Source organism: Myodes glareolus, chromosome 14 (genome assembly GCF_982192425.1).
Source record: "Myodes glareolus chromosome 14, mMyoGla1.1, whole genome shotgun sequence".
Taxonomy (NCBI): domain Eukaryota; kingdom Metazoa; phylum Chordata; class Mammalia; order Rodentia; family Cricetidae; genus Myodes; species Myodes glareolus.
Genome location: NC_142039.1, coordinates 71,322,379 through 71,393,836, shown reverse-complemented (window position 1 = coordinate 71,393,836; position 71,458 = coordinate 71,322,379). Strand labels below are relative to the sequence as shown.

Here is a 71,458-nt window from a genome sequence, read left to right as displayed (position 1 = left end):
GGCAATTCATCCATGGTCAGATCGGCCAAATGACAAGAGATGGGGGCTAATTTTACAAACTCAAGCAGGAACAAGTCTCTCAGAATCATCTGATACTCAGGGATCATCCCGTGGGAATGGCTGCCTTAGGCACATAAATTTGCATGCTTCATTCCCAGTTGATGAACTGTTTGGGAAGGACTAGCAGCTGTGACCTCACTGGAAGAAATGTGTCACTGGGGGTGTGCCTGAAGGCTTGAAAAGCTCACTCTAAGCCCAGTCTCTTCTCTCTCTCTCTCTCTCTCTCTCTCTCTCTCTCTCTCTCTCTCTCTCTCTCTCCGCCTCTCTCTGCCTACTGTCTGATGTGAAGCTCTCAGTTACTGCTCCAGCAGCACCATGCCTGTCTGCTTCCCACCATGATGATCATGTACTAACCTCTAAAACTGTGAACAAGCTCCCAGTTAAATGCTTTCTTTCATAAGAGTTGCCTCGGTCATGGTGTCTCTTCATAGTAACAGAACCCTAACTAAAAGAGAGGCTGGACCAAGAGTTTGAGGGTCAATCCCTATAGCCCTGGTCCTCTCTCAGCCCTAACCAGCTCTCCACCGACCTTGACATAAGAGCTCTTCTCCACTCACTGTGTATCCCACTAGTCACCTCAATCTCATTGACATCACCTAAAACACCCCAGGGTGTTCTCCAGGGCCACACATAAGTCTCTGCCTGCAAAAGCCATCCCTTCTGTGGAAGGTTTCTATTCATTGTCCACTTTGGGGGAAGGTAAATGTGACTTTGCTTCCATTGGTACAGAACCATGTCTTCCCTCCTACCTGTTCAAGTCACCCTCCCCTTGTCCACCAGATCTCAGCTCCAGGATTACTTTCTATCAGCATTCTTCGCTGACCCCAAACTACCCAAGCTCTCTCACAGCAGCATTGTCCCTTGGAAGTGGATTCCAAGGCAAAATGCCCTGCCTGGTGTCTAGCACCCTGCACTCAGTGAAGGAACAAGAGGCATATCCTGGGTACATGGCACCGTGTCTCCCTCCATGCCGCCCTCATGCCAACAGTCCCAGTTGGCCTCAGCCCCCTGTTAACTACATTGTAAACTGGTATTTTGAGCCCACATCTTGTTGACGTCAACACTCATGCTTTTTCTCAAGTCTTGAGGAGTCCCCCTGGACAACTGGGGCCTAGTTGTCCTGATAGGTAAAGGAGATAGAGAGGGTTCAGACAGGGGACCCGGCATGACCAGAAGCGTGTCTACATGAGGCCCACAGCAAGTACAGGAAATGCAAACACTCCATGGGCTGGCAGAAGATTCTGAGAGCAGAGACCAAGAATTTGGAGTTCCCTTTGGAGCCACAGCATCACCGCATGCCAGCCTCGGAGCCTACGCGCCATCCTGGATGACAAGCCATGAACTTAAGCCTGCCCTCCATGCCAGAGACAGTCACCAGCTGCTTCGTCACTGTAACAGCTGCAGCCTGTTTAGACCTTTTAACAGATCCTCACGTATCGCCAACCGTCCCAGAATGAACAAACAAGCAGCAAATGTAGGGCACACCCAGGACACGTCTCTGGAAAACAGAATCCAAGCTAGCGTTCATAAGTCCCATCTCTTTAGGACCTAAGGGTGAAATAACATCTGGCTTCTGGCACAATCGATCCTTCAAGGACTGGGAAGGAGGGAGATGAGGGCCCAAAGGGGAGTCCTTGAAAATAAACCTCACCCACTACTTTATCCCAAGTCCTCAGCCTTCCTCCAGGAAGCCCTCCAGAGTTTAAGACAGCCGTTGAGCCTCCTGGCCATTCAGCCCAAAGGTGCCCCTCCCATGCTTTCTCCTCTCACCCACTGCCCGTGCACCCTTTCGCACACCACAGCAGAAGAGAACACTGCCAGCGTTTAACACCAGCTCCAAGCCACCCTGCTAATCGCCACCCTCAGCCTTTCCCACTGGCCCGCGGATACTGCAGCTTTTCCAGGATTAAAACCACCTAAAAGGGCTGAGACAGACCCATCTCACCTGCTTGGGCTGACGGCCAGCACGCACAGGCAAGCACCTAATGCCCACTGAGGCCTGAAAACCTTTCAGATTCCCATGAAGTATTGGCTAATTCCAAAACAACTAGCAACCCACGTTGCCTTGGGGCCCACTGTGTACCAGACACAAAGAGGGTAGGAAACGGGGGTTGACACCTCATTGGACCAACCAGACTTCGGTTCATGGAGAACCAAGCAATGTAAACAGAGGTACATATGAAGCAAGGTGAAGGTTGAGAGAAGGTGTCGGGAGACAGTAGGAGCCGCGGCTACTAGATATGAGGCTGGGAGAGGAGACTTCACAGAGCCAGAAAACCATCAAGACGATGCTGTACGGAGAAGGGGCATGCCAACACAGCTGGCCAGAAGAGCTCTGGCTGATGCGAGAGAAAAGACCATAGGAAGGTTAATGCCAGACACTGCCCCACAGACCAAGCCAGGCATATCTGTGATTGACTCAGACATTGTTGTGTGCCCCAAAGATTCACAACTCTTGTGCGTATGCGTGTGTGTGTGTGTGTGTGTGTGTGTGTGTGTACACATTCAACACATTCATGCCTATGTGCTGGACCACTGGCCAAGGGGATTATGTAAATCTGAGACTGGGCCTCCTCTCCCATGGGAACTAGCTTGCAGGCAGCTCTTGAGGCTCTCGAAGTACAACTAGGAGGTGCCAATCTCAACAGTGATACTTATCTTGTTCTTGGCCCAGCCCATGGAGTCAGTCACCAAGACCATAAGAACCAGAAGGTCCCAACACCTTCCTGGCATTGTTTAGCAAGGCCCATGCTTGGAGCCCTGCTGTCCATCCGTGCTCCAGAAGATTAGGCTGAGGCTCTACCCAACACCTCCAGCCTTCTGTCGCTGAGAGCCAGGAGCTGCTCCAACTGCAGTGCCTACTCAACAGTCTCATTACGAGCTGTGGACCACAGAGCATGCCCAAGCGCACCGCAGCATTGAGGAAAGTTGTCACAGCTGTCCTCATAGGAGGGGACTTGGGGGACTTTCTGTCTCTCTAGGGATCAGCTTGATCACCAAAACATGGCAGGTTTGGATTCTGTGATCTTTAGAATCAGCGTTTTCTGTAACTCTAAGATCCAAGGGAACTATAGCATTCCTATAGACCCAGCAACAGGATCAGAGTTCACCTGGGGCCCAGCACAGCCCTGCTCATTTCTGTGAGGAAGGCTAGCTAACCAGCTGTCTGCAGAGGGACTCACCTGTGGTGACAGCTCGGCACACATAATCCCATCGCCACGCCAATGGTTGGGCTCTGTTTCGAAACTGATTTGGGAAGCAAGACCAAATGGCCACATCCCAGACATGGGCCTGCTCTAGCCATGCTGATGGTCTAGGGAAAGCCTCTGCCCTGCAACTTTAAGAGTTCAACCCGTGTGGACTGAGGGCCAGCTAACACTGCTGATAGTCTCTAAGCTCCCTCTCCCCCATACCCCTGAAGGCAGAGGAAGGAATCGCTGGGAGCAACATAAGGCTCAGAGCCTAGCAAAGGACGTACGTAAGCCATTCATAAAGGAAGGAATACAAAATGATCACTGGCAATCAAATAAACGTAAACAGGTCCAATAGTCTATGGTCTTCTACTTCAGCAGACCTCCTAATCCACACTTTCCATAGATTCAGAGACTCACTGCCAACCAAAGTCTTACAATATTAAATGGAATGGAAAATTCCAGAAACAAACAATCCCTAATGTTTTAAATGGTACACCCCTGCCCTCTAGGTGTCGTGAAGAAACCCCATGCCAGCCCACACTCTCTTACATGGAACATGACCCACTTTTTCATCCACTGCGTCCACAAAGTATACACTACTCAGCCCTAATCACTTTAAGTAGCTATCTTAGCATCAGAACAACTGTCATGGTGTCCTTCCTGAGCACAAGAGCAATCATGCTGGCAGTCACATTTCCCAGAGAGACAGCATGGAGAAGGTAAATGGACTAAAAGTTATTTTGAGAGTGAAGGAGACCACATTCTATAATCTTTATCATGGTGGAACTCTTCTACTTTATTATTAGTCACAGTTGATAATCTCTTACCATTCCTAATTTATAAATTAAATTTTGAGCCGCAGTTAAGATGAATCATTACTCTTGAAGAGGACCCCAGTCTAAGTTCCTGAATGAATGCTGGGCAGCTCATAACTGTCTGTAACGCCAGCTCTGGGGAATCTGATGCCACCTTCTGGCCTCTGTGGGCACCTGCATGCACGTGCACATACACACAATTTAAAATCATAAGACAAATTAAAGTTTATCAAAGTTTATTTATACAAAGGTGCTGTCCATAGGTTTAGGAACCCAGTAGGTAGCTCAGAATCTGTATTTCCTTGTGGTAAGAAGACTATCATCCCAGATTGGCAAAGATGAAAAGATGAACAAAGTCAGATCACTCAGGATTATGGAGAGACAGGAACTCTCCTTCAATGCCAGTGTCCTATGTTGGGGGAAATTTGGTATTCTTTTCAAAAATGACAAATATGCAAAACCTAGCAAAGAGAGGTGTCTGCAAAGATGTTTGCTGAAGTTTGCTCACAGTAAAAAAAAAAGTCATGGTCAGAAACCTAAGTCCACATGAGGAGAAGGCCGCCCAGAGCCACCCTGGCATCACAGAACATCATAACACTGTCACGCCATTGTCAGATGTCTGAGACTGAGACAATGGGGATACTCACCGACTCTCACAACATGCCCATAGCTAAACATTTGGTGGAGGGCTTTTACTTCTGCCAGCAGCAAAAGATACTCATAGTATAAAATACCTTAAAACTGTGATCTTAATGGATATGGGGATTCATCACATATGGTGCTTGTAGAGGAAGCAAACCATAAACCGCGGGCTACAAAACCCTGAAGGTGAGCATTTATAGGACAGGCATCAGAAGGGCAGCATCACTAAGTCATGTTTCCACTTGACTTAACTTCTTTTTTACTTCCTTGATATTTTTATGTATTGTCTGAGCAACTCAAGTTACATTTATTTTAAACAGCATCTCATAACGCTTCCCCAAACCAAGCAAAATTTTGTAAGAAGCTGTGATTTTGTCTCTTCTGATAGCAGTATAGCCTCAGAGCTCTTACGGTAGCTGTGACACAGTAGGTCCAAAGCACAGGAGATTTTTGGTTTTGGCTTTGTTTTAACAACTAAGAACCATAAAAGAAAACTCTGGTTCTTGTGTGTCTGTTGTAAGAGGAGGCCACTAGTGTGTTCCCAGACACCCTCCGCATGTTCATTTCCTGGCTGCCCAGACTCTCAAAAGAACCACACAGAAACTGTATAAATTAAATCACTGCTTGGCCCATTACCTCTAGCTTCTTATTGGCTAACTCTTACATCTTAATTTAACCCATCTCTATTAATATGTTTATCACCACAAGGTCGTGGCCTACCAGCAAAATTCCAGCGCGTCTGTCTCCCAAGGCAGCGCCATGGCTTCTCTCTAACTCCACTTCCTTTCTCCCAGCATTCAGCTTAGTTTTCCCTGCTTAGCTAAGTTCTGTCCTGTTATAGGTCCGAAGCTGTTTCTTTATTCATTAATGGTAATTGCAGAATACAGAGGGGAATCCCACATCATGTGTCTAAGGAGAACCCCCCACACTTACCCCAACAGTTCTGCAAGCTGAAACTAGAAACATCTGAGCTGTGTGTTCAGACATCAGCCTCTCACTTGTTTGGGCCTCTCCAATGGTCCCTGTAGCCTTTCTCATTTCCTATCACCTTGCACTGATACTTCATTGTGATTTTTAACTCCCAAAACAGAGTGTTATCTCTCACCATCTGCTTGGAACACAGAAGAGACCACCCAGCAGAAGGCATAAAGGAAAGTAGAATGGGACCCAAGGACCAGCATCCCAGTCATCATCCCAGACACCCATCACTGAGCACCAATAGAAAGGGACCCAGGGACCAGCATCCCAGTCATCATCCCAGACACCCATCACTGAGCACCAATAGAAAGGGACCCAGGGACCAGCATCCCAGTCATTATCCTAGGCCCCATCACTGAGCAACAACAGAAGACTCAGGGACCAGCATCCCAGTCATCATCCCAGGCACCTATTACTGAGCACCAAGGCACACAATATTTTCCCTGCACAGCATGTCAGTCATTATTAAATGAATGAGGAAACTGATTTTAAGGAAATAGTGACCCACCCAAAGTCACACAACTGGCAAGCTGAGATTCAAATGCACACTTTGCAATTCCCAAGTTCATGCCCTTGAGCATTGCTGTCAAAGAGAGGGCAGAGAGCTGGAACTCATGGTTCTATCGACAAATGCCCCAATAACAGAAGCATCTGGGAGGTGAAAGTGTGTTTGGGCACAACCCCCACATAAGAAATGAAAATATTCTATTTTGCTCATTGGACTGGTCAGGGGGTGAGGGGGTGGGGGTGACAGAGAGTGGTATCTACTGGATCCTGAAGACCAATCCAGAGAACACCCTGCACATGCCCGAAAAGGATGGTCTCTAGCTCTAGAAGGGAAGGAAGGAGAGCTTACAAACCATACCCTGATTACCCATATGCCCCAGGGGTGAAGAACCAAGGGGTGTGCTGCACTTTCTTTCCGTCTTAGTCCAGGAGACTATCCATCCACGACAGGTTCACTGGCCTACACCGAGGACTCGGCACGGAGGTCTCCTCAACATGCAGACGAAGGTGAGTGGCTTGCTGCCATGCCAGCCTTGGTTTGTCACTTGGTGAAGATCCCGCACAGTGGCTCGGCCATACCTGAGATCTCTGAACCCCCTGCTTCTAAGCTTTTCCTTGGAATCTATTATTGATGAGCAGAGGACTTAAGTCTCCAGGCCCACAGCGGGTCAGGAAGAAGGCAAAAAGGAACCCAGACTGTGGAAGAACCTAGAAAGGATTTATAAGACAAGACTGGGCATCCAGGGGTACCCCAGACCTCTGTTGAAGTCTTTTAGGGTTTCTCTGTTGCTACAATTTCTTAAGGAGAAGATTTTCTAAGCCTGCAGAGGAGAACCAGGCCACAGAGTCCCATCGCATAGTGGCCCCTGGGGACAGCCAGTTACCTCTGGGGTTTGCAGAGTCCTAGACTCACTGTGGCGAGAGAACCTGAGTAAAAGGGGGAAAACAGCATGGCAGGGAGTCCAGAGGGGCTACCTAGACAGAGGCCATGTGGGGGATGTGGGGTGGCTCAAAGTACAAAGGTGCCTGTCATCAGGCCTGACAACCTGAGTTTGATCCCCAGGCCCCACATGGTAAAAGAGAGAACCAGCCCCTCCAAGTTATCCTTTAATCTATAAATAATAATAATAATAATAATAATAATAATAATAATAAAGTAAGAAGAAAGAACCACGTGGAAGTAGTGTGGGTACCCCCATCTTCCCTATCTTGTTTCACCCATGTATTTAGTTGACGTGGCCTCAAGAAACTGTCCTTGGAGAGCAGCAGGCCCGGACACACACACAAGAGGGCAGGACATGAACTGATGTGTTATGCAAACATTGTTATGTACATCTTTTTTTTTTTTTTCGAGACAGGGTTTCTCTGTAGCTTGGAGCCTGTCCTGGAACTCTTATAGACCAGGCTGGCCTCGAACTCACAGAGATCCACCTGCCTCTGCCTCCCAAGTGCTGGGATTAAAAGCATGTGCCACCACTGCCTGGCTGTTATGTACATATTAACCCCCTGGACCAATGCCGTGCCTCCAAGCTGAGTGCCATGTGCACCTGTCCAATGAGAGAACATAGTTAGTGGCAACTATAACAGGGGGCCACACTTTCCAGGTCTGGGAAGCTGCTGGGGACTGATCTGGGAATAAATTAAGTCACCCCACATACCCTGAAATAAGCTGTTATCATCCCAGTTTATGAAAGAGAAAACTGAATTACAAAGAGGTTAGGTCACTTGCCTGGAGTCACAGTCTCACACATGGTAGAGCCGATACTAGGTTCAAACAGACTAGCCGCTTTCGACTATAAAGCTAGAAAAATTAAAGACAGGAGAAAGGAAAGCACCAAGGACAGAGACCAGGGCCCCAGTCAAAAATTAAGAACCTTGGAGCCAACCCAAGCAAGAGAAAAAGGGATCAGGAATCAGGAGTCTGCATTGTATACAGTAAGTGCTCAGTATGTGCACGAGTCAGTGAACCAAGGAGCAGATAATGACACCACACAGTGGTTGGGCACAGAAGGAGGGTGTGCTTTGCTGGTTCTCGCACGTCCGTTTAGACACTGCCAGACTTAACCCGTCCCAGAACACTGGACCCAGAGCTCAGCCCTGGATGGTCTGCCAGGAAAGAAAGGCCTCATCCCACTCTGCTAGACTTCAGAACAGCCGCTTTCTCTCCATCCACTGGCTCTTCCTTTCTGCCAAGTTCTCCGGAGTGTGATGGGGATTTGCTTCCCAAACAGCTCTCAGCTATGCCTAAAGTGCACACTATAAGATGTTGCCTATTTATAACTGCAAATTCCCCCAGAATCAAACAGGACAAAGAAAAGTGGACACTCTATATTGCCTTTGATTTTGTTTTAAATAAGAGCTCAGAATCGCATCCTTGACGGTATCCAAGCTACTCCTTTTCCCCATATAAGGCCAGATCCACTGTTTGCCAGGGCAGGCCATGTTTTCCTTATTAAGCAATATACAAAGTTAGCAAACAGAGCCTGCTCACTGCCCCATATCCCAAGCCCAGTGGTCACAGAAGCAGGGACCTGACCAGTCTGCAGGGCATGGCAGTGTGGCACAGTCCAGAGGACTGGGTGAGGACCCAGGAGCTGCCACAGTGTGCTTACCCAATGGGGACCCTGAGCATCAGCAACGCACAGCCCTGATGGTCCAGGCCCTGGAAACATTTATGTGGAATCCTAAAACAGTGATAAGGTGTAGCTGGGTTCTCCCTGTCTTGTGGAGAAGCAAAACAGGCAGAGAGGGCACACTGGGTCAAGGTCATCCGGCTGGGAGGGTAGAAGTGGAGAGGTTTGTCTCTGTCTGGCCTCCCAATTCATCTCGTGCACTCCTCATGAGCTCCCTGTCCTCTCTGGCTTAGTTTGCTCATCTGTAAGTTGAGAGTCTGAAGGTATTTCTCCAACCCCTCTGGATCTCACATGATTACTTGCTCTGCTATGGACCAGCAGATGCTGGAGCCCTTTGGTCAAGGCCTACAATGAGAGTCACAGGTATATGAAAGCAGACACCCAGCCCAGCCTAAAGCTGACTGCCAAGGCCTATCTAGCATGGATCAGTCTCACCCCTCCCCCTGATCAGTGTTTTATGGTTCACAGAGTGTCCTTGGTGTCTCTAAGCCTACCCACGTCCACAGCCCACATCATACCCATGGCCTACTGCCTGAGCTCCACACGCCTGACTCTGATTGCCCAGCCTCTCGTGTTTGACACCAAGGACATATAGAGCTCAAGTGTCTGGGCCTAGTGCAGCCTGAAATGGCAGAATTTGGGAAATGTAAAACTAACCCGGCTTCTCCAGGGAACTCGCTTCACCTGAGGACTACCTTGGAGAGGCAGACCGAGTCTCTGGGATGGGTACTGACCCTACACGCTTAACCAGTACAGGATTTCATGGTAACATTGATGAGATCCACCACTCAGGACAATACACACTGGCTTCTCCCCACCCTCCCACCTCATGACATTTCCCAGTTCCTAGCTCTTCCTCTTCTGCGTACACAGACCCAAACCTGCAGCCTAAGGATGCTGCACAGGTCCATGACTTTCCTCGTAAATTGCACTCTCTAATGTGCTATCTCCTAACTGGACGATAATGAACACAATTAGCCTGCACTTTAATGTCCACTTTGTACCACTAGGAACTGCAGTATCTTACTCTCTATGGGTCTAGAATGGCGGCTCTCAACCTGTGGATTACAACCCCACGGGGGGGGGGGGTGTCACATATCAGATAGCCTGTACACCAGATATTTACATTACAATTCATAACAGTAGCATAATTACTGTTATGAGGTAGCAAAGGAATAATTTTATGGTTGGGGGTCACCACAACATGAGGAACTGTGTTCAAGGGTCACAGCATTAGGAAGGTTGAGAACCCCTGGTCTAGAAAGCAGACTCTAACCCTTTCAGTAACCTCTCTTCTGCTCATGGAGAGGTGCTATGGAGTTAGGTCAGTAAAGCCGGGAATGAAGAAACAACCTTTAAGAGAGCCAGCGCCAGCAGGTGATTTCACATTGGTGAGATTTGAAAATATTAGTAAATGTTCCAGGCCACGGCTGTAACACTTGGATTATACAAGGCCTTTAATCCACGCTGACTGGGCGCAAAAGCTTTGATCTCTGATGGCAACCAGACACCCCTGACTTACTCCCACTCAGAAGGGCTCCTCGGGGCTCCGCCTCCTGCGTCTGATGGCCCACATAGGTGCTTTCCAACAGCCTGCCTCCTTTGGTGTGCAGAATTAAAACTAAATGTTGATCATTGCCATCAGTAGTGTGATTCCATACTTAAAAAAATTACCCATGAGGCGAGAGTGAGAGTTCGGGCTAGCGTGAGCTCTGAGCGGCCGAGCGGCAGATTCCCTTCTTCTCAGGCCCCAGCTTTCTGATAGCCCTTTGGAGGTCACCGAGTACTGAACAGCTGGTACAATCCAGTTCCACCTGCAACTGCCGAGGAGCCAAGGGCCACCAGGTGCTGCATGGCCCACAGCAATACTGTCCCTGACACAGTCACCTCTTCCCATCCTAAGCAAGTTTACTTTTGATGCCTGATAGTATTTAACATCAAAAACAGTGGCTCACCTCACTGCTTCTTGCTGTTGATTCCTCAGCCCAGAGAGAGTTCTGCTTCCAGGATTCAGCCCACTCTCCTGTTGCAGGCAGTCTCCTCTTTGACCTCTGAGCATCCTCAGAATCTCCTGATGGCCTTCCTACAAGTCCTCAGTTTCCTGTCTTCCTAAAGCTGCAAAAACTGTCCCCACCGGAAGTCCTCCCTACCTTTACTTTGCAGGACCCAATCCCTTTGTCACATGCCAACACACCCAAGGCCACCTCCTCCAGAGAGCCCTCCTTGATGGTCCCTGCAGGAAGCAAGAGCTGACTACTCCCTCTTCCACCTGTAATGTATCATGAGGAGCCACTTCCCCCATGTCTGACCCATTGGGTAGGCCACGAGCTTCTTGGAGCAGAGACTAAACCTCATATTCTTGACATTTTCACAGACCCTACTATGTAAAAAATATGCAGTAAATATATAAACCATTCAAGAATGGTGTGTGGCTAAATGGAGCATGAAGTCACTTACACTGCAGAAGATACACAGTTAAGGACCATTTAAAAAGATGCAAAATGACTGCAATCATGATTTTGATGAAAAGGAGCAAGCTCAGGCTTGCAAGGCATGTCTCCTGAGAGGCAGCATCCCAGGCAGGGTGAGGACTTAGCAAAGCCTTGAAGGGAAGAAGTAATAGAAATGAGACTGGGGACCAGGCGGCCTCAGCTCGGAGGACTTTGAGACAACTGACCTGCAGAGCTGCCAATCTGATTTCTCAACCAGACAAAACTGGATCTCGACCTCATCCCACTGTAGCCCAAGAATTTCTGCCAGAGGTGGAAACCTTTTTACCTTTTCTCTGCAGGATCCATTGTTCCTGTCCTGCGAGGATCATGCAAAAAATCATCTGCTCCATGAAGCCCGTGGTGGACGAGTGAGATGTGTGAACTCAGAAAGTTAAATAATTTTTTTAAAAAAAAAAAAGAAGAAAGAAGAAAGAAAGGAAGGAAGGAAGGAAGGAAGGAAGGAAGGAAGGAAGGAAAGGAAAGGAAAGGAAAGGAAAGGAAAGGAAAGGAAAGGAAAGGAAAGGAAAGAAAAGAAAAGAAAAGAAAAGAAAAGAAAAGAAAAGAAAAGAAAACGACTGGCAAGAAGATTCCAAGAGAGTTTCACTTTGTTTTCTCAGTATAGGAAAATCCGTTGCTCAGTTCTGCTGGTCATAATTTCCTGACACACAGAACGTGAAGACACATCTTGCCACGCAAACACACACTGACAAAGCAACAGAACAGGAAAGTGAGGAAAGATAACAGGAAAGAAAAGACTTCTTCAACATTATTTACGTTTGCTTACCTGAGGTCTGTATGAAGACCTACTATGTGCTTATGAAGACCTACTGTGTGCTGAGCATGGAGTGCTTAGACATTGGCCAAATAGGTGAGAGAATCAGAGCAAACCATTCGTCTTAGCTACTTTTCTGTGACACCATGACTAGGGCCACTTATAAAAGGAAGCATTTATTTTGGGGGCTCACAGTGCCTGATAGACTCTATGACTATCACGGCAGAAGGCAGGCAGGCAAGCATGGAACTGGAACAGTAGCTGAGAGCTTAGATCTAATTCACAAGCACAAGGCAGAGAAGAGAAAGCAAACTGGGAACGACATGGACTTTTGAGACTCAAAGGCCACCCAGGGACACATTGCTGTTGTTTTTATTCTTTTTACTCTTTGGCTCTTTGGGGGCCCACTGACCAGCTCCCAAGTAAGTCACACAGAGGCTTATTCTTTCTTATGAATGCCCAGCCTTAGCTTGGCTTGTTTCTTGCCAGTTTTTCTTAAATTATCATCTATCTTTTTCCTCTGGGCCTTTACCTTTCTCTATTTCCGATACCTTTCTTTAGTTCTTACTCTGTGGCTTCATGTATTGCTGGGTGGCTGGCCACTGGTGTCCTCTTCTTCTCCTTTTCTTGCTCCTTGGTCTCTTTTCTCTTTCTCTCCTTCTATTTATTCTCTCTGCCTGGAAGCCATGCCTGTCCTTTCTCCTGCTTTGCTATTGGTCATTCAGCTCTTTATTAGACCAATCAGGTATTTGTACAGGCAAAGTAGCACAGTTTCACAGAGTTAAACAAACACAACATAAAAGAATGAGACATATTTTTGTTTCATTAAACAAATGTTCCACGGTATAAACAAATGTAACACATCTTCAAATAACATTCCATAGCAACACATCTCCTCCACTAAGACAACACCTACTAATCCTTCCCAAACAGTTCTTCCACCAACTGCAGACCAAGGCTTCAAATATATGAGCCTATAGGGACCATTCTTATTCAAAGCCCACAACATTATACTTTAAAAAAAAAACAGAAAACAGAACATACATAGAAGTATAGAAGTCAAAGATGAAGTTCCAGAACCAGGCTGACTTCCCTAAGTGCCAAAAAGGCAACATGGGACTGAGCAACATATGACAAACGTGGAACTGAGTCACGTGTGATAAACACGGGACCGAGCCACATGTGATAAACACGGGACTGAACCACACATGCTGAACTAAGTAATAACCATACTTCACGTGCAGAGAAATAGGTTCCTGTGGGAGCAAGCATGGAGGCTGACTCTACAGGGCTGATGACAGGTGCAGAGGGGAGGCAGGACATCCTAAGCAAACCCAGCCCTGGGGTGAGGCTCTGTCACCTAGCATCACTCTGCTCCTGGCCAACTCAAAAGTCACCGCTGGTACCTCAGAACAAGCCTGCCGTCCAAAGCCTTCTGCAGTGGTCAGAGTGGGCACTCCCAGTCACCCACTCCTGGGGATGGGGGGACAAAATACATCTAAAATCTTCACCAGACTCCCATGGCAGGGCATCATGTGCCTTAGCCTGGCTGGGCACTGAGTCTCAGTCTTGTCGCAGACCGTGCATAGACTGGTGGCGGGAAGGCCCTTAAGCTGGCTTGCCCACTGGGAGGCCCTAGAACACTAATCACACTAAACCATTTAAACTGGACACATCAAGGACTGAATAGGGCTCCCCCCATGGAGCACTGCTGCAATTAAACACCCCATAGATGGGGTTCAGAACTTAATACCAAAGAGAAATCAAAACACAGAGTTGGAGGCTGGGACAGCTCTTCTCCCATTAGCCATGACCAAGATCAGCTGGTTTTCTTCAAATAAACCTTGCTTGACACAATGAATTCATTTTTCTGGAGAAGGTCTCATCTTCCCATGATGACAGCATATCTCTTCTCTATTTCCAAACTGCTATAGCCTAACTTTGGGCCAAAAAAATAAGGAAAATTCCATACTACACAGACACATGCATATGCACGTGCATATACACATGTACACACACGCACACACATGTACATATACATGCATGCACACACAGGTGTATGTATAGGTCAGCACCACCCTCTTCCTAGGCTAGGCAGGTCCAAGGTTACTTGGAAACAACAACTTAGAGGGAAAGGGTTAAAGAAAGGCACATAGGGTCCTACTTATACCTCAGTCCAGACCTGCCTACTGGTCGACCTCATGCCTTCTGCTATGTGGTCCTCAGAACTTCCCACCTGCTCATTAAAATAAAGTTTACCAATCCCCCATTAGATCTGATTCTTTTTCAGTCTCTCCCAACTCCAGCATGGTCAACCAGTACCTGTGCTCTCCTTCACTGGTCCCTTAGCATCTGTCCAGGAAGTTCTGCCAATCCTGCCCCCAGTCCTCTTCATTCCACTGCCTCGGCTCCCACCAGGATGACTGCCAGGATTTTCTGTTCCTTTTCTTCTACATAGAACCCATGGAAACCTTGAAGTACCCTATCTACGGCCATCACCCTATATAGGTAAAGTCCTCTAACATACACCCAGGCTCCTATGGCTCCCCACACAGGATGTCCCTCCATGCCCCTCCCCTCATCAAACCTCTGGGCAAGTTCTGCTTCTGTCATTCTTCCTGGTACCTTAGATTGACTCACCATCTGCTGAGTGTGTCTTTGTAGAAAGACTCCCTGGCCACCCACCTCCCATGCCTGCCTGGCTTGGTTTGTCCCCACCTGATGTCTTGCAACTTCCTTCCTATCCTGCCCAGTACCAGACAGAACAATCTGCTGTGGCCTGCCACCAGTTCACAGTCATTCAGTCTGTCCTGTTCCTTGTCTGGCAGGCCAAAGGAAGGTCCAAGAAAGCTGAACACAGAAAGGGTAGTTGGGAGGGCAGGGAGTGGAAACAGGCAAACGAGGACCAAGGCCTGCCCCCATAGTAGAAACTGCCATTCGGTGGACTGGGCATTCCGGTTGGAGTCTAGGCTGGTGAACAAAGGGAAGTGAGCCACAGAGACAAGTATACCCATCTCAGAGCAAGGGGCACACACCTCCGTCTTCCTTGACAGCACATGTCCTTGGCCAGTCTGGGAGAGGACAGTCCTCCTTCAAGACATGCAGGGAGAAGGAAGCTGCACCCACACAACTGGTCCATAGTCAGACCAGAGCAGGAGGACCAAGCTCAGCTATGGGAGTAAATGCCTTGTGGTTGGCCCCAAACACTGAACTAACCGCTCCTGAAGCTCCAGGCCTAGCCCAGAGCTTCACGTTGGATTTCTGGGCTTTTGCTCACTTGGCCCAAATTCCTTAGGTCTGATGATCCTTGGGGCTGTGGAGACCCAGTCAGGAAAGTAGAGCTGACAGGCAAAACACAACAACCTCCTCAAGGCTGCCACACAAGCCTCCTCAACGAGGAAGGCATTCCTGAGTGCTGCTTCCACCACTGAGGGACACCCTCCCAGCCTAGAGACCTGGGGTGAGCTGGAGGGAAACACGGCCCAACAGTCAAGGGGCAGAGTGCCAGCTCACTTGCCACAGCATTCTGAAGACAACCGTTTCCCAGCACGGTGGTTACAGTGTTTGCTCTCTAGTAATTTGTTAAACTGAGCGTTTTCTATACATGTTATATTTCACAATTCTAAAAGGGTTGCAGAAAAAGGCAACTGCCTTCTTGGAATGTAAACCCCAGCAGATGCCAGAGCCATCAACCAGGACGCCGAGGCTGATGGCCGTGTGCAGAGCCACCCAGAGAGCCACTCTGGTGTGAGGGCCCATCCACTGGAACAAGCTTGTCCTGGCAGGGGAGAAGACTTTGTGCAGGGAATATGGGACACTGGGGCAGGCCCATTCCCCTACTCGCTGTCCCGACAGCCTGCCAAGCTTTGGGGGCTCAGGGCTTATGGCGTACAGACAGCAAAGTTGGGGGTGAACCGGGGTGTGAGGGCTTCTTTCTAAAACTGAGAGAAAGTTGAGTAAGGAACCACGTGCCCATAACCCTAAGACTCAAGATTTGGTGGCAGGAGGGAGCACAAGGCCAGCCTCAGTTACATAAGGAGTTTGGGGCCAGCCTGGACGACATGAGACTGTCTCAAACAAAGCCAAGCAAACAAAAATCAAAAGTGAGCAAAAATTCACAAAGCAAATGATACGCAGGGGAGTCACGTGGCCATAAATGTACACAAGAGCTCAGTCCAAAAGAAAAAAAACCCCTGCTGCAGAAGCGGCAAGCAAGCGAAAACAGCAGCAACTGCGTGGCAACAGTTAAGAGTGGCGAGGACGAAAAAGGCAAGAGGAGTCTTCTCACGAACGAGGAGCAGAGCAACGCCTCTCCGTGGGGCAGCCTGGAACTGCCCACCAAAACCTTAGGCCTTCCTGCCTTTGGCAGGTTCACCCCCAAGGAAACTAAGGCAAAGTAGGCAAAGATATTCAGCACGCACTCTTTACAGGAGTGGGGAAGAACAGAAACATTTTAAATGCACAAATAAGGGATGAAGTAGGCAAGCTGCGGCTCAACGGAACATGGCAGGGCTTCTCAAACAGAAAGCAAGGGCCGGATAGCCCAGTGAGACAGCGCTGGCCTCGTGCACCAAGGCCTGGGGCCAATCTCTGGCACTGGCAACACCAGCAGTTACAATACAACCCCCAAACTCCGTTCCCAGGCCTGCCTCAGAACCTCACACTATGGGTATCCAGGCTTCACCCTTGGGCCCTGCCCCAGTTTCTTGAGGATGGTGGAGAAAAGAGATGTTCCAGAATGGGATAGTGTGCCATGACTTCGTGAGGACCTGAAAGTGTGATACATGTGTGTGTGTTCGCTTCAGCATCCAGGGGCACAGAATTTACCGAGACAAAGTCGTCCAGAAGGATACTTATGAGTAGGTATGGAGAGGGCATGTTATGAGAAAGGTTCCCTTGCTGTGGGTTAACTTTTTAATTTATTTCTGTCTTTATTCATGTGCATGTGTGTGTGTGAATGTATGCACATGAACACGTGTGTGGGTGCCTACAGAGACCAGAAGAGAGCATCAGATCACCTGGAGCTGGAATTACAGGAGGTCGTAAGTCACCTGACCTGGTGCTGGTTCCAAAGCTCAGATCCTCCGGGAAAGCAGTGTCTTAGTTAGGGTCTCTCTTACTGTGAGGAGGCCATGACCACAGCAACTCTTAGACTGGGAAACATTTAACTGAGGTGGTGGCTCAGTTTCAGAGGTTTCGTCCATTATCATCATGGCGGGGACCGATGCAGCGGGTAATATGGTGCATGCAGGCAGACACGATGCTGGAGAAATGCAGGCAACAGGAAGCAGACTATCTCACTGGACCTGGCTTAAGCCTTGAACTTACAGAGATCTGCCTGCCTCTGCCTCTCAAGTGCTGGGATTAAGGGCATGCACTACCACACTAAGTTCAGCCCTGTTAATTTTCTTTCTTTCTTTTTTTTATTGATTTTTATTGAGCTCTACATTTTTCTCTGCTCCCCTCCCTGCCTTCCCCCCCTTCAACCCTCTCCTAATTTACTCAATTTCCCAATTTACTCAGGAGATCTTGTCTTTTTCTACTGTCTACTTCCCATATAGATTGTATCTATATAAGTCTCTCTTAGTGTCCGCATTGTTGTCTGGGTTCTCTGGGACTGTGATTTGTGGACTGGTTTTCTTTGCTTTATGTTTAAAAACCACTTATGAGTGAGTACATGTGATAATTGTCTTCCTGGGTCTGGGTTACCTCACTTAAAATGGTGTTTTCTAACTCTGCCCATTTGCCTGCAAATTTCAAGATGTCATTATTTTTTTCTGCTATGTAGTACTCCATTGTGTAAATGTACCACATTTTCCTTATCCATTCTTTGGTCAAGGGGCATTTAGGGTGTTTCCAGGTTCTGGCTATGATAAACAAAGCTGCCAGGAACATAGTTTAGCACATGCTCTTGTGGCACGATTGAGCATCCTTTGGATATATACCCAAAAGTGGTATTACTGGGTCTTGAGGAAGGTTGTTTCCTAATTTTCTGAGAAATTGCCACACTGACATCCAAAGGGGTTTTACCAGTTTGCATTCCCACCAGCAATGCAGAAGTGTTCCCTTTTCCCCACAACCTCTCCAGCATAAGTTGTCATCAGTGTTTTTAATCTTGGTCATTCTTACAGGTATAAGATGGAATCTCAGAGTTATTTTGATTTGCATTTCTCTGATAACTAAGGATATTGAGCATTTCCTTAAGTGTCTTTCAGTCATTTGAGATTCCTCTGTTGAGAATTTTCTGTTTAGGTCTGTATGTGTTCTTTTGATGATCAATTTATTGAGTTCTTTGTATATTTGGAGATCAGACCTCTATCTGATGTGGGGTTGGTGAAGATCTTTCCCATTCTGTAGGCTGTTGTTTTGTCTTGTTGACCGTGTCCTTTGCTTTACAGAAGCTTTTCAGTTTCAGGAGGTCCCATTTATTAATTGTTTCTCTCAGTGTCTGTGCTGCTGGGGTTATATTTAGAAAGTGGTCTCCTGTGCCAATGCGTTCAAGTGTACTTCCCACTTTCTCTTCTATAAGTTTCAGTGTGGCTGGCTTTATGTTGAGGTCTTTGATCCATTTGGACTTGAGTTTTGTGCATGGTGATAGATATGGGTCTATTTTCATTTTTCTACATGTTGATATCCAGTTATGCCAGCACCATTTGTTAAATAAGCTTTCCTTTTTCCATTTGATATTTTTTTGCTTCTTTGTCAAAAATGAGGTGTTCGAAGTTATGTGGATTCATATCCGGGTCTTCTATTCAGTTCCATTGGTCCTCCTGTCTGTTTTTATGTCAATACCAGGCTGTTTTCAGTACTGTATCTCTGAAGTAGAGTTTGAAGTCAGAGATTGTAATGCCTCCAGAAGTTCTTTAATTGCACAGGATTGTTTTGACTATCCTGGGTTTTTTGCTTTTCCAAATGAAGTTGAGTACCATTCTTTCGAGGTCTGTAAAGAATTTTACTGGGATTTTGATGCAGCCCTGTTAATCTTTAAAGATGATCACACACTAAGAAATTAATAACACCTGTTAAAATGCTATGTAAGAGATGATTGCCCCTAAGTCCACCAGGCTAGGATGGATGAAGGAGCAACAACAACCACATCTGGGGTATGCAAAGAAAGATGGATGAGAAATGACTTCATGGAGCTAAGTGAACCAAGTCCTAAGACTTGCAAAATGCCAAAAGTCATCAGTGTTCTCACAGAGTTAGACAAAGCTCAGAGCATCTGCAAGAGAAAGGCTGTGGGCAGGGTGGCTGATGGGTCGGCCCTCTGCCCCCGGCCGCCAAGTGACTGTCCCTCTGCTCACCGAGAGGAAGCTGCAGGATGATTTCTGGGAGGCTAAATGGGGGCGGTCTGGCTTTGAGAGCATGGGTACCACATGGGAAAGGGGGAAATCAAGGGAAATTTTAAGATCTGAGTACACACATGCACATGCATACACATGCACATACACACACACACGCACTCATACACATGCACACACATGCACATGTACACACATGCACACACACACACACACACCTCCCAACTGGCTTACTAGTGAGTGTGAATAGACACGCAGTGAACATTCGTCATTAGAGAGAAGTGCATCCCCACACACATGCAAACAGATAAATGTAATGTAAAAACGTAGAAGACCAAAACAACAGAATAAAAAAGCTCCTGGGAAGAAAGAAACAATGCAAATAAAGGAAAACAGAGGGAAGTGTGAAAGGACAATCATTAACACAATAGGGTGTTATATCAGAAGAGAGAGCTGGGGTGACTTCAGGCTCAATATTCACAACTAAAGGAAAAACACAAAAACTATTGCTCCCACGAAACAAGAAAAGGACACTACGGAGTAATAACAACATGCAGAAAACCAAAAGGAGTTCTCAGAAAATCAGAAAAGGACCAAATAAATGCAGCAGAGGAATGAAGAATGTCAGGAGACATCCCTAGACACAACAGCAAATAGGACTATGTGTAGGGACCCAACACTCAAATAATCATATGCATTGGGGACTGACTTGACAGATCTTGGTGACAAAACCCATGGCACACAACAGTGGGCACTTTGCCCCGTGCCTCTAGCAGCTGCTGAGCTGGGGTCTTGCACACCCTCCAGGAACCGGAAGTCCAACTGGATATGTTCTTCTCATGATGATGGTGCCAAGAAGAAGAAAAGAACAAGAAGAAGAAGAAGAGGAGGAAGAGGAAGAGGAGGAAGACTCTCAATTTGCATATGGCCTTCATTCTTCCCCCTGTATCATAATTACCAGCACACCATTGGTCCAGAGTAAGAACATGGGTGAGCCCTGTCTCGGTGAGGAAGGAAGAGAGTTACAGGGAACGGCCACTGGAGCAAGGATCAGCTGTTTTTATGAGTCACTGTGTATGACTTTAAAGAGACGGAGATAAAGTAGGGAGAGACATCACTCTAGTAATTGTGCCTGACACCTAAGACTATAGCCCCAGATCCCAGGAAAGACGGTAATACAGGAGGATTACAACTCTGAGGCCAACCTGAGCTAGACCCTGCCTCAAACATAAAGAGAGATGCTCAGCTGTTCTGAGTGTCGCCCCCTCTGCCAGACCTGACGTTAGTTCCGGCGCCCATGTTTGGCCACCTGTAACTCCAGCTGCAGAGGACTCAACACCGCATCTGACCGGACACATACTTGTGAATAAAATTAAAAGTAAATCTTTTTAAAAATAATAATAAACAATTCTAGCAGAATTCCTAAGACTAAAGGATGTGAGTTCCCAGACTGGACTATCCATGGAGCCCCCCTAGTAAATAAAACTAGGTTTAATCATACCAGAGATCTCTGTCAGGATGCTGAGAACATGGGGAAGTTTCCAGAGGCAGTTCCAGAGGAAGTAACGATAGATCTTTATGATAACAGAAAATTAAAATAATATAAGAATTTTTCATAACCACATCAGAAACCAGAAGGCAATGGACAAGGCCCTTAAATGTTTTTTAAGGAAAATTATTTCCAAACTGGGATTCAATATTGAACTAAACTATGGAATTAAGGGTGATGGGAAATAGTTCCTCGTATGTCATGTGTTAAATGTGTTCCCTCCGCCACAGCTTCCCTCAGGATCCCCAGAGACTCCAACAATTGAGAAAAGAAACCGAGAAGGCAGAAGTGAAGTGAAACTAATTCCCAGGCAATCTCTATATTGATGTAAAGCTTTTGAAAGAAGTTAAAACTGAATGCAGAAAGCAAAAACAAATACCCTTTCTAAATAAAGAGGAAGAAGAAGGAGAAGGAAGAGGAGGAGGAGGAGGAGGACGTGGCAGAAGCCTGGTAGCCATGAGTGAGCACTCAAAAGCCAACAGGCAAAACAAGAACTGGCCTATGCTGGGCACAAGCTGAGGCCAAAGGAGTCAGTGGTGAGTAGGGATGGGGGGAAGGGTTTGTTCTGAGAGACTAGGTCAGAAGGCCTCATGATTCCACTGGGAATGAATTGCTCCAGAACCTTCTAATCCATCTCAAAGAGGCTTTGCAAAACAATATGCTGTTTGCAGCATTATTGAGGGGTAAGGAATGAAATACTGGAAACCACCCAAATGTTTATCTACAAAAGACTCTCTAGGTGAGTGGGTAAGCATCCCGACTGGAACTCAAATCCAGTGTCAAGCTGTGCGCTGATGACATAAGAAGCTGCCCAAAACATTTGTGTAAAAATTGCACACGCAAAAACACGGAGATTCACTGGAAAATAGTGAAAGTTTATTCAGCCAATTATTGACAATAGTTTTTTATATTTTTTTAATATTACATGTATGTTTGTGCATCTGAATAGGCATGTGTGCACGAGAGTGCAGGTGACTGAAGAGACCAGAAGAGGGCGTCAGATTCCCTGGAGCTGGAGTTACAAACAGCTGTGAGTTGCCTGCCATGGATGCTGGGAACCCAAACTCTGGTCCTTTACAAGAGGGAAACCTGTTTTTAACCACTGAGCCATCTCTCCAGCTTGTTTGTCTCAGACAATGCTTGTTTCTGAGAGCATAACAAAAGAATTTTATATTTCATTTATTATGTTCTCTTGTTCTTCAAATATTCATTCAGAGGCCTGGGGTGCCAACTGGAAGCATTGCCCCCAAGAACGGAAGTGCAAAGGAATGTACAACTGCTAAACACCTTCTCATACCTAATAAATGGGCATTTATTTCTAGATTTATAATCTACAGTGTTAATGAAGCTGACATCCTCAGGATCTGCTGGTAAAGGTGCAGACACAGCCTTTTTGCAAAATAATTACCTGATACACACAACAACCTAAAACACATACATCGGTCTAGCAATGCTATAAAAACTGTGACTGGACCTAACTTTCATCAGCAACAGCTCTCTAGATATATGTGCATAGTTCTGTCAAGTCAGGAGGGTGCCCAATAAGGCATTCTTAAAGTCTACCATAATTTAAAAAAAAAGTTTACCAATAAGAGTGGAGAGATGACTGGGCAGTTAAGAGCACTCCCTGCTCTTGCAGAGGACCTGGGTTCAATTTTCAGCACTCACACAATAGTTGACAGCTGTCTGTAACTTCAGTTCCAACAGATCTGACGCCCTCTTCCGGCCTCCTCAGGCACTGCATGCATGTGGTGCACATATTTACATACAGATAAACATTCATGCATATAAAATTAAATTAAATGATTTTTTTAGGAAAGATGGAAAGTTTATTGATAAAAGACTAGTACAAGTATATTAAGCTACTGTTGTGCAGTGCAAAAAATTGCCCAGGTTACATTAAGTAAAAAATTGCTATTCAGGTAAGGAGAGTTATGAGTCTATTTATATTAAAATGGTACATACATCCATATTCAAAAACAAAACAGCTCTGTGAGGATACCTATCTAAAATCACATTTTAGGGAATGGTGTGTGGTTCGGAGATAAAGTCCTTGCGTCATACATATGGGTCCCTGAGTTTGATTCACACGCTCACACTCAACTCAGCCCAGGAAATCAGTGTGGAGGAATTTACCGAGGAAAATATGCCCACTCAATATTATTTGTGAAATTTAAAAAAAAAAGTGAGCAGAGATTTGTCTCTGAGGAAGCTCACTGCAGTGTTGAAAAAAGCCGAAGACTAAAATGAACCTGGGTTTCCATTCACTAAGGACAGTTCCAACTGTGACAAGTAGCTTTGCCCTCCAGACAACACCCTGGAAGAATATTCTGTGACACAAGTGCTCACAATAAAGTCAGATGATGTCATATAATATCATCTGTTTTGTTTCATATATAAAAGTGGTCAAAAAAAAACTTATTAGAAGTGATTTTCTTACTTAGTATTTTCTGACTGTCTACGGCATTTCCTTTTTAATAAGGAAAGCTTCTTCGCTCACAAATCTCCACCAAAGATGTAAATGAGAAGTTTGCCTCTATTAAGTGAACGGCCATGCTAGGTGTGGTGGCTCCTGCCTGAAACTCCAGCACTCAGAGCACCAAGGCAGGAGAATTGCAGCTCTGAGTTCATTCCATAGATAATTCCAAGCCGGCCTGAGGATCCCTGAATTCACTCTCTATGGCCGTGATAAACACTGAGCTCAGAGCCAATCTGGGGAGGAAAGGGTTTAAACGATAGCTTGTAATTCAGTAGGAAGGGGGTCAGGGCAGGAACTCAAAACAGGAACCTGGGGCAGGAACTGAAGCAGAGCCATGGAGACATGCTACTTACTAGATTTCTCCCCAGGGCTTTGCTTAGCAATCGTTCTTACAACATCAGGACCACCTGCCTGGCAGGCATTGCCTGTGATGAGCTCAGCTCTCCCACATCATCTTGTCTACAAGCCAGTCTGGCGGGGGCATTCTCTCCCTTGAGCTCCTCTCTTCCCCGGGTTTGGGGCTGGGGGAGGGGCAGGGAGGACGGCCTGGTGGTCCCAGAAGAGATCGGGTGAAAAGAATCAGCTGCGGGATGCACTGAAATCCAGCTCTCTGCCAGCATGTCCCACAGCCCCCAGGGAGTGAGTGACTGCGCCCCGGTTTTGACAGTGGGGTGTGATCCACACCTGGATGTGGTCTCCAAATCTTGGCACCAAATCTCAAAAGTCCCTGTGTGCCTGCCACTTGAGCCTCTGAGGGCACAGAGGCCAGGCATGAGATTGTAAAAGAACGTGTCTGTAGGGCTCGGGTAGCCCCCTTCTGACCTGCCAGGGTCCTGAAAGAGCCACATCTCTCTGACTTTATTCTATCTGTACATCTGATGCTCAGCCCATTGCCGCCTGAAACAGCCGTGCTGATGGAAGGAGCAAGGGAAATATCCACAGTGCATCAGACACTGACAACATCACGCTGCATGAACGTGAGGCTATGTCCTTCCCCATTCCACAGCCGATTCACAGGCCAAACAGACATCTGGAGGTGGCCAGGAATGTGCTGGGAGGCATTTCCAGCCACCCCCCTCTCTTTCCCTTGCACCATACCCTCCCTGCTCTCACCACCTCTCAGAGCCTCCATCTACACACCTGCTACCCCCTCCCCGCCTCATCTTTCAAGGAAGTCAGAGCCCCAAAGAAAAGCAAACCCCTTGGGCAGCCGCTGGAAGCAACAGTAGTCCTACTGTCCCTGTTACGAGAATCCCTCTGCAAAGAAAGACTCACAAAGAGAAGGGCGAAGAGAAAGGGGGGTTATGACAACAGAAAGGCAGAGGGAAGCATTTCAAGTCCTGACACAGGCAAACTGGTTCTGAGAGTCACCTGCTCCTGAGCAGGAGCGGAAAGCTCTGCCCCATCATGCCGCACAGCTGGGCCACCAGGCATTGCCAACCGACTTATATAAGCTTGTGAAAAACCCCATTCGTTTGAGTTCCCTGTTTGTGCAAATAGTGTCAGGGGCACATCCGAGCACCCTGGCCATCCATCATCACCAGTACACTTCCCAGGTTGGTGGTGACTCACCTTGGGCCGAACCCACACTGCACATTCAACAAGCAGCTTCTGTCACGGGAGGCCTTGCAACCTGTGAATAGCTCTGATCCATTTATCAAGCCCACAATGGCTGCATGAACAATGATGAAACCCGGAGCAGGCGGGAGGCGATGAAAGGGCCTCGGCGACTCATGCACAGCACCTTCTCAAGACGGCGCACCTGCCCTGGAGAGGGGAACACCAGAGTTGGGGTCTTCCCATAGGAAGCCATCACACCAATCCAGAGCAAGGACCAAAGTGAGTGGGGGGGAGGGTTGAGGACCTTAATCTCAGCCCCCAGAGGTTATATAGTAATGGAACCCAGGATCACCAGGTCAACCACTTGCAAATGAGAGGGTACAGAAGGGGCTAGCTAGCTCAAAGTCTGTAGAGACTCTAAAGGTCAACCAATCACAGAAGACTCAGTCTACTTGTACCAATGCTATGTTATTTATTTAACCTCAAATGCAAATTCCTCTCCAGAAGTCCACTGGCAGTTTCATTCACTAGTAGAGAACTTGGATAGCATATACTATGCCCCAGGTTCAAGTCCACACACTGCCACCTCCTCTCCGGAAAAAAGAAAGAAAATGCTAACACATCCAGCCACAGCATCAGTCTCCACGGACCAAGAGGGTTCAGGGGCACACACCACATCCAGCCCCATTCTGTGCCCTGGGTGTGGTTTACACCACTTCACATTCAATACCTTGACTTAGCACACCAATAGAAACATACAATTTCCATTGGCAACCCCAAAAATGATTTACATGTTCTTGGTTACAGAAATTATCTCAGGGGAGCCAACTATATAGCATACCCACTGCTGGACAGTTAAAATGTATGCTTTAAATGATCAGCACATACTTCTCTTTGCTATTCATGTCCATAAACAAATATAGACACGTTTAGACATCCCTAACCAAGGAAAGACACTCCAGCCGGCATTAACATGAGCCCTCCGATACACCCAGAGATGTTTTCTAACTATCCTCTGCAAGATGGAGACTATCACAACTGGTCAAAAATGCAGAAACATGTGACTTTAGGCTGCAAGCCCAGGGATAAGTGTGGAAGAAGAAGCATAAAGACACAGAGGACCAGGATGCCTGCTTCTGGATATGACAGCGGTGTGTCTTCTAGACATGACAGGCAAGCTGCACCCATGAAATTGCAACAATACAGTTGCCTAAGCAAGGCCTGCATGACAGCACCAGCTGACATGCCTTCATAAGGGAATTTCCCAATGCCCCACCCCTAGATGAAGACCTATTGGCAGGCACTCAGTGGCTGCTGAGAGAGTTTTCTCCAGGGACACGTTTCCAATTCCAGATGGTCAGTCCTAAATACATGTACATACCAGTAACGCTGAGTGGTCTCAGTAAGTTACATATGCTATTATAGTGACAATCAAATTATTGATGTGGGGTCACGAGAGGGGTTAGGGGTAGGGAGGAGTTGAAGGAGGAGAAGAAGAGGCATAAATGTTATAAATAAATTATTCATGTAAAATTTTCCAAAAGAAGTGAAAATTTTAAAATTATCAGCATGAGGGGCTTTAATCCCAGCAGAGTCAGAGACCTCTATGAGTTTCAAGCCTGCCTGGGTTACATAGTGAGACCCTGTCTCAAAATACATTTTTAATTTTCAACATGGTGTTCGCTGAAGTAGCACCCTAAAAAGGCAGCAAGACTGTCTCTTCAGATCCCCAGGGCACAGTACTGGGCTCTACTTAGTGAGAATGGGTCTTTCCTCTCCTCCCCGAGAGGCAGGATTTACAGGACGAGTTTCCCGCACTGACAGGGCAGACTTGAACAACTTCTGGGTCTTCCTGAGGAAACGTTGTCCTCTTTGGTGAGTGTGTCTCTGAGCCAGATACTGTTCTAGGGGCCAGAAAGCAGTGAAGAGCAGAGTAAGGAAGAGTGGGCAGGGCTGGTGCAGGAGCTGGGAGCCTGCCGAGGGAGCTCACGAGTATGGATGAGCATCACCATCAATGCAGCAGAGGGCTCCTGCTTCACTTTGGCTCGGAATCGCATACTTGAGCCTTGGTCACTACTATTGGCCACTGAAAGAGCCATGCAATCTGGAGTTTGGGTCCACACTGAGAAAAGAGAACCATGGATGATATATTTTCTTTTGCTGAGCTGGTCAGTCTACGGTCAACATATCCAAGTGCCTCCCCTTCGGCTTCAGATCAGACCACCACCCCAGAATCCAGGACAAACTGGAAACGCCCATTAAGTCTTGAGGTTGTTTCTAAAAATGCCTCAAGAAAGTGGTTCACAGGGTAAAAACTGTTTTTACCAAAACATCATTACTAGAAGCTGTGTAGATGGCTCAGTAAGTAAAAAACTTCCATGCAATCATGAGTGCTCAGACTCTGAGACTTATGTAAAAAGTTACATATGGCTGCTCATCTTCTGTGCCTGCATTTGAGGGCAGAAAGCTAACTCCTCACCGACCAACCAAGACAGCCAATCAGTGGGCTCCAGATCCAGTGAGAGACTCTGCCTCAGAGAAATAGATAGAGATCAATAGAGGACACCTGATGTCAACCCTATATTCAGGAGTTCACTGTGTTTATTATTTATTTTTATTTTGTCTCTCTCCGTGTGTTGACTCATATATGTGTATGTACCACATGAGTGCAGTGCTCACGGAGGCCTGAAGAGGGCGTCATATCTCCTGGAACTGGAGTTACAGATGGTTCACCATGTGGTGCTGGGGATGGAATCTGGGTCCTATGCTAGAGCAGTAAGTGTTCCCATTACTAGACATCTCTCTAGCCCTGTGTTTTCGTTGGATAGAGATAACTGATTTTATGGGATCTGATATTCTAGTTAGAAACAAAAGTGCCATGCTTACAGGGGACAGCTCTGCACAGCTCAGAACAGAACCCAGGGACTCGGGGAGATGGTTCAGTGGGTAAAGTGCTTGTGTGCAAGCATGGGAACCAGGTTTGACTCCTCAGCATCCACATGAAAGCCAGGTATGAGCATGGCTCAGTCTATAACCCCAACCCTAAGTGGGGAACAGAGACAGAGATAGCTGGCCTGGCCAAAGCACTCCAGAGTCAGTGATAGACCCTGTCTCAAAGCATACAGTGGGGAGCAACTGAAGAAGACACCTGATACTGACCACTGGCTTCCTATCGTATGCACATGTACACACACACCACACACACACACACACACACCACACATATACACATACACATACATACACACACACATACACAAACACATACACCACACATATACACACATAAACACACCACACACACATACACAAACACATACACACACATCACACATATACACACATGCACACACCACACACACATACATATACCACATACACATGCATATACACACCACATACATAAACACACACACACACACATACCATATATCAAGGAAAGAGCCCAGGCAGCTCAGCAGGATGGGGAACATGACATACCTTTCTCCTATTAGATGCGAAGAACAGAAGGTGGGGCTAGGGAGACCCAGTCAATAGAGCGCTAGCCTTGCAAGCATGGGGACCTGGGTTCAATCTCCAAAAGACACATTTTATAAAACCAAGTGTAGGGTATAAGGTTAAAATGCCACCACTGGAGAAGAGGAGACAGGTGGCCAACCAACCTAGGCTACTTGGAGATCCCCTGTACCGGCCTTAGTCAATGAGAGATCTTGTCTCAAAAAAAAAAAAAACAAAAAAAAAAAAAAAAAAAAAAAACCAAAAACAAATGGCTAGTTCTTGAGGAATGATACCTAAGGTTGTCCTCTGTCCCCATATGCATGCATACATGTCTACATTCACATGAACATGTCCACACACATATACACATGCACACCAAAGACACAGGAGGAGGAAGAGAGAAGTGGGGAGAAAAGGAGGAGGAGGAAAGGGGGAGAAAGGGGAGGAAAAGACCAGCAACTCCTCTTTAGCTGCCTGGCTTTCAGGGCAGCAGTGAATGTCCCTGCTCACCAGAGGGCAGGTCAGTCTCTGTGCACTCTCAGCAAATCAGGAGGGGCTGGAGCTTCCCCAATGCTTTTGATCATTGCCCTATTCAGCTCCCGTGAACCCTGAGTCAGGAGGTCTCACAGAGCATGCTCGGAGCGAGGCTCTCATCTCTAGTCACCACCTCATTCATCTGTCCGGAGTTTATAATTATAGTATTTATTTCATAATTGCTGACTGTTTGCAAATACAAAATCCCTGAATCTTAAAATAAATTATAGTTCCCTTTCTACTGAGAAGCCCTTGTGCTGCTGGGACACCAAGAAGAGAGGCCCCCAGTTGTGATTTTAATAACAGGGAAGCAAGGTTTGGGTTTTCATGTGATGGGCCTATTGTCATGGAAGAGAAGTGAAAGAAATCGTTTAATGGATAACTTAATTACGGATTTCTCCATTCTGGGTTTAAGGACCAATGACAACAATCTTTGATCTGCCCATTCTCTGGCTTGCTGTTGACCTTGACACGTGAGCACATGTCAGCCCTGTGTGGTCAGCGTCCCCTGCAGATCTTTTGGGACAACTTGCTGACCTTAGCTACTTCAATAGTCAACCCCTATCGAGAGCACTCGGACCTCTCTGGAGATCAGCATGCAACCGGGGTAGCATGATATGTCTGGGAGGGTCCGGACACCTGTGATACCTGGCCTGGGAGGATGGCACCAGCCAGAGGGAGTGGGACTATGCTAGGCAGGAAGGTAGCAGGCAAATGGTCTCCACCTTACCTTTGATAGATCTTTGGCCTCTGAGTGAGGTCAGCCACTGACAGTCAGAGAATGTTCATACCAGCTCAGAGCTGCTCTGCCGAGAGGGGTGACTGACAAGTCACTCCCAGCCCTGAGATGTCTGAGCCAAGCGTGTCCAGCAAAAGGCCATAGCACCACATTACCACCTACAGAGCCTGTGTCTGCTCAGCACAGGCAGACAGAAGGCTGGAGGCCATGTGAGCACCATGCTCAGTGCTTACGGTGAGCTGCAGGGAAAACCTAGTCTTCCTTTTGGAAACAGTGGCTGCTTGGAAGTCTCTAGCTCCACATCCTTGTGACATTTCAGTTGGCACCACTCTCTGAATCCTGAATCCTGACAGTCTGAATCCCATCAAAGATTCCCTTCCCTGCAGTCTCCACAGGCCTGATAGAGGAGCTCTGGCATGAGAAATCTCTATCTTTCCTGGGCTTTAGCTGCTTCCCTTGCCCTCGCCTACCAAGGCTTCCTCCACAGTCACCTGCCCAAGCATGACCACATCCCAGTGCTGGGCTAGGGGCTGTCATTGAAAGTCAACAGGGACTCATAGGCTATCGCTCACAAATGATCATTCATGCCCCAAACTCCAAGCCAAGAACGGGGGGCACATGAAAATGAGTGAGATAAAGGCAGAGTTCCTGATAGCCAGTGTGACAGAGAGCTCCCCACAAACACTTCTCATGCCAGTCACATGACTTTATCCAAGCCCCCTCACCCGAAAAGGCAGTCAGAAACACTTGTGAATTACTGGGTGCTGATCAAGTGTTTCCAACGGCCGCCATGCGAGGCGGTCTGACTAGTGGTTAAGATCAGCCCTGTGGCATTCTATCTGTGTTTGGGTCCTCGCTCCTTCCCTCACTAGCTCTTAGAAATAGCCAGAGAGAAGCTGGGCCTGGGCAGAGCTTGGGGGTAAGCTTAATGGCAAAGTGTTCTTCTAGCATGTGTGAGGCTCTGGGGTCCAGACCCAAGTGCCGCAGAGAAAAAAGAAGAGAGTGGCTACTTCACAGGCTGCTGTGCGAAGAAAACAAGCAAGCCGTTCTCGAATGCTGGGAACAGCTCCTCCAACAAGCCGGTGTTGATTAGATGCTTGCCTGTAATCATTATTATCCTATGGTCACTCTTTATTATTACCGTATGACAAGACAGCCCTGTGACTTGGAGACAGAGCTGACATTTGATTAATTTGCACAAGATGGCCATCGGTTCCTTGAGAGCCCCAGGAGGAGCCCTTTCCCAGTCTTGGTGAGTTTTAGAACGAGCCACTGGGGAAGAGCAAGCTTGTGGAAAGCTGAAGGCCAGGTGGGTGGCCATATAGAAAATTCCGTGCCCTCCAAAGCTACAGAGTAAGACCCTGTCTCAACTGCCCTAGCCCAGAAAAAAGCCTCTACAGCCTCCAAGGTACCCCAGGCTGGGTACCCCAGAGCAGATGACCAGATGGTTCCTGTCATAGTCCAGAGCCCCAGAGCCAGACCCACTTCAGTCACAGCATTCATGACTCCAGGACCCAATACTCGGTGCCCTGTGTCTGGGATGCTTCTCTGAGATGGGCATAACATCCCATAATGTAGATAGAAAACTCCCAGGGCACCCCACATGCTGGCCTCAGTGTCATCTGGTGAGTCCTTTGTAAGCAGAAACATCTTGCTCCATGTCTGAAGGGGCTGGCTGTGGTGGGCCTAGGGGTGGGTGTGCTATAAAGTAGAGGTAGAGATAGGGGTCTGTTGAGCTTCATCTTGGGGGCCACCAACACCCATGCTGGTGAACATGATCCAAAGCTGACCCTTAGTCAGTCACTGTATAGCTCTGGCAACCAAGACAAATCCAGTGAAGATGGCAGTCAGCCCCTTCCTGCAGAGATGGGAGAAGACCTCCTAGTTGAGGGCAGCTCACTCACTTTCAGTCATGAACCATACTCATTGCTTGCCATCTAAGATATGCCTGGCCCTCTATTGAATTTCCCACATAAAATGGTTTTAACAGCGCTTGCCTCAAAAGGTTGTCTGAAGACTAGAATAATGTACATCGAGGCCTCACAGTACTATTAGCTATTTACTTAAATGTTGGGGGCTGTGGACCCCCAGACCCTGAATTTCCTCTCAACAACTTGCTTGCAGCTGCTCTGAGCAAAACACCTTGTTGTCCTGTGTTTGCAGCTGCTCTGAGCACGAGACAGGGGAGTGGGTTCTGGTGGCTGCAGCTGAAGGATCCTTAGAGCTGGGGCATGGGCAGAGCCCTATATAAGCTGCCCCTGAACACAATAAACTGGGCATTCTTGGCATTCTTGTTTCAAGGATGACACGTGTCTCCATGTTTCTGTGTGTGTATGTTTTAAATCTCCAGCCTAGTTCCCAGCTCGCATACCATCCTATAGCACAGGCGCTACAGATGGAGGCCCCAGCGAGATCGGACATCAGGGAATGCTGAGAGATTACCCTTGGGAATGGTGAGGCTGGATTGAAGATGGTTATGTGTCTGTATGTGTTTTTCATCCCTAGGCTCTTGCCCAATAGTGGTTTTGGGTGTTGCAGATGCCACAGCAGGAGGCACTGCCAAGATCAGGAATTAGAGGTTCTCTGAGGGACGCCCTCCGGAAGGCTGACCAGCAGGAAAGTAATAAAGAGGAGGCAGGAGGGTGAATTGAAGGCCTCAAAAAGAATGGAAGAAAAAGAGTAAGTTTTTATTTTAAAGAGACAGAGTATAGACAGTCAGATTAAAATGAATAACAAATAAGCCATGTACAGATGAAATGTGCACAGAGAATTTAGATTATATATATTATTGTGTTGCCTTTTGGTTTTTTGACTGGAGAGAGACATTTGATTCTGGGAACTGCTAAGAAAGGTATCTTGACTTTAAAATATGGGTCTGAGGATGTGTTGCTTTGGAAAAGAGGTTCTGCTTTTGTTTCCACAGAAGATGAGAACCTGTGGATTCCTTCCAGATTAATGTGTCTGATGCACCAAGATCCCCTGAAATGTCACTGTGAAAAACCCCTCAAAGATACTTCGCCCAATAAACAGCAGGAAGTAGTTAAGAGAACGTTGCCCAAATTCCCTAAATGATTGTTTCCTGGAGGTTGTGGGGCCGAGGGGAACGCTGTAGGTGGCAGCGGGGAGTGAGGCACATTGGCAACTAAGGCAACAAGTGCTGGAGCCGAGGCAAACCAGAGTCGCTCAGACCCTGCTGGACTGCCGTCTATGCGTGGTGGACGGAGAAGCAGCGGCTGGAGCTGAGCTTTGTGAGGGCAGCAGCTGACTGCTGTTGAGTGCTTGCAGAGAAGCTCAGAAGGAGGCAGCAGGAGTGGTTCCCGGCTCTGCATACCCAAGAGTCTGTGAAGCGAGTAGTTGGCTTTCCTAAAGGACCCAAGGAACCTGTGCAGTAGCTGGAAAAGGTCCCCGAGCCTGCCTGCCACCCCAGGCAGTTGTGGTGGTGCACACTGGTAGGATTTGCTGTCGGAGGCCGAAGTAGGAGGATCTGGAGCTCGAAGACAACTGCTGAGCCATCCCAGCAGAGACTTTGGGATCACTGCGGATGGCCACTATTGTCACCGCTGTGGCCTCCTTCATGGCAGCTAGAATTGCCACCAGCCAGATGGCTGCTGTGACTAGCTTGTAGCCAGCACTGGCCTTTAATATCATTCATGATGAACGTAGAATGAGCATGTTTGCTAAGGCATTTTCCAGCTTATTGCTATCATATTTGTGCTCTGCCCATGCCAGTCCAGAATGTTGGTCTAATTACATAGAAAAGGAAGATCTGTTGGGGGCTGTGGACCCCCAGACCCTGAATTTCCTCTCAACAACCTCCTTGCAGCTGCTCTGATCACAAGACAGGGGAGTGGGTTCTGGTGGCTGCAGCTGAAAGATCCCAAGAGCTGGGGCGTGGGCAGAGCCCTATATAAGCTGCCCCTGAACACAATAAACTGGGCATTCTTGCATTCTTGTTTCAAGGATGACCCATGTCGCTGTCTGTCTCTGTCTGTGTATGTATGTGTTTCAATCTCCAAGCCCCTTTCCAGGCTCGCAAATGCAAACCACCTCATAGTGCAGGCACTGTGCTACAGGCGTAGTACAGTAATACACGTAGTAGCACGAACACTACACTCAAATTCTCTTCTCGAGAGGAGACAGCTAAAGAAACGCTTCTGTTGACATCCCCAGATATTTCCCAGTCTCCACTCTAGGCAAACAGAGATGATTGTGAGCACTTCCTGTCCACTGGGGACAGCTCTGAGAAAAATAAGAAAAAAAATAATTCACACTTTTGTGGACGCCTTTTGAAAGAGACTTGAACCAGGCGATCTAAAGCAGGTAAGTAGTGGTAACATTCAGTGTGATGCTCACGACACTGATGACAACTAACTGCCTCTGGGGACCAAATCTGGACCCCGGCAGGGTGTGTCGTGGTACTCTGCATACAGTCATGGCACAGGGGTTCCCCAAGGTACTGATCGTGGACGGCATCCATACCCAGTTATGAACCCAGGCACCAAGCCACACTGCTATAGCTCATTATGACGAGGCAAGGCCTGGGTCCCTCCACCTATGATGCATGATGCAAATAGAATTCATGTTCTACCATCTCTGTCTACCTCTCTATTAGAAGTGATGGAGTGGACTCAAGGGGAGGGAACCTGGACCCCAAAGTCCCAACGGAGAGGCTCACTGAGCGTGCCATAGCAGGGTCACAGCAGGACTGACAACCACATGGCAATCCATGGCAAGAGTCCACACCCCTATCAAGCACGTGCCTTGCGTGCACCAGAGCCAGGCAGGAGTCCGGTTCTCACTCCACCTTTCTTTTTCCATGGTTGCAGCAGAGGCCAGCCCGACCTGACGGTATCTCTGAGAATTCAAACATTCTTCCAATGATAACCTCACACCCTGCCCTATGCTCCCAAGCCCTCGCTCCAAAGCAAACTCCAAGGGACCTCCAGTCCGCCCTCCAACAGGAGAGTTACAAGTGAGGCCGCTGCACCCAGCAGGCAAGTTATGTCCCCTCCCAAAATGGCCTGAACAGAATCCAGAAGCAGACACCATTCAGCAGGACTAGCTGGGCCCCCAAACTACCACAAAGCCCTACACCTTATAATTAGTCCACAGCCCAGGCAAAGGACAATGGCCTGGAAAAGCCAGCAAATGGGATACGTGCATGATAACCAGGTCTCTGTGCCAAGTATATAACTTAATTACATATCCCAGGTTCTTGCTTCCCTCCTGAACTCTCACCCCAGCCAGTGACGACACAAAGGAAGGATTAGAGATTGTCTGCCAAAGGCCAGCGAGGCCAAACCTGCATCTTCAAAGTAGAACGTCTGCAGCAAGTGACGCCGGGACTGAGCGGAGCAATCCTCCCATGGCCCCACAGAAACAGGGCAGGTGGGCAGGTATTCAGCAGCCGGGACTCTCAGCAAGGTTAGGTACACTTCTGTGACACCCCACAATGACAACAACCACCCAGGACAGAAAAGAAGCCTTCCCTACATGGTGACTGTGGCTCCAGAAGGTGGTCACCATCGCTCACTACCATCTTCTCTGCCACCAAGGCCATACCACCTAGAGAGAACTAACTGCCACCACTTTGATCTGCAGTCTGAACTCTGCAAGGTCATGACCTTGCCCCAACACCCTCCAGGATGACCGTGGAAACCCTTGAACTGGGGGTATACCATATGGAATTGAATTATTTAAGAAGAAAGGATGGTCACTACCTACCTCTACTGGCAAAGGAAATCCAGCCACAGGAATCTCCTCTCTCCAAAAAACTGAGGTCCTTTCTAACCTTCCAAGACCCAGTGTGATTGTGAGAATTTCTCCCTCTCTGGCCATTCAGACCAAAATAAGGCAGAGCCATTGTCTTCTGATGGCTGCCTGTACCCCATTACATGCCCCAGTTAAGTCATGGGGCTCCTGCACTACATCTGGAAAAGCCAGTGAGTCACTCCTAATTGGGCCTTGAGCCTCGGCCCTCTAATAAGCTGTGCTGGCCCCTGCATGGAGGCCATGGGCAAAGGTTATTGCTACTGTGGGCTGAGTCTTCCACTGAGGCTGTACCAGCTATTTGTAACAATAGAAGCACAATTTCTCCATCCCAGGCAGCTGACTGATAAAACGAGATAGCAAAACAGTGCCTGCCAGCTTCACCTCCCCCTGATATGAGAAACAGTGACCAAGAGGTTAAAAAGAAGGGTGGGTCCGTCATATACCACCCTCGCAGACCGCAAACATGGTGTGATGTGCTCTGTCACCTCGGAAAGAGACAGCAGCCCGGCTGGACTACAAATCTGAGCAAAAGCCCTCAACCCGAGGGTCCCTAGAGAAGTGAGGACCACAAATAATGGAGATTATACTCCATGGACTCTACACCCGGGCCTTCACCAAAGCCACCTTTGGGGTGTCCATCAAGTCCTCATCATGAGACCTTCTGCATTCCCAGACCTGCTGAGTTCCAGCACCACACAGCACTGGCTGTTGGAGCAATGGGGTCTAATGAGGACTGTAACCAGTTTCCCCAGACTGATTCTAGAATATTCTGACCAGATTCCTGTTCAAACTAAATTCCAAGATTGCAGACTCTTTGACCACTTCTGTAGAGTTAGGGATCTCAGGGAACTTCTGCTCTCGTTTGAAGACCGCCTTTCCAGTTTGCTTTTCTTAGGGCCAGGAACAGAGTATACAAGGAGGGAGGAGGCAGCCGCACCCCAGAGGAAGATGCCATCTTGACCCAGGGCAGCCTCCACCTCACAGAAGCAGGCAGAGCATAGGGGGCCTACCTGGTCCATGCTTAGACCGCCTGCCTTCTGATCCCTGTTCCAGGGCATCACACCGGAGATGTCACTAGACCTCCCTGGTTTCAGGGTAATCGCCTCTAAAACAAGAGTCACAGATGCACCTGCCTCCTGTAGGAAAGCCCACAGCCCGGTGTCTAGCCTAGGCAGGCAGATGGATGCTAGGTTCCAGCATCTCGTCACACCACCCTGCTCTCACATGGGGGCCTGTGTCCCAGCATCCATGCCTTTCCCAGAGGTGGATTCAGGAAACCGGGCACTCTGCGGGACCCACGGGCTGACTCTAGGCCACAGAAGGGAACCAGGATGTCAGCTATGAGTCTGTCCACAGTCCTCACCCAGACCCAGTTGGATCCATTTTGGGTCAGGATGGACAGAATTAGGGAAGTCAGATGAAGCAGGGATGAGAATCCTAGGACTGTCCCATTCCAAGTTGGCGACACGTTCAGGAGTCCGGAGAATTCTACCAGAAGGAGCCTAGGCAGGCTGGGCGTGGGCATCCTGCATGAATAGAGCGTCCCAGCAGTCCTGTGAGAGGAAGTTTACAGAGAGGAATCTGAGCCCAAAAGTCACCCAGTTCAGAAGCATCACCGGTGCCCAGGCATCTGACCCCAGAGCCCTTCCTCCAAATCACCATTCTGTTGCCAATATCTTTTCCGCCTTTCTACCCCGCACCCCACCTCACGCCACTACCACGCCTAAAACTTCCCAGCAAGCACAGGAGGTGCCAGGTCAGCTCTTGCCTGTCTCTCCCTCCCTCCCACGGTCCCCAGCCCTCCACACCCAACTGGGGATGCAGTCCCTACTCCAGGCATTCTTACCATTGTGCGGGAGAGCTGGCAGGCTCAGCCCGGGAGGAGCAACCCTACCCACAGACTGCAAAGGTATGAAACAAACAGTGGCTGTGCCCCCTGCCACGACTGGGGAGCAACTCCCTCACTGTCCTGCTGCCAGCCAGCAGGCTCAAAGCAATGCCACACAGAACTCAGCAGCGGGCAGGGCAGGGCAAAATCCCTCTTTATAGAGTTATTTTTGCTGTGGAATTTTCACTGGCCTGTAAAATATTTTTATATTTATTACACGTTTAACGGGAGCTCCTAGAACCAACAGGGTGTAAATAATGAAAGCTAGGGCAGTAAAGACCCCAATAAACCTCGCACCAGCCCTTTGATGCTCCCCGTGAGCCCCAGCTTCTCCTTCCTCCCCAGACCCCATCCTTTGGCCCCAGAGGAAGCCCAGAGGCCAGGGACCCTCAGGAAGCCCAATACTGGTTCTGGAAAATAAGGGTCACCCAACTGCCAACTGTCTGCAGCATCCGCAGAGCCCACTGAACATGCTGACTAAGAAAAGACCTACTGTGTGTTCGGTCAACATGGAAGCTCAAATGAGCTGGACCAGAAGAAGACCTCCACAAGAGCGCCCATGTCCCCTGACACTCTACGCTCAGCACCAGTCCCCAGCTCTACAGACATACTACATAGTCACATTCCTGAGGTCGCAGAGTTCCACTGGGGACAAAGTCTTAGGAGTGTTCCTCCATGAACATGGAACTTCTAATAGAGCCCTGCTCAATGTGCCTACATCCTGTGCCCACAAAATGCTTAGAGCCCCCATCTATGCTCCACAGCCCAGGTTTCCTTCATACCATCCATGAAAGTCCAAGGAAAGCAGGACCGTAGGTCCTGTCCCAGAAAGAAACCTAGACTCACAAAGAAAGGAAGGAAGGAAGAAAGGAAGGAGGGAGGGAGGGAGGGAGGGAGGGAGGGAGGGAGGGAGAGAGAGACAGAGAGACAGAGAGAGACAGAGAGAGAAAGAGAAACAAGAGACCCATCCACAGGACATGGCCTGAAGGTCTGTGCCCTGCCAGAGCCCCAAGTGACCAGGATACAGCCCCTAACACCATTTCCCTTCATTCTGGGTCACACAATAGGAGCTGGGGCCAAACTTTACCTAGAGTTGAGTCCAGTCATTGGCTACTTTTTTTGATACCTGCCTTGGACCCCAGAGTATCCCCCGCCCCCAAATACACCAGCTCCTCATAGCTCCAGGCCCAACCACAGAACACCCTGGATTCACATAATTTAGACTCTAAGCAAATCATGCATGTACCTGGAGGTGGTCTCTGTGAGTGTTTACTAAGCAACACAGCATCTGGCTAGTGGACCCCAACTTTATAACTAAATCCTTGCTGCTGAGTCTGGCCTGTCACATATATGAGGATGTTGACTTCCTGAACCTACATGCATGACTTCACACTTGTCCTGAGTAAAGGCCCTCACCAACTGTGGCCACACTGCATCACACACCGGCACCCCCAGCACCTATGCGGTCAGTGCTACACAGCCAACTTGACAAGTTCACAGGACCACACAAGGTGCCTGTGCTTCCTCTCAGGCCCCCCAAGTAATGGGGACCACACCCCATACAAGTGACAGCAGAGGGCAGAAACCCACCACCCAGGGGGCTGCAGCCAGGCAAATGCAAGGATGAAGGGCCTGAAGCCCGAGGCTCCTCGGATACTAAGCCGGCCAGAGCAGCTCCTCTCTGGGGATAGATCAGCCGACAGCTCCTGCCTGCAGCTGCTGCAGCTCCAGGAGATTCTCGTCTCTCAACCCCGATAATTATAGTCCCTGGTGCTCTCTTAACACCCGTGTCATTGCAGGGTGTCGGAACAAGCAGAGTCTAAGCGAAGAAAATTAAACAATAGCATTTGACAAGTGGCCCATCCCCTGTGGCACCACACTGAGCCGGGCCATAGGGGACAGCGTCTAGGCTTCCTGGCCCACCCGGGAGGTGCGGCCTTCTTCAGGCAGCCAGGAAACCCATGGTAAGTAATGACAAGGTTCCTCTTGGAGAATCTAGGAATGGGGAGAGAGAGAGATACCGAGGCTGGTCCTTGACTCCTACCCAGAAGGAGCATCTCTCCCCAAGAATTGTTGACCCTCAGAGCACATTAAGTCACCCTGTCAAGGGAGCCTGGAATTCTAGCCCTACTTCGCCAGCTAAGAAAGGGAACCCAGCCTCTCTGGGGAAAGGGATTCCGTTCTCTCAGCTTCCCACACTGAAGCTGCAGCTCCTCCCCACCCTCCTGAGAGATGGAGATCACAAGGGACTGTGCTGGGCTCTCCCCCAGGCCCCCAGTCTCTCTGCCTCCTCAGGAACTGCAACCCAAACCAAGTGAGCCCTCATGCTCAGGTGCCAAGGGGACGACACCTATGCGAGAGTCCCCAGCGGGTCTTGGCACCAAGCAGTAAACCTCCAACCCTCACTCCCTGGGGTTCCACAGTCCCGTGAGGATCAGCTCACCGCAGTGGGTGTCCGCAGCACTGCACGGTCAGCGGCAGCCCCAGGTCCTGTAAACCCTGCCCTAGACCTAGGACACTGTCAGCTTCTCACTGTCTCACTTCTCATGATCTTTATCCACAAGACCAATCGTGGGCATCCCCCTGTGGATTGACGGTGACCAGAGCCTGAAGGACCACTGGACCCACTCAGCACTGGCTGTGTCCTCTCATTTTATAAGTATGGAAAATTGAAGTGGCTTGTGGCCTAGCAACTAGTCTGAAGTCACAGCAGCACGGATCCAGGCATGACAATCTCCCAAGTCTCGGGACATTTAAGGACAACCTGCTCTTGTTACAAAGGGCAGGTCAGAGACTCCCATCAGCTCCCCTGCAACCCCATTCCCAGCACAGGCCCTGCACCTTGCTGGTTTTCCTACTCAAAGCTGCAGATGTTGAGGGGCCTCTGGCTTCCCCCAAATCCATTTGAAGAGATGCTGAGCAGACATCAGCTTCCCAGTACCCGCTGTGAGATGAAACACATGTTTTCTGTGTTGCTTTTCCCCCTTGGGCTCCCCAAACATGCTGGAGATATTATTATTATTTATTATTTGCCGAGTGCTGACAGCATACCGAGCATCAGGCCCGGGAGTCTAGGCCCTGCCAACATGGCTTGCAGTCAGCCAGCACGACATAGCTCCCTGGTGACTCGGATACACGCCCAGCTGCTAGAGCTGGCTGCTGGGGACCCTGGCTTCTAAGACTTTTCTTCCTACCCCCGACCCCAGCAGCCCGTGGTTCTTGACCTCTTCCTGGCCTGAAAGGTTGTCCTTAGTCCAGGCAGCTTCAGTGGAGGGCCTCTGGCCCTGGGAAGAGTGGAAAGACTCTCAGGGCCGGGCTGGCAGCTGTAGGAAGAATCCTCTCCGCTCAGACTTGCAGGTGGCCGGCCGTGCAGGTCCTCTGAAATACCAGCACTCTCTTCCAGGGAAGCCAACTTTCTCGTGCCTTTTTCCCCAGGAGGAAGCTCCCAGACATGGAGAACCCTCTGGGTTTGTCCTGGAAAGAGAAGTGGGGCCTGAAAATGCAGGGCAGCCAGCCAAAGACCCCATCATCACAGAGACACTATTTCCACGCAAGATTTTTTTTAAAGTCTGAGTTACAGCAAAAAATCATGTTTAAAAAACAACGAAATGTTAAAGATGGAATCAGTGTTACTGGCTTGTTATATGTCAGGCTGCAAATGATTCAACATGGTACTTCAGAGAAGGCTACTTGAGCCAGGTCCCCCTCTTCCAGACCTCTGTGCTGGAAGAGTCCCTATGCCCTGTCAGTACCACCAGTCCCTGTATAACGACCTCCAGAAGAGGTCCCTGGCTGCCCTGAAGGTACTCCCAGGAAATAAGCTCACAGAGGCCAATGGTGCCTGTGGAATACAGAAGAGGAACAAGCATCTCAGCAAACTTACACTGCCCTTTCTGCGTGCAGAAATGGGTCTCTAACCTGGTGACGTAGCGCCACCATCCAACGCTGCAGATACTTGTCTCTCTATTATCATCAGCTCCCTACCCCCCAACCACATGTTCCCTAGAGCTCTGGGGCCACAGGGGCTTAGGAGATGCCTGGGATCTGGAGCACCCCAACTGTCTTCTGCCATGCACAGGCCAACACGGGGCTCCCGCTAAGCAGAAAGCGTGACGTCCCTGCACAGGTCAGGCAGCTGCAAGACCACATCCCGCACCAGCCACGCTCAGTAGCACCAAGTTTGTTGACATGATTGTCAGGGCCACCTCTGTGCCCACAGGTGTGTGCTCCATAAAGGCAGGGCAAGGATAGTTTTCTCCCCACCTTGGAGCCCCAGGGAGAGCATTGAACTTTGGAATGAACAGATAGATGAGAGAACCAAATGGTTGAATGGAATAGCATCGCCTTTTATCTACCTGCGCACACACATACACACACGTGTACACACACACACACACACACACATATACACGTACACAGTGCAGCCCTCTACTCCCTCCCAGGCCCTCAACAGGCTGCCTATAAGATATTTCCCATTTGAGAGCAGTGCTTCTCTGGATGGTTTGGATTCAACACTAGAAAGGAAGAGGGGAGCAGAGAGGGCTCCATTCTCCTTCAGACCCCCAACTCAAAGCGGAACCTGTCTGAAAAGGGCTATCAATGCTCCGAGCTGGCTGTAGGGCCCATGGAGTCTAAGCCCTGACTTTCTCTGCCTACTGTCATATAAGATTTCGCACAGCCCACAAGTACAGCCAAAGAGGACTTCCGAAGATATTTGTAGAAGTTTGGGGATCTTTGTTGCGAGAAGACTTTGCAGGTAAAGGCGTTTGCTGCCAGGCCTAAGGACCTGAGTCCTGGGACTCATGTGGTGGAAGGAGAGATTCAACTCGCACAAATTGTGCTCAGATCTCCACACATGCACTGAACACACATGTATGTGCGTCATCATATGCACTAAATAAAAACATGTCATTTTAAAGCCAGGCAGAGTCGCAGACACCTTTAATCCCAGCACTTGGGAGCCAGAAGCAGGTGGATCTCTGTGAGTTTGAGGCCAGCTTGGACTACATAGTGAGTTCCAGGACAGCCAGGGCTACATAGTGAGATCTTGTCTAGAAGGGATAAAAAAAAAAAAGTGTAATTTTAAAAAGGGCACGTCTGCTCTGAGAGCACGTACCCTGGCAGAAGATCCCATGGGTTGACAGCTGCAGAGTCCCTGGGTCCCCTCTTAACTGTTGAGGGCTGCCTCATGGGAGGCTAAGAACATTGCGGGGAAGGGACTCACATGGCCTGGTCCAGGTTCCAAGACGTCTGTCTTGAGCATCTCATGCCCGATATAACTGTATGATCACACCTACTATGTACTAGGCACCATCTGCCTAGCTGACGGCGTACACAGTAGGGACTCCTGCCGTATTAGCCACAGTCTGCAGCTGTTGCTCCCACGGAGGATTCCCCTGGATCGGGGTGCTGCAGACAGCTGACAACTGGCTCCCTCAAGCCTTCACACACACACACACACACAAGCGCGTGCACATACACATGCACCACACATACACATGTGCAGCTCCATCTCTGGTATGCCAGCCAAAGGCTCCAAGGGCCCAAGCACTGCCGTTTGGGAGACACTGCAGTCTATGTAGCACACAGTGATTCACAGCCCAAGACATCCTTCCCCAGGCTACTGCCGGCTTTATCGGCTCCACCATCTTCAATTACTAGGCTTGTCACTCATCTCCAGCCATCAGAAGGAAGTGAGTGAAGAGATTAATGTCTTCTTAAAAACTGCTTTCATCCTTTGAAAGGATTCCTCCCCAGATGCCATTTGCATCTCTAAGAGGAAAGGCAGAAAGGAAGAAACCCGGGGACTGGCCTCCTGGAGCCCCAGCTCCTCAGCAAGCCTCTCTCTCTCTCTCTCTCTCTCTCTCTCTCTCTCTCTCTCTCTCTCTCTGTGTGTGTGTGTGTGTGTATGTGTGTGTGTGTGTGTGTGTGTGTGTCTGTCTGTCTGTCTGTCTGTCTCTGTCTCTGTCTCTGTCTCTCTCTCTCTCTCTCTCTCTCTGTCCAAGCCAGGCTGAGAGTTGAGAGTCCTCCAGCCAGACCAGAGCTTTTCCAGAGAAAGGGCGGTGGTGACACAGCCCAGCGATTCCACAAAGCCCCTCCCAGGCATTGTCAACAGCCAGCCTGTCCCATGATAAAGTGTGTCCCTCAAGAGGCATGCTGAAGTCCTAATGCCCGGGGATACAGCTCATTGAAAGGAGGTCATATCAGAGTAGGGCAGGTCCTTCAACCCAGATAGCTGGTACCCTTAGGAGCAAAGGGACATTTGGACACAGACAGATGATTTCAGGTGAAAACGAAGATAAACTCGTATGGTGGGTCTACACGGGGTCTGCATGCCAAGAGATGTCATGATTGGAAGCCAGGGGAGAAACATGGACCCTGGCCCTCTGAGCCTAAAGGAAGGAGATGACTGACTGTTCACACTGGTTTTGCACTAAACTTGCAGATCTCTGAGTGGCCAGATCCCCACTGCCTTAAGAACCCATCTGAATTGGTTTACTGCAGTGGTCCAAGCCAAGCAGCATCCTGCCAGTTCCATTCCAACCTTTCATCTAAGGCGGTGCTGCTAAGACCCTTTAGTACAGTTCCTCACACTGTGGTGACCCCGGACCATGAAATTATTTTCACTATCACTTCATAACTGTAACGTTGCTACTGGTATGAATCTAGGTCATCTCTTCCCTGACCCAAGGAGGATGTGACAGCAAAGCCCAGAAGGTCCCCACCATGTGTCTGCTCCTCCTTCATCCCGCTCCTCCTGATGATGTGGTAAACATGTGTGTTACCAAGCCCAGCTGTGAGCTACACTAATCCCCAGATCCGTCCTCCCTGGTCTCAAGTCACTAAGTCACAGGACAGGCTTCCTGGTCCACCTGTCCAGACATCAGACAGTCAAGCTCTGGCAGAAGGAAGGTGGGCAAAGGCCCAGAAACGGCCTCATGCCACCTCAGGGTCCAAAATAAATGTAAGCAGAGGGAGGCACCAAGTGGGACCTGGGCCAGGCTTACGCGAACCATATTCCGTTTGAGCAGGGTCCTCTGTATCTACAGAACCTGGCAAGGAGCCAGCAAGCGGCACTGCTTCGTACATGTGTGAATAGTTGAATCACATGGGAGGAGAGGCAAGAAGGTGCTTTTGTCCAGGAAAGTCATCTGCCCTCTGCCAACAGTCAGTGCCCAGGGCTCCCTGGGACCAGACCTGTACTCCCTTCCCCAAACAGATGCTGCACACAGTAAGAAAGAATCTAGAGAGTCTGGCTGCATGGGACTACCATTCCTATGCCTCTGTTTCCCCATCTGTAAAAGAGGGGAGCTGCAACCTGCTTCTGGCACCGGGGTTGGTGGAGGGGGGGAGTCAGTCAGTTAATACATGGAAGGCATTTGGCACAGTGCCTGCCATAGGAAGCATCCTTGGTCAGTGTAAGTTGACAATGTTGACAATGTTTGTTATCATTTTCCTATGTCCTTACAACGTGAGGGGTGGGTTCTCCCATTTGCTGGACCAGCATTCACTAATGACCCTCTTCTGCATGTGACACCCAATGTATATGTACAGAGAATTATGCCTTGAACCAGGAACAGAGAAAGGTTACAAAGGCCCAGTGGGAAAAGGAGACACAACCCTTGGAAAACGTGAGACATAAAGACAGCATCATCATGGAGAATACCTTGGAGATGGTGCTGCCGAAGGCGTGTCGAATAAGACATTCGGGTTTTGCGGGACGAATAGCAGTCTAAAGGGAGAATCACGCCCAGTCTGTAGCAGGTATTCCACAAATAACAAGAGAGCAAAGGAGGTAGAAGAACAACATTCAAGCCTAAGGGAGCAGAACATATAGTCAAGTAGGGAGTACATGAGCAGAAAGGTAGGCTGAAGCCAAACAAAGAAAGGTCCTGAACGCCACACTCAGATGGGTTTGGGGGACCAAGACCTTTGGGGAAATTTCCATGTCTCCATCAAGTCCAATTGATGAATGGGTCTAAGCTGAGAGACAATCTCAAGCCATAAACTGGAAACCCCTGTTGGCATGCTGGCATTCCAGAGCCTCCAGTCTGCAGCTCTTCTCTCCCCTGCTCCAGTAGAGTGGCCTTCAGCAGAGCCCAGGGACCTGGGCTAGCCCATTCCTTTCCAAATGTGTGTTGTGATGTTCTGTGTGGCGGACACTTGAGACTCCCCCCCGGGCCTCTATGATTTAGCCTGCCAGGTCCCAAGCTGTGCTCTGACCTCACCTCCTGGCAGAGATGCTGTCAACATTGCCAGTATCACCCAACTGTCTACCCAGCAGCTGGGGCCACACTTTAGCAGCTGCCCAAGTCGGCACTAAAATTAGGTGACCCATTAGACCCAGGACATGGAGATCATGGGCAGGGTGCCAACATTGCCCCAAGGGTCATTCCTTCCAACCCAGAACTCAGGACCAAGTGAAGACTGCAGCCAAGCATCCCCATATCCCCAGGGAAACAAAGGGAAAGCTTTGACTTTTGGTTGGTTTCTACTCCTGGCAATAAATAGTGCATACTGCAGTAGAACTTTCAAACATATTCTGCGAGTTCCTCCCCTCTTTGTGGATGTTTTGAATGGGAGGACACACACTGTGGGAGGCAGGAGAGATGACTGAGCCTGAACAAACACTGACCACTAGGGCCGACGGCCTGAAGGGAAGAACCGACTCCCACAAGTTGTCCCCTGACATCCACAATATGTTGGGGCACACGTGTGTGCACACGCATACACAGAAATAAATACTTCTTCAGAAAGAAAAAACACACTACACAGGTGATGCATGATGTGTCCCTTCCCTTCTTTGACATCATTTTGGAAATCATTAAAGACTCGCCATATACATCAACTGGAAACAATAAATACATAATATTCCATTTTATCACTGTGCCACAATTAATATGATAAAATCCCCCATTGTTGAGCGCATAAGCTGCGCCCTCTTTGTACTATTTAAGCAATCAGTGAACATCTATGGGTAAGAGACTTTGTCCACATCTCTGATGGTTTCCTCTGTATGGGTTTCAGGCACCACAGGCATGGGTCATAGGGGAAGCAGATAGCAAGGCCCACCCTTCCCAAAGAGTCACACCAGAGGCTAGACCCTGAAGCCACCCTGCCAGCTCTGGCCATGGGTTCTTACAGACAGTTTGCTCATTCAATCTCTCTCCAGGAGAATTTAGTGTCTACAGAACTTGTCTGCCAAGCACAGCAGGCCCATGTCTCTGCAATGCAAGATGGAGCCATGGCTCCTTCTCTCTAAACCATCCACAGCACACAGAAATCACAGCCCTGCTCCAGCCTCAGGACCCAGGGACTCTGAGTGGCGCCCACTCCAGAGTATATGGACCTTAACTAAGAGTCAAAGTGAAATACATTGGTCAGCATTTACAAACCTCACCCCCTCCTTTCTCTCTCTGTTTTCTGCTCTTGCCTCCCCTCCCCTTCCCCCTCCTCCAGCTCGCTCTATTGCACACACACCCAGGAAGCAATCCCCTTCCAAGGTACTAGCCATCCCCAGCAAGGTTAACTGATGACCCAAATTATGACACCAGCCCTAAGCTAGCATCCCATAAAGCAACTTGCCACGAAGGGAATTGCCTCTGCATTTCCCAGCAGAGCAGCTCAACTCGCAGCTCAGTGTAAATAGGCTGTCTCTGGGCCCACTACGTCACCGCGCTCGCTGGCAAGTTATGGATGGCACTATGGAATCACTGTCATAAATACAGCCCCTCTGTTAAACAAAGCCGACAGCTTTGTGCCAATAACCTTTGAACCACTCAAGCCCAGTGTCAATTGTATTTGTCTTTGAGCTGAGGTTTACTCTAGACTGTTTGCTAAATCAGGGCTCATCGGTGGAGATAATTCAAATATATTACAGGCACCAGGCAGACACGAGGCCCTCCCCCACATGACTTCAGCATGGGTCTCTGCCACAGCCGCCTGCACATCCCCTAACCGGTCAGCAAGTTAGACTGGGAGCGGGCAAGAAAAGCAGGGCAAGCAAGAAGGGATGCGGAGGCCTGGACGAGAACAGGCTCTTCTGTCACTCCCGCCATCCCCACACAGAATCTGTTTCTCCTGAGGGAATCCAGTACTGTCTTCCCGGAACGTGGGGAACTTCTGTTCAGAGAGTTGTTCGTATAACACAATCAGACCCTAGAATGGAATCAGCTCTGCAAATGGGAACCTGGAGAGTGCAGAAACATAGACCCAGTCACGACCCTGTGTTGAGGAACAAGAGTAAAATCCTCCACGTCCTTCTGGGGCTAGACAGAAGAGTGACCCACACTTTCACACGGGGACTGCGGCAAACAAACATGCCGAACAAAAGCCAGACAGCAAAGAGCACTGTGGTTGAGCCAGCTGTAGTTCCCACTGCCCAGGAAGGCTGGCTAGTTTGTGCCCTGTGCCTGCTGAGGAGCTGGCCCTGGACTGAGGCCAAGACAACAGAGCTCAAGCAAGACTCCTCCCTCGGCCATTCTCTCAGTTTTGCCCACTTGCCTTCCAAAGCTGGGGCCCTCTCAGCTGCAACCTGGACTCCCTAGTTCCTCTCACCATTTGGGGGCTCTGTCCAATGCAGTCACAAGCCTCCTGCCTGGCAGGAACCCAACCCCTCCCTCCCACCACCGGAAGTGAAATTGAGGCCAGAGAAGTACCTCACTCTGCTTCGTCTCATGATTATGAAGCTGCAGGCTTGACAGGTCAGGGGTGAGGGCGGGGGTCAGGGTGTTGAGGGTTGTGTTTAGATTATGTCCCATGAGCCTCTTTGAAACTCAATAAGGAACACCCTGTGGAGAATGGGAGAGGCCAAGAGTGAATACAGCTGTGTCATGGTCAACAGAGGCCGACCAGCTGTGTACCCTCGGGCAGTCATGGGCACCCATCCCTCATCTGTAAAACAGGAATCATTTGCTTGGCCTAAAGATCCAGTAAGATCCTGAAGTGGGCTTGTCAGCAGAAAGGACTTTGAGGTTAGGGGCTGGCTTTTATCCACCAAGAAAGAGAGAGCCAAGAGTGGTCCAGGTACCATGTCTGCTTCACTGCGGGGGGGCGGGGGGGGGGGCCTTACAAAAGGCAATGCCGCTGTAGTCCACTCCACTCTGATACCCTGGGATTTGAGGCCAGCCTCAGCCTCTACCTCCATCAGTACCATGGGAGCTGAAGGAGGACCAGGGTCAAAGAGATGGCTGCCACTCACCTCGAAGAGCCCTGTCCCTGCTCGGGATGTGGGAGACCCCCGGTGACTTCCACTTCTCATCTCTGCTAGCACCTGGGAGATGGGAGGCAAAGGTCGCTGGGTTTGGCACCTGGAGCATCTCTCTGCCGTTTCTGCACCTCGAGGAAGCAAGGGAGCAGCGAAGCAGCAGCGCCTGGACTGCTCAGGAGAGACGGCAGACGTTTATAAATGACCCTCTTAGCTGTTCACAAGACACCTTCTGAAAGAAAGCAGAGGAGGAGAAATAAACTTGAAGTAGGGAGCCCTGGCGGGAGCCTGCGATGCGCTTTGATAAGCCAGCTGCGCCAGCATTTCTTCCCGGTTTTTATGGCTGACTTTACAGCCCTGTGTTTGGGACTCTTTATCAGGGGCCGGAAGGGGAGAGTGAGCAAGATCCCAGGCAAGAAGCCTTCCCCACAAGTCCTCCGACAGATACTGCCCCATCTGGAGATCAAGATAACCTGTGTCCCTTCCAGTCCAGGCAGCTGTCCCCCAGACACCCAGATCTGGGGCAGACAAGACATTCCTCAGCATGGCAGTAAACATGCAGATCCAGGCACTCCTGGAAACCTTAACAGGACCGAAACCACGTGAAATCAAAAGCAGGGCTGGAGCTGGGACAGGTTCTCCAGAGATCCAACAACAGTCCGTCTCATCAGGGCATAGACACTTTGTCCCAGAGCCCACTAAAGTCAGGCAGGGTGTCTCAGGGACCCCTACCCCCACCCCAGTTTAGCTTAGTGCTCACAGCTGGGACGGAGAGAGAGCACAGCTTGGGCCTGAGGCTCTGTCATCATCCCCACTAGCTCACCAGGATTGGATCATGGTTAAAATCATGGGGAAAGGGCCCCTCACATCAGGCAGCCCAAGTCTCAATTCTAGCTCCCCTGCTCTTGCTATTGGCCAGCAACCCTCTGGCCTTGCTTTTCTCACCTGTCAAATGGCCCAAGCAACAAGTTCCTACCGCGAGGAATGGGACACACAGAGAACTCAACCAACAGGCGCAGTCTTCATATTGGATGGTGCCAGAATTCACAGCTCATCTTCCCAGATTGGCTGTACCCCTGACGCCTCAAGCTATGCCAGCCTCACTGAGGATGGTTGTTTTCTGTCCTTAGGGCACAGCTTCTCACATGGATCGCTGTGCTTGGGGACGAAGGACTAAGCATTGGGAAAAGGTGTAGTCCTGATCCCCAGGAAGTCCGATCTGAGGCTATAACCAAGCCTACAAGAGAGGCTACATTTAGACAAACCTGCTCAACGAACGGGAAAGTAGACAGCCAGGGTCAGGGAAGGGAGGTTGGAGAAGGGATCTCAGCAAACAAACAGTCTGTGCTGGGTGAGGAGTAAAACTCTTCTCTGAAGTGTGGTACCAGGCCCTCGGTGAACAGGGGAGGGAGGCAGAGAGGACTGGACAGAGCAGCTGGAGTGGGGGTGGGGGGGAGGGGGGCCGAAGATGAGGATTAGCCTATTAGGAAGGCCCTGTGGGCAGCCCGCCTCGCCAGTGGAGGCCAGGAAGGAAGGGAAGGAGGCAGGGACACTACTTCAGTTTGCTTTAGGAGAACTCTGGTTGGATGTCAAGGGATAGCCCTAAAGACAAGGGGAGCTAGTGAGCGGCCCCCAGTCAGGGATGTTTTCTCAGCTCCAATGGTCAGGAGCTCTCCTTCTGAGGTGAACTGCTCCCAGGCCACCACAAGGCTGGATCATTACAAACTACACGCTGGCCATGTAAACAGTCCACAGAGATGCTTCCAGGGCAACCAAGAGGTCGGAGCCAGGTAAGCCAGCAATGCCACAGGCTGCCCTGCATTTATCTCCGAACACTACCAGCATTGCCTCTTCAGGGGAGTGGAGCCTCCTCTGACCTAGCTGCCCTCTCCTAGGTTGGTCAAAGCTCTTGCAGGCAAAACCCCCACACCCTCTGTTTCCTTCCTGGGCACAGTTCCCCCAGAACTCCTATGCTCGCTTACATAACCTGTACATCACTTGCATAGCCTGTATGTGCATCCTGCATCAACCTGTTGGTTCTTCCAGAAGCAGATGTGAATGAACTCAGAGTGACTCAAGACTGTGCCTCAACTCTCACCCCTGCCCTCCATGCTCTCTCCAGTCCCTGGTCTTCCTGTCTTTCCCAGGGTCCCTCCAGCCACTCCTGTGTGCTGTACAGGCATGTTCTTGGCCCCTAAACAGAACTTCGACCTGGCCTTTTCTCATTTCAGTTTAAGGAAAAATAGTTTCAGAAGTTACCAAAATAACAGCGATGGACCCGCTATGTCCCTTTCCCCTGGTTTCCCAGCAGGCACCTGTGATCAGTACACTATCAAGACCAGGACATGTAAGATGTAGATATAAGATATATAAGATATAAGAATGACAGCTGTGTCATTCTTCCTCTGCTTATGCCCCAAGCTGGGCAACAAAGACAAATGAGAGAAAAAATTCCACCCAACTCCTGCTTGGCAAACCGGTGAGTTTATTGGAGATCCTTACGAAACCATGGTCTCTGGCAGGAGCCTGAGCAACTCGGAGGCAGCTGCATCACAGACGGTCCCGCCCCATAGAAATAGTCTCAAGAAAGCTGCACCCCTGCAGCTCCCTGCCCAACCTACAGGCAGCTCTACCTGAGAGCCCCTCCTTCCCAGACTTCAGGGCAGGCTTGTCATTCTGAGCCACCTCCATTTCCTTAGCTTCTTTGGTCTTGGGGGCCTCCCCTCCTCCTTTCAGGAGAGAATGGCTGAATTTAGAGGAAATGGCTACCCAACACCTCACAAACAGACATTTATGAAACACCCCCTGGAAACAACAAGGTGAATTAACCCCTCAATATGGGCATCCCACACCCACACCCTTCTCGCTACACTCCCTGTCTCCCACTCAACCACTCCGTGAATTAGTGGTTACTATTTATCTAGTTCCTTGCTGGGAATTTAGGAATTCTGCCTTTTTTGTTTAAGCCATTGCTTAACAAATTCCCAGCTCAATTTCCCAGCACTGAGGGAGAAAAAAATTTTCTTTATCATTTTGGGGACGTTACATGAATAGGATCACATAGTAGGTGATCTTTTGAGATTGGCTTTTTACATTCTTCAGAATTTCATTGAGACTGAGGATAAAGGATTCAGTGGTCCAGCCCTTTTGGTTGCTGATATAACGTGGTATGTTGTGTACAGATAACAATTTGCTAATTACAAGGCATCTTCATTGCTTTTAGTTTCCGGCCACTGAAAGGAATTTTGCTACCAAAACTGATGCGAATGTCAAGATGCCAAGTAAACTTCAAACTGTTCCACGTATGTCTTCAAAATACCAGTTTTTGAGATAGGGTCCCATGAGATAGGGCCTCAAATTCACTAAGTAGTTCAATGGCCTTCTGAGTGATAGGTTGCAGGTATGCAGGCCTGATATATATGGTGCTAGGAATCAAACACAGGGCCTTGTTGCATGCAGGCAAGTATCCTACCCACTGAGATACATCTTCAGGCCCCTGGCAATACTGCTTTTTTGAAAACATGTATTTATTTACTCATTTACTTATATATGTGTATTGTGAGCCTTAATGAGTTTATGTGCAGCATGTGCATGCAGTACCTGAAGAGGCCAGAAGAGGGCATCAGATGTCCTGGTGCTGGATATACAGGCCGCTGTGAGGGCCCATGTGAATATTATGAACCAAACTCAGGTCCTCTGCAAGATCTTAACTGATGAATCACCTCTCCAGTCCCCCAAAATACCACTTGTAAAAATAGTCAATTTTTGGTAAAATAGTCAATTGTGTTTATGGTGTAATTGTGTGGATGTACTCACTTCCTCCCCAAAAGTCTTTTTTTAAGGTATATACAGGTCTGGAGAGATGGCTTGGCCTTTAAGAGCACTGACTGCTCTTCCAGAGGACCCAGGTTCAATCCCCAGCAACTACATCATGGCTCACAATCATCAGTTCCAGGAGACCTGATCCCCTTGCCTGGCCTCCATGGATGCCATGTACATTACATATATTACATTAAATACAATAACAAAAAATTGAAAGTATAAACAATAATTCTTTCTTCACGCCTCAAGAGACAGAGACAGAACGCAGGACTGCAGAACTGAGCGACAACTTGCGTGAGGTGAGGAATACCGCAGTCCTCTTGCTGTTCTTCAACCCCCAGACTCAGAACCAAGCCCCGTCCCCAGAGAACGAAAAGCAATGAAGAAATGTGAAGGGGGGTGTAGTGCTGGCAGGAGAGGGAGCCAGTCACTAAGGCTTCCATGAAACAACACCCACACACCATAACCCAGCTGTCCCACTAAAAGTTCCTTATTCCCTTCCTATAGCTAAAGTGTGAACAACACAGCAGACTTCTGCATTGCCACACCTCCGGATCAGATGGACCCCTGAGCCAGAGGGGTCCCACATGTTTGCAGAAGGGAAGTATATGACCCTGAGTCAGCCTTTGCCTTCATAGGCAATGGGGTACCCCTCAACACATCTCCAAGTGAGCTGCATATGCAGGGCAGCTTGGACATCTGGACATCTGGCTACCCCTCTCCTTCCTGAGGGCTGACTGAAGAGGTTCCTTAAGCATACTGGACACAGGACTGTCGGGCTTCCTCATAGCTTGGCTAGAGCCCATGATTGGCATACCTCAGGCCCCAGTGCCAGACTGGCTCAGTTGGCTTTAACCCAACTTCCATTTAGACAAAATGGAATCTTGGGATGTACAAGTCATAGTTTATCCTACCTCAGCCCTCTCTGGTCATGCAGCACCCAGGACCTCCTAAGGATGTTGCTCAGCTTTGGCCAGGAGGGGTGGGGACATTACCACCCCTCTAGCCAGCTGGTCCAAAAACACATGGGAGAGGCAAACCCAGGGACACCCACTGCCAGAGCCTTCAGGCCCAAGGCACACTCCTCCCTCGACATTTACAGCCCCCAGGAGATGCCCTCCTGCTCTGTTTTGCCAAACCTGCCCCTGACTCCCAATTCAACAGCCACTTGACAGACATGTGCCAAAGCTCCCTACCCTGGATTTGTGTAGCCTACAGGACTCTCAGCTCTATGCATAGATGAGCTTAGTCCCCAAGTGGGGGTCCCTGACCCTGTGCGGCCCAGACCCCACCTATGCGTGCCCCAAATCAATATTTTAGAAGCCCAGCTTTCCCTCCAGCCTGCTTGAAATGTCACCACAGCCCCTGAGGATCAAGCATTCCCTCTGGGGCAAGAATCGCATCTAGGCTGAGTTTGAGTATGATTTAGGATGGGGAGAAAGGGAGCCTATGAGGACCCAAGGTTAGAGTAGGGGTCTGAGTGTAAGCTGGACCCCAAAGGGAGGAATTGAAAGTGGAGGAGTACTGACTCACCCCAGGTCTGACCTGGGTGAGAGAGATCCTGCCCTGACGCTGTGACTGGGCTCCTCCCGCCCCGTCAGTCAGGTCAGTGCGACCTGATAGAGGCTGTTGGATGGGGAGTCAGCTCCCAGAAAGGTGAATCCTCTGGGGAGATGCCAGATTTTGATTTCACAGTCACTACCAGGGAGAAGACAGAGACTGTGAGGATGGAGGCCCCAGAAGACAGAGAAGGTGTGGGGACAAACCCCTGGCCTCCGTTTCGCTTTGTAAGTAGCAAGAACACAGAGAGAAGTCCATTCACCATCAGACTGATGGGGGTCCCTGGAGGGGTGGACAGGCAGAGCCTGGAGACCCAGTCTGAGCTCTGTCACTTCCGATGTCTCAGCCTCTCAGTCCTGAGAGAGCCGAGCAGGTCCTGTCGTCCTTGTCTAAAGCTAAAGGAACTCCTGCCCAGAAGGACACTAACAGAGGGCTGGCCCACATCTGGGTGCTTAATCCAAGGCTGTGTGATTACTTAGTGGCAATCTCTGGCCAGTAGCTGAGCCTCTCTCAGCTTGGGTTCCTCGATTGAAAGCCGGCTGACATTTGGCTGTGGTGAGGAAATAGCCCGAGAGAAAGATGCAGCACAGACCCAGCACAGATGATGCTCAAAAACTGTTAGCCCCTCCACACGTAGGTTCAGCCAGTAGGCCATCAATAGGTACAGGCTTGCTTGGACCACAAATGGCTAAGAGGAAATTAAAACAAGACAAGGAACAAGAGGCTCCTGCTGCCCTGAGCAGACTGTCATGTCAGGCGGCCTGGAGCGGTTTCCTAACAGTTCCTTGCCCCTGTCCGGGACCCACTTACATGCTAGGTCCTGGGCTAGGCATGTGAGTTCCTTACCAAATCTGCAGGCCCCTCACCCATCAGAGCTGCCTAGGACGCCAGCATGCATGGTTCTAACATGATTTCGGAATTTAGAAAGAAGGGAAAACACAGAATGCTTCAAAGCACTCCACAGAGGAAAAGGGACCATGAGGCTCTAGGAAACTGGTAGGGTCTCCAGAACCAGGACCTACCAATGGTGGCTCTGATGAATAAGAAAGCCAGTGACTCAGCACCAATTTCTCACATGTGATCATCACTATATCTCACAGGCATGAACTCACATCCCACACTGAACGGCTAAGAAGGAAAGGCTCACAGCAGTCAGAAGGCAAGCTAAGATTCACACCCAGGCTCCCTTGCTCGGTGTCTTCAGCTTCAGGCTGACTCTGGACTCTTCATATCTACCCAAATGGTCTCAGCCCTCAAGTGCTGCCCCACTTGGATCTGGCAGTGCTGACGTGTGCAGCCGGGAGGGAAGAAACAGCAGGGAACATGTTCCCAAATAATAGCAATCTCTGAGAAGCCACCAGTCCTGCATGCCCAGGTTCCCACGACGAAGGAGAACAGCCCCCGTGACACTGAGGAAACATAAATATTTCATGGGCAGCTCCCTCTGGTAGGTCTCCAACCACGCTTTCAATTGTCATGAAACAATTCAGAATTTCCAACTCAGGGAAACGGGGCAGCCCAACCAGCCAGCCCAAGCAGGAGTAATTACACTAAAAGCTTCCGACAGGACTGTTCACCATGCTGGTGCCCAGATTGCCTGGCTGTGGTTGGGGTTGTACCACTTCAGGTCGCTAGTACCCTGTCTCCTCACACAGCAAGCAGACACGTGGAAGGCAGCTGAGGCATCAGCCGGGATGACAGTCATAGGGAGGGTGAACCAAGGCTTTGGGGAAAGAGGCAAGTCTAGCAAGGTAGGGGCCACGATGTCTCTGAATATTTGTCATGGCGTACTGTGGACTCCAGTACTTAATGGAAGAATGGACAGACAAATGGACTGGCAGAGAAACAGGAAGACAGACAGCATGTAGGTGAGGTTGCAATAGCCTGCTGCCATCTTGGCTCATGAAGTCCACTCACCACCCAAATAGAATAGAATGCTCTCGCTCTCTCTCTCTCTCTCTCTCTCTCTCTCTCTCTAGCTTTGGAGCCTGTCCTAGAACTAGCTCTTGTAGACCAGGCTGGCCTCAAACTCACAGAGATCCGTCTGCCTCTGCCTCCCAAGTGCTGGGATTAAAGGCGTGCACCACCACTGGCCCACTTAGAATGGTCTGTTTCCTTCGCTTTCCTTTCCTTGTCTGGATGCCTGCGGTCAAACCAAGAACCTCACACACACTAAGCACATGCTCTACCACTGAGGTACATACATCCCTATTTCTGGCAGAGCAATCTTTCTAGAATAGACGTCCAACATGCGTCTTCCCACTCCAAGCCTCCCTCTGCTTCTCTTTGCTTTCTGGATAACACCCCACATAGATCTGGAAGCCAGGTGGCATCTGGTTCCCATTCTCCGCTGATGTCCCCATGCTTTCTTCCCCTTCTCACCTGTCCCCAGGCAACTACTGTAGAGAGCCATCCTCCCTTTTCTTCAGGAACCACAGTTTCTCTCGCTTGGGAACGTTTGCTTCCCTGGAGAAAAGGTGCCCATGGGTGGAAAACTGTCCCTGGTAACTCCTTAGGCTGTCACTCAAGGTCCCTTTCTCTCCAAATCAGCAGAAGGCCTCTGTCTTTATCTGGGAGTCTGACACGAAGTAGGTTCTCTCAAGCTCTTGCTTACCTGAACAGGTCGGCCCAGACAGGTTCCAGGTCAGAAATCCTCCTGTCCCATGCAGACACTCGGCAGACTGCGATGAAATGAAATATTTGAGATGATGGCCAAGTAGTTTCTGGGTTTGTTTTTCCAGGTTTCCAGGAATCTCAGGGTGCGGTAGACGGAGGTTCAAACTTAGTAATGCCTTACCAGATGCAAGAGAGACACCACTACCTTTGCGGCCTCCAACCCCCTCCTCCTTGTAGAGGCAGGGGAGGTACTTACAGCTTCTGCTCCTCACAGAGCCCTAGAGCAGTGGATCCTGACACACTCGCTCTCTGTGCTGAGAGAGCCACTGCCTCCTGCTCAGTCACAGTGAACAGATTAGCACCCCCAAGGACAGCAGTGTCTTTGGAAAGCACTTTTATTTCATTGCCATTATCATCACCATCGTTAATATTCCTAATTATTATGAATGGGCTTTTTGAGGAATGTGGTCACTACTCCTGCCCACGGTAGCCTACCTTCTGGGATAGACTAACCACAAACCGGAGCCACTCTTCCTCACCAAGTGATTGATTCAGAAGAGGGCATGTAAGCTGTACCCCACCAATCAGCACCCAGATCCCCTTGCTGACCCCAGGGAGAAGCTAGTGGGAGAGACTGGGCTCTGCTGTTGGGGAGCTACCCCAGGTTTTACTCAACCATCATACAAATATCAATTTCAAAAATGTAGCAGTGAGAGTTGTGAAGGAAAAATAAGTTCCCTCTACGTTCGCTATGTTGCTGCTTGAAGAATCCCTAGGTCGTTCCCACGGTTGCTGTGGCTAAAGACTTTGTCTGTTGTGTTTGCTGTGAAGCCATGTGTCTGATTCTCCTCAGGACTTGTACTAAAAGAAAAACCGTCTACTAAGAAGCATGCCAGCATCACTGTATCAGACTGCCCTGCTATCCTTTCCCATGATGCACCTGGAGGTCAGGAAATATATGCACCTCAAGATGCCAAGACCCAAAGAGAAAGTATAAAACATTCTTTTCGGGAAGTGAGAAAACAAGACCAGGAAAAAGACACACACATTTTGGCCCCTCCAGGTTCACCAAAGACTTCTGGGCTTTCTGTCATCCCTCAGTTCACCAGCCTGCCCTGTTGTCCTGGGTAGGAACTCCCTAGAAGCTAAGCAAGGCCTGGAAGCAGGTTTACTAAGCCAGAAAAGGGGTTCATCCCTGCCTTAATTGAACACCGTGACCACCCGAGAAAAGAAGGAACTAGAAGTGGCTCGGTGGGTGTCACCATTCGCATTAGTTGCTTGCTCACAGGTCTCAAGGACATGCCCTTCATCATTAGCCTATCTAACATTCCACAGATGGGGAAACTGAGGCTGAACATTCTATGACTTCCCTGAAGCCATACAGCTAGTAAAGATTCAATGAAGATTCCAACTCTGGTCAACCTTTGCTTCATGAGGAAGCTTTTGGGGTCAGGGGCACCCCAGGCAATGCCTGGGAACGATGGTGCAGAGAATATCATTGGCTACCCAGTCAAGGTGGTAACACAACCCAGGAAATCACTAGGGCCCCGGGGAATGCCACCCCAGTCAGGCGCCTATGTGCCCTTCGTTTTGTTTACATGCTCAAAGATGCCAGTACACTGGGCAGCGGCTTTTAGTAAGGTGGGAAAGCCATTTTTACCATAAACCAGCGAGGAGAATTCAGGAGACATTGGGGAATGGGGATCAGAGGCTCCAAGCTAGGGACTGGCTTTTCTGCCAGGCGGTCCTAGGTCTGCAAGTACCAGCGACCAGGATTCTTAACCCTTTCCACCCAGTGAGCTTGGAGCTCTGCATACCCGCTCTTCGGGTAGAATAGAGATTGTAGGGCTTCTCTTTCTCAGCCTAGCTCAGAGTCTAACTACCCAGACCTCAGCTAGCCTGGACCTGCAAATTGGTGCCAGGGTCTTGGGTCTCTCGGTTCCCAGTCCAGGTGGCCCTAAGGGTACCGACGAGTACCGAGGCAGACTTAGAGTCTGGGCATCCACACAGCAGCTGTCGGCTAGAACTAGGCAGGGAGGCGCCGCCTTTGATGGCACCTCATGAAACATTAATGCCGGTCCGCTGCGCAGCCATCTCCCGGCACCTTGCACCAGATCAGCGCCCTGAATCTCATGCTCCAGGAAGATGGAGGCCAGCCTGGATTGCTTTCAATCCAGGAGTCCCGGACCCAGCCTGGATCGCCTCTAACCTCTCAGCCCGGTCAGCCGAAGGCTTGGTAGGTCGGTCTGGGAGCTGGAGGAAGCAGAGGCAGGTTCAGCCGATTGGGGTTTTTTCTCTCCCAGAATAGAAGAGTCTTCTTATTTAGCCCCAGAGCACCCATGGGGGCACCCAGTGGGCTGCGAGTGTGTGAAGGGATGGCTACCAGTTCCCCTAAATTCTGGCCATCTCCCAAAGACCGCTAGTTAGGACCAGGCCTACAGATCCTCAGGACTCTATGCCTCTCTGTTCGCCATCCCAGATCAGGATGACCGCTAGAGAGGGTTCAGGTGGAAGAGCAGGACAAAGGGCAGCGGGCGGATCTGTTCGCTGTGATCGGTCAACCCTTGCCTCAGAAACCCAGTGCTTTGAGGAGGAAGGACTCCCCCCACGCACAGCAGGTATACAAGGGTGCCCCCGTAACACTTCACACCCCTGCACACAGAAACTCCCGAGTCTGTCCTCAATCCTCTGTGGGTAACAAGGTCTGCAGCAAGCACTTCTAACTAATGCGCAGAAACCAGATCCCAAGTCTCAAGTCGGGCAGAAAAGTGGGAAATGATAGACCCGGCTTGACCTTCACCTAACAGGACCCAGGAAAACTCTGGCCAGACCTCGACTAAACCAAAATCAAACAAACCCCTCGAGTGCTGGGTGGAAACTGAGACCCGGGAGAAAGTGTGCTGGGCCAGGCTGGGACCCGCGCGCTCTGTCGGCCCAGGACTGAGCCCCTCCCTGTGCACGCAGTCCTGGGCAACCTCTCCCACCCGGCCGCGGCTGTGTGCTGCACCGACGTTGCCTGTGCGGGCAGAAAGGCCCCTGCCCCACGCCCGTGGGACTCCGCGCCGCCCCCTCCCCTCGGGTCCGAGAGCCTAGCTTCTCCCCACCCCACCCCCCCATTCCCGCCTCCCCGGCCGGTGTCCCCGCCTTCCCCGCGGGCGTCGGGCGACGGGCGGCGGCGGGAGGAGCGGGTTGAACCGAGGCAGCCCGGACCTTGAGCGCTGGGATGTAACGAACCGGCGGGGACCCACACTGCGGGCAGAGCAGAGCCAGCGGCAACCTGATCCGGAGTCCGCGGAGGGCGAACCCGGAGCCAACCAGTCGCAGACACAGCGCTGCCCCGGTACGGTAAGAGACGCCGGGTTGCGGCGAGGGGTCGTGGAGGTGCTAGGGGCGGAGGCGACCAAGGCCAGCGCTGTTGGCTCTTTCGTGCCTGGGGTCCCGCCGGCAGCGCACAACCGCGCGCCTTCGAATCAATGCGATCAACTGGTTCCCGCACATAGATGGATGGTGCCATCACCCGATGCTAACTCACCTACCCCGTGGGCCCACTCGACCCCACACCCTCAGAGGGCAATCGCGTACGAGACGCGGACTCGGGCACTGCAAAGGTGTAACCCTGGAAGCCTCTGGCAGTGCAGGACGCAAGGGCCTGCGGGACAGTGGCAGGATAGCCGGCCGGCAGCCGCCTTGTCCAGGAATGGGGCCCCACCGTGAGTGGAAACGCTGGCCCCTGGGACTAGCTAGGGACTTGGGGCATAGCTTCGCCTCAAAAGGGTAATTCCACCAAACGAAACTGTTTCATTCGTTGGTTGGTTCGTTGGGGCAGCAATGCCGCCGAAAAGCTGTAGATACCAGCCTGACTTTTTTCACCCCATACTACGATGTCCAGCCGCCACCCTCAGAGGTGCCCCAACCCATGGTAGCCCTCTCTCACTGGCACAAGTCGGACTTTTACTTCCCCTAAAAGAAAACCCCAAATGCTCTTTGTAAAGTCCGATGAAGTCGTTCTGAAGACTATCTCCCGGTTGGTTGTTGACACAGAAGCCCTGGGCACACACTATTTCTCTAGAACCGGGTCTCTAAATTCTGAAATCTCCTACACTGAGGCAGATAAAGACTGAGGCAAAGCCAGCCCCCCCCCCCCATCCCCGAGGCTCACCTCTGACAGCAACAGAGGGCATCTGGGGTTGAAATCTTGGGCCCCAAGATTTTCCTATTTAGGAATTCACCAAAATCTAAGAAAATATTGAACCCAATTTGATGAGAAACAAAGGCTCAGATATTCTCTTAGCATTTCCCTGATCTCTGAAAAGCAGTTAGAGAGCCCCCCCCCCCAGGTTGTCGTCCACTGCTGAATGAGGACTAGGGTGTAGGGTAAAAGCAAAAACTACCCAGCAGCAGGGGCAGGCCGGGAGAAGACTCCCTGCCCGCCGGTTCCCCTGTGGCTTTGGGCCTTGGTGCTTCCACCAGAGAGGGGGAAAAGGAGTCTAGGCTTGCAGGTGACGCTGCTTCCTTCCACGGGGGCAACTGATAACGAGTGAGACAGGCTTCCAGCATCCGGGAGAGAGTGGAAAACAAAGCCGGCCCTCCGCTCCACAGAGAGTGACCACCACCACCACTTTCTTAGCCGTCCTGGATTCCCATAGCTCAACCATTCCCCAGAGCCAGAAAGCACAGTAACAACCGTGGGTGAGCACAGGCCTGGAGAGCCATGGGCCTTAGGAGCCATGGAGAACGCCAAGCCCTGTCCTTCCCATTGTACCTGGTGGCCAGTTGTCCTGTCCAGTCAGCGTTCCCACACATCTCTGCCCCTCAAAGAAACTTCAATAGGCAGGAACCTCTGAGAAACTGACGGAATCCAACAGGTTGCTCAGAGTTCCACCTGGGCACTATGGGTCTGTCTGTAATTCGTTGTATACCAAAAAATCAAACAACAACAAAACAAAGAGTTTTTATTGGGGAGGGGGTCTTAGATGAGGCAAAAAGAGGTAGGTGGTCCCCGATGCACTCCAAAAACTGGGTTTTCTAGTTTGAGCTTCTCCACAGCCTAAGAGGCTTAGGGCTGGAATGTCCCAAAGAGTCACGGATGGCCCTGGGGGCAAGCCATGGCACATTCCTTCCTTTTCCCTAAAATCTCTTTATTCTAGGAGTGCAGAGTTTAGGGCACACAGGGACATAAGGATGGTCCCCATGAGAGTCCCTCACTTGGCCTTCATAAGAATTAAATCACTAAACCATCCTTTGGCCAGATTCTGTTTCAAATACGTCCAGCTTCAGCAAAGGTCCGGTGCTGACTAGGACCTCCAACACCACAACCCTGGCTCCTCCGGATCACAGTCCCCAAGTTTCTAGAATGGATCGCTGGCTCTGCAGGCAGTGGGGTGGAGAGTGGAATTGAACTCCCCAGCCCACCGGCTTCAGTAAGCCCCCTTCCCTCCACTCCTCCTGTCCCCTCTATGTGATCTGGAGGCTGAAACAGCAGTCAGACTATGGAACGTGAGAACTAAGATTCAGGGAGAGGTCAAGCAAGCCAAGTCCCTAAGCCACACATCAAACTGAAGGGGACTGCCGGGACCCTGAGCTCCAGAAAGATTGTTGGTTCCTACCTATGTGCACGCTCATGCTCACGCGCGCACGCGTGCACACACACACTTGGGAAGCCCTTGCTTAGCCTAGGACAGTGGGTGAGGCAGGGTCACCCTCTTCAACACACTCAGGATCAGGGTATAGCCTTTTGCTGGTCCTTCCCCTACCCATGCTCATTCAGTATTACTTAAAAACAGACTGCCCCACCAGTCCCCATCCGTCTTGGTGCTTCTTTTGGGGCTCCAGGTCTGTGAGGATAGTGGAAGGATTATCTTAAAGGGTCTGAACACCTTTCCACCCACTTGGCAAACCTGGAGGTCTCCAAATAAAAAGAGTGCTGTGTCTACCCAGAACAGTGCTAGAGACTTGGGCCCAGAGGGGCATGCAGAGGGAGCTTAATAACTGCATTAATGTGTCCACAGTGGAAGATCAAGGAGTGAAGGCACAAAACAGTCCCCATCCTATAGGTCCTGAGTCATAATACCCGTGGGCAGACCATTTCTGTTGTCCCCAGGCAGAGGGGCACTGGGCTTTCCCACCTTGGACTGCCTTTGATGGGCTTAGAACATCCCCTGTAACCCCTGCTACCAACTTCACACCAAACAGCACGTGTGTGTGTGTGTGTGTGTGTGTGTGTGTGTGTGTGTGTGTGTGTGTCCGCGGGCACACAGCATCCATCAGGGGTGCAGGTGTCCATGTGCACACTGCCATCCTTGTGAGCTCAGGGCTGCCCTCTGAGGTAGTGTCGCCCATGGAGAACATTGTGGGACAGCTGTAGCACCTGAGTATCTCCTTGAACGGAGGCGTTTGCTGCTGTAGAACATTCAACCAAGAAGTGGGGTAAAAGGTGGAGCCGAGGGACTGCTGGTCAACCATGCTCTGCCATGGTCAAGTTAATTTCAACCTAGAGGTGATGAGCTCCACTTGCAAGGAGAAATCAGAGTCCCTGGGCCTAATTCAGCTCCCTGGGAAGCATACTCCACCAGCTTTGCCTAGATTTTGCCTCCTGCAGTCAAACAGTGAAAATGGGCCAGGCCTAAAGAGCTGGGCACCTTGGAGGAAGGCCAAAGGAGTAAGAGGCAATCTTGGTCCCACCCTGCATATCCGCCCTTGCCCCCACAATTCTCACCAAGGAACCCAGCCCGGTTCCCTCTGGTGATGGAGAAGGCAGGAGGAGGGTCAAAGGCAGAGCCTTGCACGAAGTGCCACTACCACACTGACACCTGTAGGACCTGTCCAAGAAATGACTGCAGAGAGAAAGATGCCCTGGGCGCTGGGCGCTGGGCGCTGAGCCTAGAGAATGGGGAAGTGCTTCTCCCCCAGGTCCCACCTACCAGGGCTCCCACCCCATCAGTGGCTGGTTCACGGTGAGATCTGCAGATGAACCCCAGAGGCAGCCTATGGGTCTCCTTGTGGCCTGAGAAGCAGGTTAGGGCCACCTCAGTTGTGACCTGTTTACTCAAGACGCTGAGGTCCCTGGGCCAGTTAACAATTGTTGGATAAAATCCCTGGACAAACTTCATTGAAGCTTGAGGACTTAAGGAGGGGACCAATCTTGGGAGCCTAGGGGGTAAAGTCTTTGCTTGGCGAGAGGGGAGCTCTGCCGTTATGGTTTCCTAGCACTGTGTAGGAGACTTTAGGCTTCCCGGGCTCTCAGCGCAGGATCTTGAAACAGCAGTCACCTGGCCTCCCAGGCCTATGTCTGAAGCCTTGGAAAGTCAGAAAGCAGGCCCCATGCTGCCCGCGGGGGGGGGGGGGCAAAGTTACCCTAAAGGAGGGCAGAGACTGGCAAGGTCTACCCCGTGGCTGCCAAAAAACCCTGATCTTTGGAGGTGGAAAACAAAGGGGGAGGTGGAAAAGGTAATGGGCCTGGCTGGGCTCTTGGGGTCTCCAGTCCCGCTCACCACGGCCTAGAGCCAACAGAAACGTTTCGTCTGATTAGAAGCCATCATTTCTATCCCAATCCCGGAAAATTGACTGCGGTGCAGAGGAAGGCCTGAGAGGCAGCCTTAGGGGAGAGTGTCCAAGCTAATTAGAAGACAGCATCCGGGGGCCCATTAGAGCTCGCAGGCTGCTGTCACTCAACCGGCCCGAGTTCCTGGGAGAAGAGACTGGGGAAGGAGGGGCCGGCGGCCCCTCGAGGACACCGCTGGGAGCTGCGGGAACCGGGAACCGGCCCTGGGCTCGGCCCCCGCCCTAGCGCTAGCTCGCAGGCGCCGGCTCAGAGCGATCCTGCTCGGCGAACCTTCACTCATCCTAGGTTGTTCTCGCCAGCGGCTGGGGACTTCGAAGCAGCCCAGACAGGAGTTGACTCTCAGCGAAACAAGTCATTTGGGGCCCCAAGGTGGGCACCGGCCGCGCGGGACTTGCAGGCCAGATGCGTTTCTTTTGTGCGGCCGAGGGAGAAGTCGGTGTGTCACCCGGGAAGGAGGGAGAGGCGCGGTGAGGCCGCGGGGGGGGGGGGGGGTGAGGCGGCGGGAAGGTGGCTGCAGAGGGGGAGGGCGCGGGCGAGGCTGGGAGGGAGGGAGAGAGGGAGGGAGGGAGGGCGGCGGAGAGGGCGCGGCGCGGGCGGCTCGGGGCTGGATTCCGCCCGCGCCCGCTCGCTCGCTCGCGCCCTCCCTCCTTCTCTCCCAGCCCCCTCCCACCGAGGCCCACCCCACCCACCACCCCTGGCGCAGGGACTGCTGGAACCTGGCGGCGCGCGCTGTCGTTTTCAGACAGACTCTGCGGGCTCCGTCCCGAGCCTTAGAAACCGGCCTCGAATCTGGAGCGGGGCCCCGGCCGGCCGGGTGGCTGAGGCCGGAGCAGCGGGAGCGCGTGGCTGAGCACGGAGCCCCACGCACGGCCCCGCAGTCCCGGGCAGTCGATGGAGCGCGGGCGGCGTCGCTGTGGGCGCGGGCAGCCCTGGGGGGCAGCCGCTTAGGCGCCGCGCTCTTGTCCCCAACAGGTCGCAGCCGGGGCGGCCGGGTGCGCCCAGCCCCGGCCCCTGGAGCGCCCGCTGCGGTCCCCACCTCCATGGACGCCTTCAAGGGAGGCATGAGCCTAGAGAGGCTGCCCGAGGGGCTGCGGCCACCTCCACCGCCGCCGCACGACATGGGGCCGAGCTTCCACCTGGCCCGCGCCGCTGACCCCCGGGAGCCGCTGGAGAACTCCGCCAGCGAGTCGTCCGACACGGATCTACCAGGTAAGCGCGGCTCCCCGCGGCGTGCACCCAGCCTCGGCGCGCACCCAGCGACTTGGCGCTCAGCCGGGTCCCCTTTGCGCCTCGGCATTCAGGAGCTTTCTTTTTCCCCCTCGATCTCGACCTGACGGTGAACGCGGAAATTTACACACACGCTCGCACGCACACGCGAAACCACTTCCAAGCAGTCCCCATATGCCAAGCCCAGAGTGGGACTGACAGCCCGGGTGGAACAGGAGCAAATAGCACGCGCGAGGAAAAATAAAAAAGTGGAGTTTTCCCTAACTGGTCGCTGAGGAGCCGCAGGGGCGCAGGGCAAGCAGCAGACGGAGAAGGGAACGGAGGGGAAGGCGAGACAAAGTACCCAGAGAGACGCAGGAGGGCGGACACCTTGACAGACCGGGAGGTGCGGCTGGAGGGAGAGGGTCCTAGAGGAGGGTTGGGCGCACAGACCAGACCAGAAGACGAGGGTCAGTAAAACGGAGCTCCGGGGACAGAGAGAGCGAGCCTGACGGGAGGTGCGGCCTGACTCCGGGCAGGGCTAGAGGAACCCGACTGGAGGGATCCTGGCCCACGTGGACCCCACAGCTCCGAGACACCAGGGGTCCAGCCAGGGCGGGTTCTAGACTGACTTTACAAACTCCGCGTTGCCTTTTTCTTTTTTTTTTCTTTTTCTTCTTCTTCTTTTTTTTTTTTTTTTAACCCAAGAGCTTGAGCTGGGCCCTCGGTTGGGCCGCTACGGTCGTGGCGGTTTCCAGGCCTATCTGGTCTCAGAGTGGCTGCAGTTCTCGGGGTCTCAACCCCGATTGGCCGCGGAGTTCCCGGCTGCCCGCTGTCCTCCGCCCTGGGAGTCTCTTCTACATTGATTTAATCTCTGTTTGTTTCTGTTTTGCATCTCTAAGTGACTTTCCCCAGCCAGTCTGTTTGCTTGGTTAGAAGACAAAGCTTTGACTGTACTTTTGTTTTCAAAAGTTTTAAATGTGGTGTTGTTTGTTCAGGGAAAATAAAACACTATAGTTATAGATTGGCTTTTAAATCAAATCAGCGGGGGGGGGGAATTAACAATTTAACCGAAGGCGTCTTTGAAACAATTCACTAGCGCATTTCTCTGAAATTTAAAACACCTATGTGCTGCACGATTCTTGGAGAAATTTTTAAAAGTCAATCCAAAATGGCGCATTTCTCTGAGATTTTCTCAAAACCCATTTGTAGCAGTTTTATTTCGTGAATTTAAATTGTCTAGCAACAATGTATTTCTCTAGGGTTTGAAAATATCTACCAGGGTGTTACTATGAAGAGTCTAAAATTTATCTTCAATGATACATGGATTTTTTTCTAGAGAAATACCTATCTGACTGAAGTTTATACACATTTGGCTGTGTATTTAGTTTAGGCGTGTGTTTGCACGAACGGTTTTGACTCCTTGATTTACATTTGCTCTGGTTCTGTCTGTCTAGCTTTGAGGATTTGTGGACCTTTCTGTTTTTAGGTAGAGCGCTCTGAACTTTTCTGGGCTTCTGTTTTGCTTTTAAATTCCTTTTCTTTATATTTGAATGTTATTGATTGTGCGCATCTCCTGTAGCTTTAAAGAGATAGAGAGGCCAGGGTCATTTAGACACAAATCTGTCTATCTAGGCTGCAACTGGTGGATTTTCTAGACCTTGAGACCCGAGGTCGTTGTGGCACTGATGTAGCCCTGACAAGAAAACGTTTCAGGCTACTATCGGGTTCTTACCCCACAAATCTGCTAGCTTCAGCTGGAAAGTTCTGGTATTAGTTCAGAAATGCAGGGGTGCTCCGGTCAGATTTAGACCCGCCTGAGTTTCCAGGCACAGCGCTCCTTTGCTGGCGACCGGAGCTGCAGGGCCGCAGCCAGTGCGGGATACGGGAGCAGGCCCGGCCAAGCTGGGAACCCAGGCCCGGTTGGGGTTTCTGGGCTCTTCTCGGTGGCAACGCCAGCCCTAGAGGTGCCTACTGAGGACCGGCACCCGGCCGGCTCTTTTCCAGTGGGGGACCATTCCCACGGCCCCTGGGTGGGGGGTGGGAGGCAGTCACCTCTCCGCAGGCGCTTCGGTGGAGCCGGGACCGGGTGCGGTAGTGTTAGCCCGAGGTGACTCGCGCCCTTCCTACCTGCTGCAGACAAGGAGCGCGGCGGGGAAGCCAAGGGGCCCGAGGACGGCGGAGCCGGCAGCACAGGCTGCGGCGGAGCAGAGGACCCAGCCAAGAAGAAGAAACAGAGGCGGCAACGCACTCACTTCACAAGCCAGCAGCTGCAAGAGCTGGAGGCCACGTTCCAAAGGAACCGCTACCCGGACATGAGCATGAGAGAGGAGATCGCGGTGTGGACCAACCTCACTGAGCCGAGAGTGCGGGTGAGCGTGGGGCGCGCGTGTCCGGGCTACCCTCCCTCTGGCCACCGCTGGCGCGGCCCTCAGTAGCTCAGATTTAACTCTGACCTCGCAGGCCTCTCTCCCCCCTCTCTTATCGGAAACCCCACTTTAGGCCCCAGCCACCCGTGTCAGCTACTTCCCGAGTCATTTTACCTGACCCGAAGGAGCTACCGCAGCCCCGGTTAGAAGACCCTGTTCCCTATACCAGGGAACTCTGTCAGGTCCAGGAGTTACTCAAGGTCTGAGATTGGGCAGAGGAGTCTCTGCCGCTGAGGACCTCTGGAGCCTTGAGCCTTCACCCACTGGAAAACGAAAGGGAAAGGCAGGCGCGCATGACTGCCCCAGGAAGGCCTGAAAGGTGTACGGGGGTGTGGGGGGTACGCGGGGGGGGGGGTCTCGAGCCTCTTGGAGCTATGGTCTCATTCTGAGTATACCTTCTCCAGACTGTTTTGGGGATATTTTCCGAGCTTTCCTGGCCAATCAGCCAGGCACTAGCTGGACCTTTGCCACTGTAGGTCTGGGGTCATGTGGAGTGGGGACTCTGGTAGCTAGTGGCCCTCCCACTCCTTCTCATTTGCAAGGTCTCAGACCCAAGAGCACACTGTATTCTGGCGCCTCTCCCACGGTTCCCAGCAAATGCTATACTTTCTTAAAAGAGGGATAAGAATATCGCTTCCCCCCCCCACCCCGAGGTGGCAAATACTTAATCAGACCCTGGAAGCCCTTCTTGAGCCAGTCCAAAGTGCCACATAACCCACAGAACCCCTGCCATAAGCCCTGCTTTCAGCCCGCCCCAGTGAGGCTGGTCTGACCCAGTGGGACCCTGGATGCCGATCGGGCACCCTATAATTCCGAGCTCACTAATCCTGCCCAGGTTTATGGCAGTAGAGGTGGGGTGGGGCTGGGTACAAGGAATCAGAACCTGTGAAACCTGGGGTACAAGAGTTCTGGGCTGGAAAACAAGCTAGGTCGGGGGGGGGGGGCAATGGTGGGTAGATAGGTGAGATTGGGGAAGACTTGGTTGGGGAGAAAAACGTGGTTCTTACCCAATTTCTTAGGAGAAAATGGAGGTGGAGATTAGAGAGAAACTAGTAAACTTACGGAAATTAAATATTTGCAGAGAAACGTATTTGGAATATATTTAGGCAGCAGGAAAGAAATTAAATATTTAAGGGAGAGGCAAAGGGGTTGAGCATTTAGAAAAAGAAAGAATCAATTATTTAAGAGAAGCAGTAGAGGTCAGATATCTGGAAAAAGGGGATAAACTAAATATTTAGAAAAAAATCAAAATGAGGACAAAAAATAAAGAAAAAACAGACTGAAGTTTAGGTAATCAAGAAGTGAACAAAATTTTACATTTCGGGCAGGAGGAAAATTATTAAATATTGTTAATACATATGAAAAACAAACTGTTTAAACAATAGAACTCGTCTGAAAAAATCGGAGCCCATTATTTTCGGGGAAGGAAAATGTTTTTGTGTGTTTGAGGGACAAGAAAAAGATTAAATTATTTCGAAGAGAGCCGGTGCCCACTTGGAGGAAATGGTAGAAAGAGGACAGGGTGGGAGAGAGAGAAGGAAAACGAATATTTGTTCGAACAAAAGAAAATCCGAGTTGGGAAAAGAAAATCAATTTAACTTGGGGGGAATGATTTTTTTAAAAAGCGGGAAAATGAGGAGGAGGGCAAGTATTTTCTGGAGACAGGAAAGAAACCATTACAAAAACCTCAGCAGCGGGCGGAAGAAAAGAAGGGATGTTGGAGAGGGGGCAGCAAAGGCTCAGGTGGGGGTGAAGGCCCTTCCAGGTCACCGCTGCCCTGACGTTTTTGCCCTCCCCCCACCGCTTGCTTCCCCAGGTCTGGTTCAAGAACCGACGAGCCAAGTGGCGCAAGCGGGAGCGGAACCAGCAGTTGGACCTGTGCAAGGGCGGCTACGTGCCACAGTTCAGCGGCCTGGTGCAGCCCTACGAGGACGTGTACGCCGCCGGCTACTCCTACAACAACTGGGCCGCCAAGAGCTTGGCACCGGCACCGCTGTCCACCAAGAGCTTCACCTTCTTCAACTCCATGAGCCCGCTGTCCTCTCAGTCCATGTTCTCGGCCCCCAGCTCCATCTCTTCCATGACCATGCCGTCCAGCATGGGCCCGGGCGCTGTGCCCGGCATGCCCAACTCGGGCCTCAACAACATCAACAACCTCACCGGCTCCTCGCTCAACTCGGCCATGTCGCCGGGCGCCTGCCCCTACGGCACCCCCGCCTCGCCCTACAGCGTCTACCGGGACACGTGCAACTCAAGCCTCGCAAGCCTGCGGCTCAAATCCAAGCAGCACTCGTCGTTTGGCTACGGCGGCCTGCAGGGCCCGGCGTCGGGTCTCAACGCTTGCCAGTACAACAGCTGACCGCCCCGCCGGGTCCCTGGGGCCGCCGGCCGGCAAGGCGCAGGGGAGCGCGCGGAGCACCGCGGGACGCTCGCAGCACCGCGGACCTCGCCTCTGCGCAGCCCCTTCTTCCCCACCCTGCCTCCAGGTTGGTTTTGTGTTTGCTTTTCCGGACCCCACTCTGCCCCCAAAGAATAAAAAGGAAAGAAAGAAAACCAAGGGAAGGGGGAGAAAGCACAAAGACGTCGGAGAAAAATGCTGGGCGGGGGGTTGAGTTGCAATTTCCCTGGAGATGGCGCAGGTGGTGTGTTCGGCCCCACGGGTCCCAGCTGTCCAGTCCACCAAGGGAACGAGGCTGGGGAAGCCAGAGCCGAGCCGCAGGGAGAAGATACCCTGGTCGCCTGCGTCCGGGCGGAGCGCCTGCGTCAGAGAACTGAATGTAGGGAGCCTGGAGGGTATGGGATCGTCCACCTGGTCAAGAACCGAGAGGCCCCTTTCAAGTGTGGCCTGGCCGAGCGCACGCCGGGCGGATCGCTGTTGGAGCGTGCCCCTGGCCCGCTCAGAGCTCAGCAGCCCTGCGGGCTCAGGGGGGGGGGGGGGGCGCACATTTCAGGCCACAGAGCCGCAGCTGGCGGTGGCCAGTCGGCAGCAGCAGGGGAAGGGCTCAGCTCCGAGTTTCCCAGCCCCAAGCTTAGCCGTCAGCCCGGCCCTCTGCTTCACTCTGGGTCCAGGAGGTGGCCCTCTGTCCCAGCGAACAGCCCCCTCCTCACTGCTCGCCCGCCCGTACAAGAGTCGAGCCAGGAGAGCGTGGGGCGGCAGCCCCAGGGCCCCCGCCCACTTTGCACACCCGCTCTCTGGCCCGCGCCCGTTTACAGCGTCCCTGTGTATGTCGGACTGACTGTATAGAATTATAAATCTGTCTATATCGACTTGTCCATGTACGTCTATTAAAACCATAGTCCGAGCGTGCTAAGCACCATTGAGCCCCTGGCTGCTTCATTCACCTGAAGAGGGAGGCCAAGGCACGGGGAACTGTGTCACCCTGACACTGTGGGGACGAGGGAAGAACCGGAGGCTGTCCAGACAGGAGCTTCCCACCCCTATTTCTGTGCCCCCTGGCCTCTCAGCACAGTCAGGAGAACTAGCTGGGATCCCTCTCCTTCCAAGGCAAGAACTCTGCCAGCCCTCAACCTGTGCGTTATTGATGATCTCAGTTTCCCAGGGTGTTCTAAGACCCTTGCTGACCTAGATCATAGGGGTGCACTCTCTGAGAACCTCTTTAGGGTTGGAAATGATTTGATCTCCCA

The 71,458-nt window shown here is 50.6% G+C and overlaps 1 protein-coding gene across 2 annotated transcripts; it reads left to right on the top strand.

Annotated features, from left to right (window-relative positions):
* Positions 1–59,782: 59,782 nt before the first annotated feature.
* Positions 59,783–71,130, top strand: Pitx1 (paired like homeodomain 1). Of its 2 annotated transcripts, none has more exons than XM_087896621.1 (4): positions 59,783–59,957; positions 65,151–65,387; positions 67,524–67,756; positions 69,630–71,130. In XM_087896621.1, the coding sequence occupies exons 2-4, from the start codon at positions 65,219–65,221 to the stop codon at positions 70,170–70,172; spliced, it is 945 nt and encodes a 314-aa protein (XP_087752747.1). In that variant the 5' UTR covers positions 59,783–59,957; positions 65,151–65,218; the 3' UTR covers positions 70,173–71,130. The 2 variants fall into 2 exon arrangements, with proteins under 2 accessions (XP_087752747.1, XP_087752748.1); XM_087896622.1 differs by having other exon boundaries at positions 59,783–59,962.
* The last annotated feature ends 328 nt before the right edge of the window (positions 71,131–71,458 follow it).

Bases quoted from the DNA above. Each gene is read 5' to 3' on its own strand.
- Pitx1 (XM_087896621.1), top strand. From the start codon at position 65,219: ATGGACGCCTTCAAGGGAGGCATGAGCCTAGAGAGGCTGCCCGAGGGG. The intron at 65,388-67,523 runs GTAAGCGCGGCT...TACCTGCTGCAG, and splicing joins GTCCGACACGGATCTACCAG to ACAAGGAGCGCGGCGGGGAA. The intron at 67,757-69,629 runs GTGAGCGTGGGG...TTGCTTCCCCAG, and splicing joins TCACTGAGCCGAGAGTGCGG to GTCTGGTTCAAGAACCGACG.